A 72,089-nucleotide genomic window follows, 5' to 3' on the forward strand; every position below is an offset into this window, starting at 1 on the left:
TGAACTCTTCAAATACAGAATATGGGGTTTTGTGTAGGTTTGTTTCTAATCCCTAACAAATTGCCTGGCATGGTGGTGTTGATATGTAGTTGACAATGATTCAATGAAAAAATGCATTTCCAAACTCACTGCTAGCACTGACTTAGATCAAACGTATAGTCTCTTATCTTTTTTTTGGAAGATTTTATTTATTTGTTTGAGGAGAGAGAACACAAGTGGTGAGAGGGACAGAGGGAGGAGAAGCAGACTCCTCATTGAGCAGGGAGCCCAAGGCAGGGCTCAATCTCAGGACCCTGAGATCATAACCTGAGCCAAAGGCAGCCCTGTAACCGACTGAGCCACCTAGGTGCCCCATCTATAATTTATTCTTGCTCATACTTTTTTACTTTTTAAGTTGTTGGTCTTGATCCTAGCCAGTCAGACACCTATACATCAAGCATTGACTTGTTTATTTTCAAGTTCTGGCCTTTGTTTTGTTTTGTTTTGTCCAGGAATATATTGATCATTGAGTCATGCATTTCTTTACTGGAATATTCTCAAAATCCACTTTGTTTTTTTTTTTTTTTTTTTAAATCAGAGAATGTCAAGATTGAGTTGACCTTAAAGATAATAAGTATTTCAATCATTCATCAAGTCCTTAGATTCTTCTCACAGTATATTCTTTGTATTAGAGCAGAGTAACTGCTTTAACAAACAACATCAAAATTTCATTTCTTCATCACAATGAAGTTCATTCTTCACTCATATCTTAGTAGAGGCCCGTGACATTCAGGGAACCCAAGCTCCTTCTGTCTTGTGGCTCTGTGTTCTTTCGAAAACCAAGGTTTTCCCTTTTCAGCCAGCAGATGGGGCAAGAGTGTGAGCATCACACATTGGAGGGTGAGGGTTGGGGGTTCAAGCACATCCTGGAAGTGGCACTTTCACTCATTTTCATCAGCCAGACTTCAGCCACTGACCCACACTTAGCTGCAAAGGAGCCCAATGTATAACTAAGTATATGACTGTATGCTCTGCCTTAGCCTCCAAGTGGCTTTAGGGCCCCCCTACAATTCTTCTAGAGATAGGGGGCTCATTATTTTTTTTTTAGTAAAATAACATATCATCTTTGAACATCTTAGATAGTTTAGAGAGTTCTTTCATTGAATTGAAATATATCTTGCTGCATTAGCAAGATAGCACAGTAATAAAAATATGGGCTCTGGAGTCAGACAGCTTGAGCTTGTATCCCAACTATGAACTTTGAATTTCTTTCCTCATAAGTTAATCCATGGATTGTGCCTGACATGAAGTCACTTCTCAACAGTTGTTACTATGGAATCTGTGTGTTCTACCCCTGTCCTCACAGAGATATATCATTATCCATGGACATCTGAAGATATCTCTGCCCCTATTCTGGGTCTTTTCCAGAATTTTCAGCTATTTCTCACAACTATTTCTGTCATTTAGCATTACCTCTCTACCTTGTTCACTCTCAGATTGTGGTCCAGTGGGTCCAACCCTTTGAAGAATGTGGCACTCTTACAGAGTATAAGATTCTAGCATGTTCTGACCAAGGCAAAGAGCAGCAAAACTATAACTTCCTCATTTTGAGTTGCTGTATACATGTACTCATGCAGCCAAAGATCACATTAGCTTTTTCAGCCACCACTTCATCCAGTTGATTACGTACTGACCTTATTTTGTACTAAATTTTTAATTTTTTATACAAAAAGTGTTTTATATAAATATAATTGCTAAGCAAAGTCTCTTTCACTACTATAGGATTTTTTTGGTTTCAAAAGCAGACTTTTATATCTACAGATTTCTAGTATATTCTTTTTGATCTTGTATTTTCGATCTAAAAGAAAGAATTACTGCACCCTTGGGGCTCTCCTGCTACCTAAGAATGGTTAATACAGTTTACTCCACACACAAGGAGAGTGATTAAGACTCATCCGTTAGTGTAAATTTCTTTGGGTCAAGAGTACACAAGAAAAACCTACTAATACCACTGGTATTTACTAAACTGTTTAGGATTTTTTTCTTTTCTATTTTCTAAAAGTTTAAAAATAAAAAAAAAAAAGACAAAACACCAGCATATATCCTCCCTTGGAGACTCACACCACTTACTGTCTCAACCTGAATCTTTTTGCCCTTTTCTTCTTTGTTGGCAGAAGTTTCTGTGTGTGTGTGTGTTAGTGAGGACATGTGCCTTTAGGGGAGGACAAGAAGGAAGACAAAAGATCTGGTGGAAAAAGCAAGTGGATACCACAGACACCACTTCAGGCCCAGCAGTGGGTGAACTAGCTGACCCTGAAGGCTCCTTGCAAACCTGTGATTCTAAGACTCCATGTCATTAATAAATGGATTCCAGCTCCCGTAGTCTTAGTGTACCAACCTCAGAAATGGGAACATTTTAAATTTTGAAATACTCATTCTAAGTGCTCTCTCTTCAGATCAAAAAATGACATTCTTCCCACTTAATCTGTGGGAAGTTCATCTGTGATTACTACACCTCTGTAGTGTAAGAGCCTGATCCTGGAGCCTAATCCACTGAGACCTCTGGTCTTCTCTACTAAAGTCAGTCTTTGATGATGATTTGATGCACTGAGGTTTTCAATAATAATAGTGGCAACAATAACAGCAATACTAATAACTAATACTGATCAAGAACATACTGTGTGTCAGGAACATACAACATGGTACTATCAACCACGTGGTATGGAAGAGGAAACTGAGACAGAGAAAACTGAAGTAATTTGCCCAGGGTCCTGTAGTAGCAGAGCTAGCTAAATACACACCCTAACTATAGAGTGAAAACCCCCTTTCACCAGTTACAAAGGCCCTACCATTTCCCAGCACCAGAGGCTTTGGGCTTAGCTGCTCAACTACCAGAGTCATGTCTCAGGCCATATGCCACTCACACCATTTTGTGGACACGTTTCACTACTTCGCCTGACTCTGCCAGATTGTGCTTCAACTTAGTGTCTATTAACCTAGCATTTGGTAAGAAGCTGAAATGGTATTTAGGTGTCATTTCAGAATGATCAGCCCGAAGCCCTGGGCAACACTGGAATTAGTGGTGCTTCAAGGAAGACAAGAAGAGATACTGTAGCATGTTAACATGATGACTTAAAAAAAAAATTCCTTACAGAGCCAAGGCCGCTAATCCTTTCAGCTGAGCTGGAGCTGAGGGTGGGGAAACCCCACGAAACAGAACAGTGCAAGCACCTCTTTCCATAGCCCACATGCACAGCTGATTTCTGAGAACTGACTTGAACTCATTGAGGTTTCATGATGAGCTGCTGGATGACATCCGGCACTAACCCAACCGCTAATCTCAGATCTCATAGCAACACAGATCCCCTGCAACCCAAAATAGTCTTACCTCGAGCTCTTTTCACTTCTTATCACTTGAGCAAGAGCCTGTGTGAGGAAGGCATCTGTCAGCTGACAGCAGCTGGTTTGCAGAGAACCAAGTGGATGTGTGGCCCATCCCATTCAATTGGGCACCATCTATCAGCAGCCTTAATGCTTCCACGTTTCCTGCCAACTCCACCTATGCAGATTTCCTCTTATCCAAGAGTCCACTGGACTTTCTCAAATTCACTTGCACATGTGATGTTTTTCTAGGACTTAAAATGGAATGAAATCCCCTTTAATCCCAACCCTTCTCCACTTTATTTTGTTTCTTAACATTTTCCTTTTGTAGAAACACATCGAAGGCTAATCCCCAAGACCTTGAGAGAGATACACATAAGAATAGCTTTTTGACTTTGCCAGAGGATCTTTAGCCTGCCTGAAAAGCTTGGATATATCTGATTACAGCTCCCTGCGTCTTCATCCCTTGGCCTCAGTTAGAGACGCGGCTGCCATAAAGTGGATTACTCCCGATAAAGGGCACAATGTCCACTATAATAACATCGCTTCCATCTATGATAGCTGTGGGACCCGCAGCCTGAGAACACTTTATTTGAATTCTTATCTCAAGAAAACTCTCTGGGTTCACCCAAGAGCAATTTACATCGGCAGAAGAAATCAACAAAGAAACACTAACAGAGTATACTGGGATTTCTTGTATTTTATATGATGAAAAACCAGTAATAATTTTTATATTATGTATATTTCAATCACCTAACTGAGTGGTTCCTGCATTATATGTACTATAAGAAATCCACCTGAAAAAATCCTCATCCTTCCCCTAACCTCTGCCAAGCCTCCTTTAAGTGGTCATGTGGAACCTTCCATACTGTGTGGTTGAAAGGGGTTGAGGAGCCATATTTTTTCTCTACAAGTCCCATATGCTCTTGCTTCCAGGTCAAAACAACCAAGGATATGTCCTACTTTGTTTTTTTTCAGAGTTGAATTTAAATTATACCAAAAGAGTTCTTCAAATTCTGAACAAAGGCCATTATATGAGAGTCTGCTCAGAAAGACCAAGTGAACTGCTATATTGCAGAGCCACCAAGGATTTGACACAATTCAACTCAACTTGTGAGCAATCGTTAATTGTTTACTAAGGACAAACCATTTGTTTCATTTAAGAGGGTTCTCTCCTGCCTTTGAAGCAAATTTGAAGGAGGAAAAGGAGAGGAGGAGGATGGAAAAGAGGAGGACGGGCAGGGGAAGGGAGGAGGAGGGAAAAGGAGAAGACACTGGTGATGATGATGATGACAACAATGTCACCACCTGCTAAGGAATCAAAAGGTGGATCTGTTGGTCCTCCCCTCCCCCTGCCTTCCAGCCACCCTATCTCATGTGTTGTCCCCCTGTGGTGCTCACCAAGTCAGAAGAACATAAAACAGTAGGACCCTCTTAACTGCCCGCCCCAGCAATATTCCCAAGTGCCATCCTCCCCAAGGATTGGAAGGGAACCCATATTTACTAGAATCTGGCACTTTACTGCCTTAGATGCACAGTTTCATCTAATTCTCAAACAAACTTATGACATAGGCAGTGTTATTCTCCTTTGTATTGATCAAGATTAAGAAGTCGAGAAACTCACCCAGGGTCACAGGGCTGACAAGCCAGAAGCTGGCATTCCAATCTGCACACCTGGATTGCCACACCTAGGCTTGTCCCATCCCTCCTGCACACTGCATCCCTGTTCTGCCAGGAGATGGGTGTACTGTCTCCTTTCCAACCTGGCTGGAAAGCTTGGCCCAATTGGAGTTTCCAATGTGAGTCCCAAACATGTGTATTTTGCTTTCATAGGTCACTTTTCCCAAAGCAATGTGGCTGTGCACTTAGACATTTCTCACCACCTAACATAAGATCGACCATCCCTGAGGTGTTAAGCACTAACCTCACAGCTACCTGGATATGCTGGCACCACACAGATCAAAGAACTCTTCATTGAGAAAAGCAGATATGGGTTTCCCCTGCTATCTGAAAGCAGGGCATTCCTCTGAAACCTTGCATAAGGCAACATGACATAGAGCAAAGAAATGATTACAATCAATCCATCAAGGAATTTTTACCATTAGTTTACATGGAAAAAAAATTTGAGCATTCCCAGACCCCCCCAAAAATAACCTCTCTTAGGCTTTTCTAGAAAATACCTTAGGACACATTTAGCTAATGGATACACAAAATAAATCTAGAGAAAGCACAGATGCTCACAGACGCAGCTCAAGGCTCTGGTGGCTGGATGCTGAGTGTGGTTCCAGGGCAAAGAGCTTGGCAGGGCCACTCTCCCTGCTTGCGGTGTGCGTTGCCTCTGTAAGGCTCACTGCAAAACAAATGCTGAACCCTATTTTTGCTTTCCACCTTTTCCTGTAAAAGAGAAAATCCTATTCAAATGTCTTTCAGTGAGAGAAAGCAGGCAGTAATGTAAGTCTTTCGTACAAGTGAGGTGGCATAATGCAAACTACGGAAAAGATGGGAAATTGATGAAGACAGCTTTCATATGATTTGGTGATATTGGTTTAAAATATCTCTGCTTTTCGTTTCCGATCAGATCATAAAATGTTATCATGCATGTTGGCATTTTGAACTGTAAGTGTGAGGTGCCTTTTTTACGAAGTAGGAGACTCTCCCTGGGTATTCATAAACCCTTTAACTGAAATGAAAGAAAAACTCCCCAAATTGTTGACTGTGATGTGGTATTTTTTTTTAAAGGTGGGTGTCAGGGAAAGGATATACCATCACAATCCATATTAAGGAGAGGGAAAAGGGATTGGAGACAAGAGCAAGTAAACGGAGTGCTGACTGTGCCAGCCATGTAGCTAGCTTGACGCCGGCTAAATTTATTTTCTTTCCACTGTTTCAACAATCCTGCAACATAAAAACATTCTACACCCCACCACCACCATCATCACCACCACCACCACCATCACCACCCCCACCACCACCGCCGCCATCACCACCCCCACCCCCACCACCATCACCCCCACGACCACCACCATCACCCACCACCACCATCACCACCACCACCATCACCACCCATCCACCACCATCACCACCATCACCACCACCAACACCATCACCACCACCACCACCACCATCAACAACACCAAAACTCAAGGAGCAATACTTTGTCTTGACTCCAGTGGCCACTGAGTGGTGCAGCTGGGATTTGAACAGCAATGTCTTTCTTCCTGGGCTGTTTTCACTACAGTGTACAATCTCCTAAAAAGCAGGGCTCTGTTTTGGTCTTGGGGAGTTAAAGAGTGAGAAAACATACCCCTGTTTTCACCTCAGGAGGCTTACATTTTAATTAGGAGGCAAACAGTTTTAAAAAGTTAAGAGCAGGGACACTCAGGTGACTCAGTGGTTGAGCATCTGTCTTGGGCTCAGGTAGTGATCTCAGGGCCCTGGGATCGAATTCTGCATCAGGCTTTCCACAGGGATCCTGCTTCTCCCTCTGCCTATGTCTCTGCCTCTCTCTCTGTGTCTCTCATGAATAAATAAATAAAATCTTTTTAAAAAATCAAGAGCAACATATGCTTGCAATAAGCACATGGCAACAAAACTACAGGAGCTCAAGGAGCCATTGGTGACAGAGTTTTAGTAAAAGACGGAGATTTGATTGAGCCTTGGAGGAAAGCTGATGACTTAGAAATGGAAAAGAGGCCAGCAGCTGTCCAGGAGAAGGGGCCATCCTGAGCTAAGAACACAGTTGCTGCACTCAGGGAATGAGGCGGGTGGCAGTGGTAGTTACTGCTGTTTCCAAGAGTGCGCACAGACGGAATTGAGAAGTGTCCCTTTGGAAGGTACGTGAGGCCCTTGCTCCTCAAAGTAGGGCCTAAACACCAGGGCCACCACCGCCATCTGAGAGCATGTCAAAAATGCAGAGTCGGGCCCTGCACCAGACCCATTAAATCAGAATCTGCATTTTCACAAGATTCACCGTGAAACTTGGAGGCATGTTGGAATCTGACAAGAACTACCCTAGAGAAGCAGATCTGGTCCTCTCGTCTTCCTTCTCTTAGATCCCAAAATAAGACCAAAGAGTACAGAAGCCTTTTTCTGCTCTCTGTCCCATTCTTTCTCTTTCTATAGTGGCCCAGGTGGCTGTCGGTGACCTCAGGGACTTGAGTGATGCTTCCTTTTTACTGCTTTGCCTAAAACCCAACATCCTCTTTCTGTAACTTCTGTGCATCACTGTCTTCTTCCTTTGCACTGGCACGCACTGATCTGTGAATGTCACACTCGAGAATGTGGAGCAAATGCATTTTGCACACAAATATCTACAAAATGGAACAACTCAATTGCCTTCCCAGGAGGCAGCCTCAAACAACCAGCCCATTTGTAAAAGCAGCTGACCTGTGCATAATAGAATGTTCTGCGTTAGCATCGCCCATTTTAAGGAGTGGGGGTTGAAAGGGCCGTGCTACCCACAGTGGGACCATTTGGAAACAGAGCACCTGGGAGACAGAGAGGCAGCCTCAAAGTTTGGGCTCTGCCTTCTGGTTTACCCGAATTGGACTCTCTAGTCCCATGGATTTTATCGATCTTCAGACTTGAGACCACAACTTCCATGTGGCAAGATGCTAGGTTTAGGGGAAGCTCGGCAGGGGGAGGGCGGGGCGGGGAACAGAAACATCGTACACATAAATTGGGGGCACTTTTGGTTTCCGACCTGACCTGTAAAGGCCTTGGAAGTCGTCACTCCCATCTATACAACAAGAACAAAATTGTACAAACCGGGGACTCTTCTTAGATCCTTCAGAGATCACAGAGCAAACCACTGACCCCCAAACTGGAGAGACAGGCAGATGGATACAGAGACTCTCAGCTCACTAGGAGCAGAAGCCTCTGAAGAATCTGGTACCAGAGTCAGAGAACCCAGACTGTCATTGACAAATTGCTAGAGACTCTATGTGGGTAAGTTTAAAAATGCAAAACTCCCAGGAGGCCCTGTCTGGGGGGTGCTCCCCACATTTTTGTGAGCTTTAACTCCAGGAGCTCCATTAGGTTCCCAGGATGCAAGCAGAGAGCTCCCTCCCTACTTCTTGCAGAGGGAGTGGAAAAGTAGGCATTTTGAGGTGCTCCCAGAGCCCTTCATTCTCTTTAACAAGCCCTGCCCACAAGGGTAACTATTTTTACCAGAGCCTGACCCACTGGGGTTTTACCAAGGGCCTAGCCAACCTAGAGAAGGGAAATACCCAACTCAGGTCCAATAAGAGACCAAAACCTAGTCATAAGACTTCAGAATGCTGTTGCAAACCCCACACCTCACCAACACAGCAATAATGCCCCTGATAATAACAGAAGATCGCAGCGACAAGAACTGCAAGCCTCAGAGTCCAATGGAGGCGTCACTCGGAGATTTTAGCCTCTGACAGCCTAATTCCTCACCAGATAAACAAAACCTCATGCTAAATGCTTATTTATATAAATGGGGGGAATCTCTAATGAAGGTAGCTACTTGACCAGATGTCATTTCTGCTCACCCAACAGAATGTTCTGGGTTTTCTGCTTAGAAATCAAACAAAGGATGGAGAGAAACAGCCACAGGGTTTTAGGATTTGGGGAGGAAGGAAAATCACCTTCCTGCAGGCTCTGCCCTCTTTGAACTTGACAGTTGCCATCTTGCCATAAGCAATGATTTATCTGTATTTCTCATCATCCCACTTCAGCTGATATTTTAGAGATTACAGAATCCAGTGGGCTTATTCGTTACAAGTCATCAAGATGTCTACGATAGTTTTCCAGTTTATTGTGGTCATGAGTCAGTTCATTAATGCTGGATATTTATAGTGATAACTTTATCTTGACAAATCTTACCTGTTCAAGTTTTTCTCCAGTCTCTTTGCCCAACCTGCCTGCCAATGTGTGGGTGTCATGGGAAAAGGAGTTCCTGGGAACAAAGGCCATCTATCTTCTAGTTTTGATTTTACCATACATTTGTTGTATAATCAAGGGGAAGACACATAGCCTTTCGGGGACTCAGTTTACCCAGAAGTGAAAGAGGATAATAATGGCTGACCTATTTCAGCCCCAAAGTCAAGATCAAATAAAATCGCAAGTTATCATATCAATGCACAGCTATTAATGTCCATGAGTCTATAAAGGTGTATATATATATACATATATATAACATGGTGAGAGTAAGAAAAACAAATCACTGAAGTTAAATGTAATTTAGATGCAACTTGAAGTCAGTCTTCTGAAAGTATGAATATCGTAGTAGAAATCATGCATTTCTCTGTTTCACTTTATTTTTCTGATTTCTGTACCTTATCCTGAGAGTCTCCATTCCGTCTCCTTTTGTACCCCTCTATAGAGCTCCACTTATGTTTTGAAGGTGTTTAGGGAAAAAGAGAAAAATTTGCAAACATCTTTGGGGCACTCTAGCCAGCTGAAAATGGGCTGCATGTGGATTTTCTCTAAAAGGAAACCAAATAAAACAGTCTTGACATGGCAAACAAACAGCCATCCTGAGGGCAATATTTTTAGGAGCTAAGTGTAAATGAAACAAACAAACAAAAATCCATGGTGATTTTCCCCAAAAAACATAAAAGAAGCTAAAAAACACATTTCTCATCCCAAATACAATTTGAATCGTACTAAATTGAAAACAATTGTGCAAAATATTGGAGCCATTTGAGGATCACATCAGGCATCTGCCTAAAAATCTTAACCACTTATATGTAACACACAATTACCGGGTCGCTGAGCAAGAATAAATCATTCCAGTGATCCAGGAGAGGACAAAATTGGAAAAACACAGCATTAGTCACAAATCCCCAGGCATGTGTCATGAAGGCAAACTTGTGAGAGGGAAGACACTACACTTAGGATTGGTTCCTGCTGTTTACATGCTGGTGGGATGAGGGAGATGTACCAGGTCTGAGAGCCCCGTGTATGGTCTGGGACTTGACCTACTTGATTAAACGAAGAAAATGGATTCATGCCAGGACTATTCATGTCTTCGAAATAATGTGGGCTAAAACACAAGTTCTAACAGGGCTATGAACTGCGAATCAAGTGTTAATCACTTTGCCAGTGGGTTTGGCTTTCTACACCTACTCTCTGGTAGGCAGAGAGCACAGATGTTAAGAAATTCTGGAGTCAGACAGTGCACTTCTGAAGCCTCTCTGCCTCGATACCCTCATCTAAAAAAGTGTGGTCATGAAAATAATGGTATTCAACTCATTGGGTTGCTGTAAACATTAAAAGAGACAACCCATGCAAAACAAAATGCCTAGATTTGTGTCCTGCCCATAAGGGTTATTGTTGCACATTCTCTTCTCTCTCTGTTCTACTCCAAGACCTCCAGCTATCCTCCTTCTGTCTTTGCAATCCCACCTGGCCTCAAGATAATATCCAATAGCTTATGTTCTAAGCATGTACCAATGAAAGCCTCTTTATCGCTTCCCCCAGTTCAATTATATAAACACTTTGCTAGAGCACCACTTTCCAACTCTAATGTGCATATGAGGGTCCTGGGGGATCAAAATAAAAAGCAGACCCTGATTCAGTAGATTTGAATGTATCCCTAGGAGATTTTGCATTTCTAACAGGCTCTGATGCTGTAGGTCTCTGGGCCACATTGGAGTAACAAACACTAGGTAATTGGCTATCCAAACTGACCAACATTTTAGGGGGTGGGCACTTGAAGATTGAGTTCTTCAGCAGGATACTAATCATCTATAACCTACAAGCAATCAGATCCTCTTTCAGTTATGGAATCCAGTTTCCAGACGGATTCCTCACATGGCTGCATTTGTTTGCATGCAAAATTTAAAATTAATTACATTAATTCAGACTAAGGTTTTGAGGATGAATGCCCCATGTGTGACCCAGCAGGGAGAAATTTTACATCTAAAGAAGCTTGGTAAAGGATACCATGTGAGGCTAAATATTTTAGATTGATATAGGTAGGAGGAAAGATACTTTGTTGGCAGCCTGGAAATTACAAGGCAGGCACTTATAATGTCAAGCCATTCTGATGGCTAGTTGGCTAAAATGAGTGGTAAATAAAGGCAATTTTTCTTCCATCAGTATAGAAATACCGGGTTAAGTAACATCCTCCAAAATTCATGTCCACCCAGAATCTTATTTGGAAATAGGGTTTTTTCAGATCTAATTAGTTAAAATGAGGTCATACTGAATTAGAGTGGACCATAACCCAATCACTGGTGTTTTTTTTTTTAATAAATTTTTATTTATTTATGATAGTCACACACACACACACACACAGAGAGAGAGAGAGAGGCAGAGACATAGGCAGAGGGAGAAGCAGGCTCCATGCACCGGGAGCCCAACGTGGGATTCGATCCTGGGTCTTCAGGATCGCGCCCTGGGCCAAAGGCAGGCGCCAAACTGCTGCTCCACCCAGGGATCCCAATCACTGGTGTTTTAATAAGAAGTGACAGAGAGATGCAGAGGGATGGATGCAGAGAGGACTACAGGATGATAAGACACACGGGGAGAATGCACCGTGACTATGGAGACAGAAACTGAAGTTATGCTTCCACGATCCAAAGAACACCAAGAACTGCCGGCTACCACCAGAAGCTAGGAAAAAGACATGGAATAGTTCTTCCCTCAGAGGCACCAAAAAGAAGTACATCTGAAGACACCTGGATTTTGGACTTCTAGCCTCCTGAAAGTAAGAGGATAAATTTCTGTTGTTTAAACTATTCTGTTTGTCATCATTTATTACATTGGCCCACAAATAAACCATCTCTGGGGGACAAGGTCAGCCCAGTTGCCAAAGGAGCGTCTGGAGCTCAATGTTCAAAGGTTCTCTCCCCTTTTTATCTCTGGTTGCTGAGGTGGTGATGGAAAAGTTAGGTGCATATAAGGGGATACTGCCAACGTGGGCATCCTGACCTCCTCTGCTCTCTTGGATCAACAGTGACAGGGGAGAAAACAAGAGGTGGCCTATTCCTCCTTGGCTCAAGGATTAATTCCACTGGAGTAAAGACAATTGAATGTTTCTAAAAGTGGATTTGACTAGTTGCTCCCTTTCACATCTGGCCAACTTGCCCAAACACAAACACCTCCATGTAGTTAGCTCTGTGGTGAGGCAGGTAGCAAATGTGATCTAGTGGTGGAGGAAGCACTGAATGAAACCTCCCGAGGATAATGTCCTTGGACATGATCTAATGGAAGGTGATGAGAGATGCTTAGGAGACAAAGGAGGACAAAGTTAGTGAACAGAATGGAAGTGGTCCAATCCGTCAGTGCTATTTTAATCTTCTTGTAGGCACTTTGGCTTGGTGTTTCTTGTCTCTGCATGGATGCCGAGGCTTGCCTCCTAGGCTTTCACAACCTCAGACAACTTGGAAACTTTTGCTTTGACTAGAGAGGAGCCTGAGATCCACATTTATCTCAAGAAAACATACTCAATTAAGGAAAACATACTCCCCACCCATGATTATTCTATATTCAGTAACACTGGTTAAACATAGGCCTCTTGCCAAAAAGGCTCCTCAAGTCTTCAGTCTGTTTAAACAAAATGAGGAAAATGCCTAAAGTTATTCTTTTTCCCATTTCCGGCCCGGTGCATTTATGGTTTAAGGCAATACAATGCATTCAGAAAGCACCTTTTATCTACAGAAATTAAAATAGCCTATTGAGATGCTCTAAACACACTGCTAATCTGCCAAGGTTGGATGCAAATTACATCACCAGGTACTTCAGGAGATTATCAACATGAATATGTGCATCTGAGGAAGTTTAAGTTCCATCTTCCGTCCAGCAACAAAACTAAACAATAGTTTCAGGTTTAGAGTTGAAAGAACTTTCTGAGTTCAAGATCTGCCAGTGACCAGGGACATTGAGAACCATTCTAAAGTCTCTGAGCCTCAGCTTGTCGTACATAAATAAACTGCTCCTGAATTTGCAGAGAAGTCTTTATAACAGATTTATAAGTCATATAGTAGATCATCTAGCCAACGAATGATTCAGATTAGTTTTCTGAATGCACAGATGGTGAAGAAAGAACTTCACTTTGAGCAGCTTCAACATTTTCATTGTTTATGAAACCATTTTCTTTTCTGTAGGAAGTTCCTCTTTCTCTGATTTTTTTATGTGGCCTGAACTATATTTAATCTGGTACCAGCCTATCTCACTTTTTTACCAAATATGGACTGACTCACAACATGCTCTATAACTGTTATCTGGATCTAGTCTCATATCTCTAGAGTTCTGGGCCCACTTTTATCTCTAACCATATAGACAGTTAGGACAATTTTTAAGCTTTAATTCCAGAAGATTCTAGTGTTTCTGGAGCTTGAATAAGAGTCTCAGGTTGCTCTGGTGATTCAAATTCCCATGCCTTAGCCATCATCCATAAGGTGGATCATCACTCAGCAATATGATATAGAACAACAAAAACAACAAAATATTTTTATTATTATGTTAATAAAATAAGATATTCTATTTGGATAACTAAAAATTCCAAAGCGCTATACAAATGTATCAAAAATTGAGTGGGGAAAAAAAATGAGTGCATTCTTCATTTAATAAGAACTTTTTGAGCAATGGGACCTGGCTATGTTCTCCTATAGCATACTTTTCAACCTTCTAGACTTATCTCTATCACTTCAGTTTTATGTGAGACTCAGTATCTTCAGAGCACTGAGGATGCCTATATTTATTCCTTCAATAAGTATTTTTTGAGCACCTATTATATAACTAGTCATCTTCTAAGCATTAGGTGTAGCACAGAGATAGACAAGAAAGTCAGAATCCTTACTCTCATGGAACCTCTAGGAGTGGAGGATGAAAAAAAAACACCTAATATAATGTTTCTAAATTGGTTTAATACTATTAAGAAGACAAGGAACAAAAACAAACAAGAGAAGAGCAACTTCAGATAGTCAGTTTGAGAAGGCATCTCCAAAGAGAGCTATTTAACCTAAGATTAAAGGATGAGAAAAAGATCTGTGTGCCAAAGACCTGATAGGAAGAATGTTCTAGAAAGAGATATTTGCCTATGGTGTGAAATAGCAGCTGAATGGAAAGATATGCAGCTTCAATGAGGTGAGTGGGGGGAAAGAGGTGAATGGGAAAGTTAAAATAGGGGCCAAGGGTAACATTCTACAAGGCCCTGCATGGGCCACATTTCTGGATTTTATTCCAAAGTTGATAGCAAGCCATTGGAAGAAGTGAAGACACAAGTGTGACATAATTTGATGTATATATCCAGAGAATCACTCAGAGTTCTGTGAGGAAAACGAACAAAGGGAACAAAAACAAAAACAGAGAAACAGTTATAGAACCATTGCCGTGTTCCAGGCAAAGCCAATGTATTCACACACAAAAAACGAAGCAAAGCAAATAGAGCTGAAATCTTTTGGAGTTCACAGAACAGGACTCACTAAGGGGTTAGATGGTGGTGGAAGGAGGGATGAGAAAAGGGAAGAATTAGGACTTGTCTATTTCTGTGTCCCCAGCCCTTATCATAACGTCTAGCACATAGTAAACACTCAAAAAACATGTTCAGAATTGTTTGATTTTCTCCTGTCAGAGCTAGGTGTCCCAAACTGTGATGACCACAGAAAGAATGGAAGAGTCTAGAAAATAGATAAATAAAAAGAGACTCTAGAGAATGAATCAAGGGAAAAATGGACACAAAGACTTCCTTTTAGTGAAGCTGGTAATGACTTTACTGTCAGCAGATCAAGATTAAAATCTTCTTTTACGTGTCTCCCTGCAGGTGGCTTTCCAATAAATGTCTAAGGATGTCCTGGGCCAGTAGAGGCCGGATTGAATATTGCAATGGTGAATAAGGGATGGGACTGTATATAGAAAAGATATTTTTAAAGTTATCTTGTGATTTAGGAAATAATTTTTCATCATTTCCTTGGCTGAGTTTGAAGAGAGAGCTTATGAATAAAGAAAAGACCATGAAGCACATAGTCTGAAAATGATAGAACCAAGTGATTTTGTCTTGGTACATTGATTCAGATGTTACAGAGGGCATCTTGTGAGCCCTGAGTAGCCCTTGGTATTATCATTGAAGTCGCATTCATGCACAGATGTGTTCCTTTTCAATAAGACTACCAAAAAATCCCCTGAGATAGGCAATGTAACCCTTGCAAAGATTTTAAATGGAAAGCACAAATAGTCCCACATTTCAGACTGATGAGTTTAAGTAAGAATAGTTGAGGGTCATCCATATTAAATATTATATAAGTGATCGCAGACATCCAAACTTTGATTGGCACCCATGGTTGAATTCAGGCCCTCTTAAAAATTCTGACATTATTGGAAAGGGGTTTCAAGCACCCATATTCCTCCCTGGTCTGTCTTCCAATATTCAATTTATAGGCCATTAAAAAAAAAATCTTGCTGGCTCTTCATATACTTTCAAGTGATGCCTCAAAAAAAAATCCCCTCTAAGCTTAAAACTAAAGCGTACTTGCTTTTATGCTAATGTCATTTGGGGTCTAAAAATGTCGTTGACAAATTTCGTGTTGCTCTTTCTCCTCTGGCTGCAGAACTGGCGTCTCCTGTATGTGACTGGTGGATAGGCTTTGCTCCCAGAACAAGCCACATCATATACATCCCAATTCTACTCAATAAGCACAGAGATCCGCATAGGTTCTCTTCATTCTCTAACTATAGCTCTTTCCCTGTTCTCTTAGCCAAATGTTATCTGAAATATTGACAGCTTCAAAAAAAATATATCTGTTTATTAAAGGATGGCCCAGCTATTGCTGGGCTGAGAGGATGTGAGAGAAAGGCTTTGAAACGGAAAGGAAATAGAATTCCAGAGCATTGGCAAGTGGCTTCAATAAACACTGCCCTAGAGACTGAAAAGTCTTTGGGAAGGTCCCTCCAATCAGGTGTCTGGCTTCTTGTTCTCTCTACTCCACGGCCAGCTCTGAAACTCCCATCTTCTCCAGAGGTGCATTGGGTTCACAGATGAGCCCAGCATGGGAACAATTTCCTTGGTGGAATATATAAAAGGCCACTCACCTTTCTTGTGGCAAAATTTCTAAGAATGCCCTGGGCCTTCTTACTGTGCCTTGCAACTGCCCCCTCTCCCCTAACCAGGAGTGAGAATACTGAAGGTTTTATACAGTCCATTTATTTTATGGAAAGTCCATAACAGATATCTTATTTCTTTCTGACCTCCTACCCCTTCCCCAGGTAGAATCAATGGCTCCTTTCTTTGGATCACTTGGCACCTGTACTTACCCCTTTACCCTCCTACACACAATAATATTTTTTTTTGGCACTCAGTCATATGTACTATGTTGATTGTCTTCCCCCGCTAGTCTCCTTAAGAGAGGAGACCAAGATTTATTTGTACTTTTATTCCCAAATGCATGATATAGTTGCTATTTTGGTGTCCCACTCCAATGGAAGGATCAAGAAAGATTCTCCACTCTATTAAACCTTGTTAAATCCTGCTTCTTCGGGGTCCTGTAAAGTACGAAAGCACAAAGCAAAAAGAGACATTCAAACACATCCATTCTTCACTGTTCCAGATCATCAAAAGGAGTGTGGAAGTTTTTATGGGACCATACATAACACATAACACTTTTATCCCATCCATGTTGTCCCAGCCATGGAACAAAAAGGAGAAATGTAGGAGGTCTTGAGACTCCTCCATGCTGAGTTGGGGACAATCTGCTTCTGGCTGTTGAAATTCTGCAAGGTCAGACCCCCTGCCACAACCATGGAGTGATTGCTTGTCCCTTGTTGTTGTGTTTGTCAGGTAACACCTGATCTTAGCATTCCTTCCTCTGCAGCAACAGAGGACCCAGTGGCTTTCATTTATCTAATGTGAACTTTCTTGAGTTCAACCAATCCTGTGCATGAATTTTAAGCAGCAAACTCAGAAACCTAGAAGCAATGCCATCATTTCCAAAGAACAACCTCAGTCAACTAAAGTCATTACCTTTGAATGTCAAATTCCTGAAAATACAGGATTTGAACCTACACTGCAGAATAATTTATTGGATTACCAGGGCTACTAACAAAACCTAATCTAATCAGCATTACAATCTTTGGTCAGAGGCAATGTAATCCTTTCAAAGTGATTTTTCTGGGATAATGACCAGTAACCTTGGTGAATGAATGAATGAATGAATGAATGAATGAATGAACGAACTAATGACTGGCATCTAAACTGGCTCAATTTTCCCTCTTCCACTTAATACTCTGCATAAACACTTCCTTTGGCATCATGTGCTACACAGCCCGCATCACAATCTGATTTTATTTCTAGAAGACAACAAATATAAGGAAGAGACTTGGCTGATGGTATCACAAAAATGCATCAGAGGAGTTTTAGATAACTCCCAAAAGATGACTTTTTGAAGTCACTACTTTTCAATCAGGAGAAGAGTTGAAGTTTTTCTTCAACCTTTCAGAAGAGTAGGGGTTGATGGTTTATAGTACCTGTCCCAGAAAAATATCAAAGTACATTTAAGGAAAATTTAACCACAAAAAAACTTTTAAATATATCTTTCTCCATAATTTCAGATTCTAAATGATTCTAGAACACATCACTTTACTCATGGTGCCATGTCTTTTGTCACCTATGTGGTTAATTCCTCTCTACGGAGGTCTTTTCTCTTTCTTTTCTTTTTTAAAGATTTTATTTATTTATTCATGAGAGACACACACACACATATATAGATAGAGAGAGAGAAGCAGGCTCCCTGCAAGGAGCCCGATGTGGGACTCAATCCCAGAACCCCAGGATCATGCCCTGAGCCAAAGGTAGATGCTCAACCACTGAGTATGCTTTCTTTCTTTCTTTCTTTCTTTCTTTCTTTCTTTCTTCTTTCTTTCTTTCTTTCTTTCTTCTTCTTTCCTTCTTTTCTCTTTCTCTTTCCTTCCTTCTTTTTCTCTTTCTCTTTCTTTCCTTCTTTTACTCATTCTCTTTCCTTCCTTCTTTTTCTCCTTCTTCTTTCCTTCTTCCTTTCTCCCTTCCTTCCCTCCTTCCTTCCTTTTTATTTCTCTTTCTCTTTTTCTCTTTATTTCCTTTCTTCTTCTCCCCTCTCCCTCTGTTCTTCTCTTTCTATTTTCCTCTCTTCCTTCCCTTTCCTTCCTTCCTTCTTTTTATTAGTCACTAGACTTAGATATATTCATAACCATTTAATATAGTCCTCGCAACAATGAAATATAAATAATTTACGAAGTTATTTTATAATTTGGGAAACTGAGTCTCAGAGATATTAGTAACTTGCCTAATGTAACAACAGAGCCTGAATTCAAACCCAGGACTGAAAGAGTCGAAGATTAGTAGTTTATTTTAGTGGTTTGTTTCTAAACTACTACTGTTGAAAAACAGTAATGTTTTTTGGGGGTTATTAAAAGCTAATTTTAAAGCTAATGCAGAGAAAGAAAAAACACTGAAATATATAAATCAGGAATACAGCATATTTTTATAGCCCTAAGCAAAAGATAGAGCAGAGAAAAAAGAACTGAACAAGGATTAAACGTTAGTTTCTTCAAGACTCTTCTTGATGTATTATAAAAATTGATCATGTGTCCCTAAAAGCCATAATATAATTATCTGGATGCAATCATTTGACAATGAAATGCAATTCTTCAAGTCTACTTTGATATTCGAGGACAGCAACGATGGCCTCCAGGGACAGAGAATAAAAATACAGACAGAGACGTGTGAAAGGACATCATTTACAGAGTAATCCAAGATATTTCACCGCTGGTTTCCCAGCTGACTCCTTATCAATTAGCATATGTTCCTCCAAAGATAAGAAAGGAATGTTTGGGTTTCTGTTTAGGGATTTCCAGTTGGACAGATGGTGGGTCAAGTGATTGGATGCTCCTAGGGGGGTCCAAAATCCTTAACTAACTGGCCTAAAATGTGATCTACAGGGTCTGGGTCTCTGGTTTCCTAGGCTCATCTCCAGCACTCCTGTCTGGCTTTCCTTTCTCCTCCACCACTTTCCATACTTTTCCACCATACCTACTGTCTTATTTCCAAGGTCCTATGCCCAGGCTCCTTCTGTTTCAGGATCTTCACCTTTTTACTGCATTTCCTTGGCTCATCCCACTCTCCCATTCCTTCTCTCCCATCTAACCTCTTGTCACCCTCTCTTATTTATTTTTCATGTCACTGCTTATACTTTTCTTAGGTCCCCCAGATAGCACGGGCCATGGGTGGCCCCTGCCCCAGGTTGAACACTTGCTAGTTCCACATACTGTTGCAAATGCTTTACATGTGCTATCTCATTAATCCTGACAACAACCTTTGGAGGGAATTACTCCTATAGTTCCATGGCATAACTGGGAAGACTGAGGCATGAGCGATTAAACAATTGGCCCGCTATCGCAGGGCTGGTACAGGGAAGAACAAGACTTGAGCCTCCTTGTTGGATTCCAGAGCCCATCATTCTCAACCACTCAGCTAAACTTCCTCTCTTAGGAAACCCTACATGCTCACTCCTGGCACTTATCCTCATAATTATTTGTGAAATTATTTGGTTTCCTTGTCCATCTTTTGTACTATATCTTCTGTAAGAGCAAGATCTAAATTTCAATGGTAGCACCCCATCTAACATTGTGCCTGGAACATAGGAGGTAGCCAATAAATATCTGAAGAGTAAACAAATAAATAGATGATTAAATGGAGGGGCAGATGGATGGCAAGATGAATGACTTTGGCGACTTATGTCTTTAAAAACATGGTACCTATGAGTTTTGGATTTTAAGCTTTACATGTAAACAAAAACCCTGTCCCTGCAGTAGCCACGTTATCATCTTACACAAAGTGCAGGATACTTGGGGCTACATATTTTGGACAGACTAGGTCTTGGCTCACCTCAACTTTATTTTTCCAGTGGGAAGCACTGGTGTAGGAAGCCCAGATCCAGCCAAACGTTTGAGAGGTCAACACGTTACAAAACTGGCGTGGGGCAGACAAGGGGTAAAATAAAATGGTAGGGTATTTCTGTGCTAAAAGAAACCATAAAGACCACCAAATTCAACTTCTCCATGTTATAGTAGTTGATGTAGCAACAATTCTTAGGTGCTGGGGCCAGATTCCTTCAACCATATCTCTGTCTGTTTTTAGCATAGGTGAAGGAATTCAGAAGTGGTCAACCAGTGTCCTCCTGTCTGGCATGCTCCGCTGCTGTCAAAGATAACACATGGTGCATTTTAGAAAAGCCACGGGACTGTGATACGACTCTTTCATCCAGCTATGGAAGACACAGTGACTGATAATAACTTCAGAAACATCACCTACTTACAAAATGTCTGAATTCACACAAATCAACAGTCTTAAGGCATAAAGCAATTATTTTATAGAAGTACGAGGTCGAACAATGGCTTCCAAGGAAAGAGCATTTTGCAAAGGCTTTCTATTTGAAAATTGTATGGCTTTTTTTGTTAAGATCAAAGGCTGATTGATTTCAAAGGAAGGACCCCTCCGAGTATCTTTCCTTATTTGGTGTCCGACTTGCATGGAAATACAACTCCAATCCCAATGGTTGTATAGGAAAGTATTGCACGGAGCTCAGGACTTGGAGCTGGAAAACTGTCCTCCTTCTAGCTGTGACCTTGGGCAAGCCACTTGACCTCCCTGAGTCTCAGTGTTCTCATCTGCAAAATGGAGCTGGTGCTTCAACAAACACTTGTACAAAGTCTTCCAGGGGTGAAGTTTATGAATGATGGGGATCGCTACCGTTCATCAAGTACCTGCCATGTAGTAGGTATTTTACCTGCATTACCTCACTCTACACACAGCAGAATCCTGTGAAGAGACTTCTCTCTCTCTCTTTTTTTCTTTCTCTCTTTCTCTTTCCTTCCTTCTTTTTCTCCTTCCTTCCTTCTTCTTCTCTGCCTTCCTTCCTTGCAACAACACAGATGAAACTGAAGCTTGATGGCTAACATCAGTGGACAGAAAAGCAAGGGTCCAAACCCAAGTCCACTGACACCACCATCTTTGCTCCTTTGGCTCAGCTTCACATACAGACTTGCGTGCAGGAAGGTGCTTTGAAAACTGTGGAGGGCGAGATCTGTGTGTCGTTGTCTCTGCTGGATTTATGCTCTCCTCTTAAATTCTTTTTTATTCTCCATTGTTAGCTTGAAGTGAAATCCTTAGGGAAACTTCCATCAACCTCTGAAATTCCCTGGAAAAGAAATACAATGGAGCTTGCGGTAGCTTTTCCTGCCTGCCTGTCTTGTGTCTCTGCCCAACTTCCACATTTTACAGGCAAGAAGAGTCGCCGTGTGGAGCTCTCCAGAGACCCCACAGCTGGGACAAGGAGCCAAGCCCTCCCTCTCTTCCTCTCTTCCCAAGTATCAGAGTCTTTTAAAGCAGGATCCCCTCATTTTCCAGCACAGTCCTACACTTCACAGAGCACTTATTCTCTTGAAGATAATCTGCCATAAAAATCTTGAATGTTTGGTGTTGATTATTTTATTTTATTATGTATTTTCCCTAGCTTTGTTGAGGTATAATTGAAAGATACAACTGTGTATATTTAAATGTACAACATGATGATTTGCTGTAAGTATACATGGTGAAAATATTGCCATAATCAAGTTAATTACCATATTCATCACCTTACATAGTTACTTTTTTTTCTGGTAAGAATGCATAACATCTATTTCCTTAGCAATTTTCCAGGATATAATACAGTATTATTAACTGTAATCACCATGTGTACCTTAGATACCCAGAACTTATTCATCTTATAACTGGAAGTTTGTGCCTTTTGATCAATATCTTCCCATTCCCCCCATGTGCCAGCCCTTGGTGACCAACATTCTCCTGTTTGTTAGGAGTTTGACTTTTTTTTAAGACTCCATATTTAAATAGTGAGATCATATAGTATTTGTCTTTCTCTCTGTCTGACTTATTTCATTTAGCATAATGCCCTTTTGTTTCATCTGTGTTGTTGCAAATGACAGGACTTCCTTCTTTCTATGGCTGAATAATATTCATATATATATATATATATATATGTGCTATATATAACATTTTCTTTATCTATTCATCCATCCACAGACACTTAGGTTGCTTCTTTTAAGTGCTGGTGACTTTAAATCCTGTTGTCTCACACTTCCTTGTCACTCCTGTGGCTGCCAATAGGTTTGAAGGGGGAGTCCACACCCAACAGCAACAGCCAGCATTGTGATGATACCTGGTTGTCAGGAGATTCTTTGGGTCACTCTCTGTACTGCTTTGTAGTGAACTCAGATTGGCTCCGTGTCTCCACAGTGCTGATACCAGGTGCTGATACACAAATTCCAGAACCACTGAGGACAAAATAGAATAATGGCAAACACAGGAGAATGCATTGTTTAGTGAGTGAAAATTGAATGAAGAGACAGATAAAAGGCTAAATTACTAAACCATTGATTTTTTCCCCTCACTCTCAGGATGGATTTTTCCCCCCTAGATGGAAACATGTGCTATAGCACTACATGGTAGTATTGCCTGGGTGACCACAGAATTTATTGACCAAGCCAAATAGCCTATTGGAGTCTCCTGTGAGGACAGTAGGCATATCCCAACAGCCTTGGGTGGGTCAGGATGTATGGTCTCCCCAGTATCACCCATTATATCCACCTTGGACTCCAGGATCTATCATCTGAGGTATGCTTCTAACTGAGACATGGTGTGTTCTGGCCACACACAGCTAATAGGTAGTTGCTGCTCATCAAGTGCATAGTTCTCATTTTACTCTTCTATTCTGCTCCCTACCAAGCTTCAGTTTCTCAAATGTGGAGATCAAGAAGTGGACTCTTTGATCAGACTTGAGTTTCAAATCTAGCCCTGCCAATTACGGGCTGTGGGACTTAGTCAAGATCCTTTCACATCACCAATTCCCCAATTTCTCACCCTTGAGGTGAGGATAATAATAGCACCTGCCTCCTGCTGTCATTATGAGGATAAAATGAGCTAGGTAAAGTGATTGACATGCCTGGCACATAATGAGTGTTCAATACACACTTGCCAAAATCACTAGCTATTATTTAGTGTTGGCAAAAAGGCAGAGATTATAAAATTCCTAAAGGCTAATAAATACCTAAGACAATATCCTTCTGGCCTCCTGGTAAAATTAACTCCTTTTCCTGTTGGACTCATACTCTCACACTCCTACGGTAGTATCTATAGTCCAATATGCCCAACTAGATTTGTATTTGAATCTATTTCCTTCCACTCCTTTCTTCTTCCTATCACCATTTACCTGGCACTGCCTTGTTCATCATGGTACATGTTCAATAAATATTTGCAGAATTCATTTGAGAGATTGGTTTAGAAAAGACTGTCCAAATTCTTTTTCAATTCAGTAAATAAATGCATTACTTTGCATCGTATCTTTGAAACCACCCTGTTTGCTCTTTCTGACTGGGAAGTGTGTAGTTTAAGTTAAAGGCCCCTAGAATAGAAATCCAATCTTGGATTGAGGTCTGGGATCTGGGCCAGCAGACTCCTGGTTTGTTGTGCTAGTCCTGGGAGGGCAGCAGCCAGGGGAACTAGAGTGGAAACAATGGGAGTGGGAGAGATAATCTTGGATTCTGTCTTGGTCCTGCCATGAGCTTTGTGGTTTGGGCTAACTCTGTATCCCTCATTGAACCTCACTCCCTCACTGAGAAGTGGAAATAATAACATCTATATTTGTAGTTAATCTAGGATAAGAGATGATATATATAAATTGTGTTCCATGTAACTGGGAGTTCAATAATGGTGGTTAATGGTCTCCTGGACATAGGTCTACTTATCCAGGTAAGAATTCCCAGCCAGACTAAGATCAACTTAGATGATCAACCATAAGACAACTGAGGGGTGCCTGGGGGGTTCAGTCAGTTAAGTGTCTGCTTTCAGCTCAGATTGTGATCTCAGGGTCCTCTGCTCAGCAGGGAGCCTGCTTCTCCCTCTGCCCCTCCCTCTGCTCATTCTCTCTCTCTGTCTCTCTCTGTCTCTATCTCTCTCTGTCTCTGTCTCTCTCTCTCTCTCATTTTTTCTCTCTCAAACAAAAAAAAATCTTTTTTAAAAAATAAGACAAATGAGCAGGAGTCATAAACAAATTGGAGTTAGAAAACAGAAAAGAGGATTTATCTTAAAGGGTGACCAGGCTCCATGTGCCTGTCTCAGTCTGTTAAGCATCTGCCTTCATCTCAGGTCATGATCCTGGGATTCTGGGATCAAGCCCCACATGAGACCTGTCACTGGGGAGTCTGTTTCTCCTCCCTCTGACACTCCTCCTGCTTGTGTTCTCTCTCTCAAATAAATAAATAAATTCTTTTGTAAAAAGATGGGTGACCAGGCTCAAAGCAAGGGGCAGACTTCTGTTGTAAAAATAGGCCCAAATTCCCAGTCCAATGTGGGCACCCATATCAAGTTAAACAAGGTATTTTGCTTGTACAGCAATTCTAGGGTAAATGCTGCTTTGTAAGCCCCAGCCTTGTTACTCAAGTGTAATTCAAGGGCCAGCAGCATCAAAACCACCTGGAAACTACCTGGAAATGCAGGTCCTCCGCCCCACACCAGACCCCTAAATCAGAGCCTGAATTGTATTAATATTCTCCAGTGATTTACATGGGCATGAAACTTTGAGGAGCACTGACCTGCCAGAGGCCTGGACATACCTCGTTAACTTTTTTAAAAGCAAAATCTGCATGAGTCTGACAGGTAAGGACTCTGAACTCCCACTTGGCTTGCCAGGTGGTTCACAACTCTCCAGGTTGCTGATTAGGTAGTGCCACATCAGCCCTCATGGTGAATAAGGATCTTTTTCTGGGATCCTCTTCCTTTGGAAACCTAGAGGCCTTCGAGCAGACCATCTAGTTCCAATCTGCTGATGAGGTGAAAAACAAAACCAACCAACCAACCAAATAAAAAGCAATGTTCACTCCTCACCTCTGACCAAATCCAAATATTTACACCCAGGCGTGGGTATTTTTTAAAGCTTACAAGTTATTCCAATGTGTGGTCAAGAATGGGAACCACTGCTTTCAGCCTTTAGTGTTTTCTTCACTTCGAAACTGTCTATAGTTTTGCAATACACACTGGGACTTAAGTATACGTTAATGTCTAGTTAACCCCAGTGGTGCTGGAGTAGGCTCAGAATGGCTTATATGCAAAGGGGAATTCATATGGGTGAGAATGCCAAGAGGTGGGGATAATTGAAGCCCACTTTCAAGTCTGGGTCCACATAGGCCTGCCTTAGGAAGCACTTAAGCAGTGCCTGGCACATAGCAATATTTCCACCAACAGCATGGTTATTATTTGGGATCCCACGCATACCAGAGATGGATAAACCTTGAGCCTCGGAGGTCTCATGAAATCGGTTTTAGCTGAGGGGGAGAAGACAGAGATGAACACATCCTTCAATAAACCTAAAGGGGCTAAGTTCTCAGTTTGCCAAGAACAAAACATAGCACTGAGAACTCTGGCCATGCTGGGGTGGGCGGGGGAGAATTAGACAAATGGCTGAAAAAAGTAGAGTCAAGAGACAATATGTAGGTAGTGACATTTTTCAGCACACTATTGGCTGTCCTGACACCACCCTTTCTTAGTTCACCTCTTCCTTCTCTACCTAAAAATGTTTTCTACTCCTTTGCTGAGGCATTCTACTTTCATTCTGAAATGAACTTCTTCCTTCCCTACAAGGTTGATAACACTCCCTCCTCCCAGCAGCAGTTCCTTTCTCTGTTTACAGTGCAACCTTTGAACCTGTGTCCTACAGCTTATTTTATTGGTTGCCTCAATGGCTTCTTGTTTATCTCTATCTTTGACACTATTTCTTGAGCTTCCTGGTCACAGGGATTCTTTCATTTTCATGCTTTCTGAAGTGCCTTACACACAGTAGGTGCTCTACCACTGTTGTTTGAAATTGAACAGCAGGTGACTGAGATTTGAATTGTAGGTCCTCTAGGCCAAAATGTACAGAGCTTTTCTTTCTATAAACCACTGAATTAGTCAGTCTCCAGTAGGAAACAATAACTACCCCCTCCACAGACACACACACACACACACACACAAACACACATGCATGCATACACACACACACACACTCTTCCCTTTATGGAGCTCGTGACTGTGTAGGCGTAAGTCAGGGAGTATTCATGACTTTGGCTGTGATGGTGATAATTGATGTTGAAATGAAAGAGAACACAGAGCAATAGATTACCCGAGATCAAAAAGAGAATATCTCAGAAAACTGTAGGCAATTCCAGAGCTGAATCAAACATTTCATGGAGTTTTGTTTACAGATTCCAGTTCCTGCACTTTTTCTATTCATGCATCAGAAGAATTATCCTTATAATACCCCCTAAGCATCCTGTTCATCACTGTGCCTCCTGGTCATTCTTTAATTAAAAATCTGCTCTTCCCCCAAGCAGCCTGAGGTGACCTCCAGAGATGGTTTGCTACTCGCTGGACCCAGAAAAACCCTACAAAATCATGCAAGTCAAGAGGTTCAAATCTTCGTGTTGACTTTAAGAACATGCAGTTTCAATGCCCAGGCCATCAAGGGTATGCATATCTGAAAAGAAACCAAGTATCTGAAAGATGTCACTTTGCAGAAACAGTGTGTGTCATTCCATCACTACAATGGTGGAGTTGGTAGGTGTGTGCAGGCCAAACAGTGGGGCTGGACACAGGGTCGGTGGCCCAAGAAGAGCACTGAATTTTTACTGCACTTGCTTAAAAATGCAGAGAGTAATGCTGAACTTAAGGGTTTAGATGTAGATTCTCTAGTCATTGAGCACATCCAGGTGAACAAAGCCCCCAAGATGTGACATAGAACCTACAGGACTCATGGCTGGATTAACCCATACATGAGCTCTCCCTGCCACATCGAGATGACTTGTACTGAAAAAGAGCAGATTGTTCCTAAACCAGAAGAGGAGGTTGCACAGAAGAAAAAGATATCCCAGGAGAAACTGAAGAAACAAAAACTTATGGCCTGGGAGTAAATTCTGCATACAATAAATGCAAATTTAAAAAAATCCATCATAATCCCAAACTGTTTTTTTTTTTCCCCCAGAAAGGAGTTCTTACCTGTAGTAATGAATTTATTTTTATATCCTTGCATTTTGGTAATGCAGTGTCATTATCTTCTCCAAGGACCTTCTGAGTCCTGAATCCTTTTGTTAGGTATAGGTCGGATCATGCACAGGTATCACTAGGCATGGCTTCAAGGGCTTCAAGGATTTTTCAGGTTGGAAAAAAGAACCATAATGATCTCACTAGGAAGCACAAGTAGGTTAAGTGTCCCAGTATGGTCCCTGTCAATAGAACAGCATTCAGTATGTGTTGTCCCTAACTGCCCCATCACTGAAGTCTTTGTTATGGAACTCAAATCCAGCCCAGTTTGTGAGTCAGTCTTGACCCAGACTGCAAGTAGGGGAGCCCCACCCTTGGGTGGACTCCTGGAATTAATTAATCCTGGCTGTCAATCCCGCCATACCTACACATGTGCCCTGAGCCAAGGCCTTTCCTCACAACCTGCAGGGCATTTTACAGGCATCATTCAACATGAGTAAGGGGCTGAGTATGAGGATGGGACTTTGTGCTCCTATTTTCCCGCTTAGTCCTTTAGTTGGGTCCAGGGGAGTGTGAAAAAGGCAACGTGATATATGTAATAGAAAGACCTTAAAATCTGGAGTCCAGTTAATTTAGATTCTTCTTCCCTTCTATCTCTTGGAAAAATAACTGTTCAGTTTTGGACAAACTGTATAACTTCATTTCTCATTTGGGAAGTAGGAGGGATATTACTTTCATAGCAGAGGTATGTGACGGTCCTAACATGTAGTAAGTACCCCATAATATTACTTTTATTTCTGGATTCCTTCAGGCTGGAGTCCTGTCCTACCAGCCCAACGAATCCATGGAGAATATCACCCCAGATTCTATACTCTGCTGCAAAGTCCTCCTAGCAGCTCCCTTCCATAACTCCTTGACTTCCACCTGAGTCCACTTCCATTACTCCTTAGAAGTGACAGCAGCCCAAAAAAACACAAAGGGATTTGGTTTGTTATGCTGGATTGGTGGTTGCTTCCTTGGGGCACACTTTTACAGTTGGTTCAGTTATCTCCATCTTGGCCTCACCTAGACCCAGACCCTCCCATCCCTCTGCCCAGGGCCAGTAAGACACGATGGGCAAGCAAAGTGTAATAGTCTTTCAGTATACAGGCTTTGGAGTTGCACAGTCCAAGTTTAAATCCCATTGCTATTGCTTCCACACTGTGTGACCTTAGGCAAGCTCCTTAACTCCTCTGAAGCCTCAGGTCCTCAATCTTGAAAAGGAGCTTCATGAGATTACCTACCTTGGAGACCATGGGGGGGGGGGCAGGGTAGTGGGGATCACTTGAGATAATACATAAAAAGCTTTTAGCAAAGTACTTGGCAGGTAATGAATGTTCTATTAATATTGGCTATTACTTTCTGCTCTGCTGCTGAACCCAGTTATGTAATAATGGTAAGCACTAATCACGAAGCGATTCTTCTGTCTTGACTACCGCTCACCTGTCAGTAGTTGGAATCAGTACACTACCGTTCTGCCACGTTAGCTCCTGTTTCTTCATGATGAATTTTGGAATAGGAATATTAGCCACACACACATTTGAGTGAGCTTTTATTTCTTTGCTTTATCTCCCCTATTCACAAGTGGCCTCAGACTTCAGGTTTAAAATAAGGAAAAAGTAGTCAGACAATCAGGATTCTTGCTCATCTGTGTCAGAGAAGTATGTTTATGACCACAAAGAAATGTTTGAGTCTAGAAGACAAGTCATCTGTAGGCAGTCTACTACAGTATTCTCAGTGAGAATCTTGAAAGGCCTGAATGAAGCAGAGGTATATGAGAGTAAAATAATAATAATAATAATGAATAATAACTAGCTAAGTGAAAGTTTTTTAAAAAATTAAAAAAAAAAAACATCAATTCTGGGCTTAAGAGTGGCCTCCATGTCAAAAATACAGGAAAACTACATTTATTAGAAAGCACGTGGGGGCCTCTGTGACCTGGAATCCTGTTCTCAGGACCACCACAACATGATTGAAATCCTAGAGCAACCAACCCCAAGGCTAACAGTCATCAGGTTCCAGGGAAAGACTGCCCCAAACCAGCTGACCTGTCTTTGGAAGAAAAGACAACATCATCACCCAGCCATGAAGCTTGGTGGGTTAGGCTGCCGCTGACATGAGGGTCAGAAATGGCGTAGGAAGGATCAAAGCATTTGGGTGACAGCAGCATTTAAAGAAAATAAAAGCACATTATTTACCTTCAATTCTCCCTGTATGAAGTATGTGTGAAGCGAAATATTGGTTCCTTACACTGGTAACTAAAGGTAGAATTCTGAATAGTTTAAGTTTTATAAAAGCATTTAATGATACTTAATGACTTTTTTAGAAAATAAAGTTTTATTTAATAATTGTGATTTATGTTCTTGATAGTTCTTAATCATAAATCGTATTTTTCTTTTAATTTAAATAATTTGGATGTTTGAGAAAAAAACTTAAAAAACACAAGAAAAATAATTTCTTCTGTTTTAGCTTTGCTTTATTTTATATTTTTGATTAAAATACATTCACATTTTGTGTATTTTGGACATGATTACATTTCCATTTTTAATGCCTTAGATCATTATTATCAGTAGACTCAAACTCAGTAAAAATCTTGGTAAAAGTAATTTAATTAGTAATTTCGCACAAAAGGAAAGTAAAAATGAATTTTAGGAAATAAATATGTAATAATTTTTTTAATGAAGTATGCTTTTACTTACCCACTCAAACTCTGAAAACCCATCAAATGAATATCCCAGACATGTGCAATATTAATTAAGTTCAGTCATCCCTGTTATTTTATAAGCCTTCAATTCTATAATGACAATAGCTTTACATATTTAAAAATACTTTATCATTAGGGAGATATACTTGTTAATGTAGGGGATATAATCTATTTCATTAAACAGTCTCTCTGCTTGAGTTATAACTTTTAAATGTTTAGACATAAGGTAGCTAGGCTTCCATTTGTACTCCTGATATGAGTGTCGGGTTGGGTACGTTTGTACCTGCTGGTGTGTAAGTCCTCTCATTCCAGATTGGTGAGACACAGACAGGAAAAATGAAGGCAGGGGTGCCAATTTGAAAACCAAGTAATCAACCAACCAGCCAATCAACTAACCAAAGATAAAGAACAGACATCAATAGAAGGAGCCCCTGAATCGGTTTCTGCCTGCTTACACCATGGATTTACATCCAAAACATAGTCACTCTGAACTCTGAATGCATAGCCCATAATTTTAGACAAACTTATCTTTTTAAAAGTTTTATTTAAAAAAATATTTTTTTTGAACACATGACCCTGAGATCAAGACCTGAGCTGAGATCAAGAGATGGATGCTTAACCAACTGAACCACTCAGGTGGCCTTCAAATTTTATGTTTTGAAAAGAAAGTCAGAAACAGTCTACATTATCTTTCATTCCTGACTTGATCATGTTCAATCCGTTGACCACCTAATGAAGTGGAAGTCAATCATGATATACTTAATTCAGAAAGTTGATATCCAGAAATTTTGACATTTTTAGAATCATAGACAATGACTAGAGGTGATCAGGGACAGAGAACTGCAATTGAGAGAGACTGACCAGGGACTCAGAAGAACATATTTCTTATTTTGAGTAATTGAAAAATTACTAATTGAAAAATGTTACCTGGATGCGACTCAAATGTCAAATGGTATCATCTTATGTTCAATAAGCAAGATACACAGACACACATAAACAGACACAAACACACACGAACATATATGCACACACCCAAACAAAAGAGACCACATCATCAGCTCTGGGTTTTGAGTTTAGAAAGGGTTATGTCAACACACTTTGTGTTGGATTTTTTTTTTTCATGTTCTACAGATCAATGAATAGACGGCAAATTTATTCTTCTGAGAGGAGGTATTTAAGAAATTAGCAAGGATTAGGAAACCCTTTTTCAAACATCTCTTTGGATTTACTCTTTAAGGTTATATGAAACAATGAGTTTATTGTTCTTCATCAGTGTCTAATCTCCTTGGGAGTAACATTTTGCTATCTGGTTCCATTGCTTTGTAGCCGAGTGTGTGTCAAGTCTGAGATCTACATATAAGCCACAGGGACAAATGGGTTCCTCACTGCCACAGTGTAAATTTGTAATCAGACAATCAATATGGCTAACACGTGCCAACTTCACTGGAGGAGGGTGAGCCTGTTTGAGATTCATGATACTAGAGAAATTAGGTGAAGACGCTGTATGAATGGGCTTATTGTTTGCCTCTATTTTAAATGTTCTCATTTTTCGCAACATTTTACAGTGAGCTCTTAAAAGGCCTTTATTGATAGAGATACTCATTAAGTGTCAGTTTAAAAAGAGGTGTTGTTGATGTAATGTAACATAATCTGCTTTTGCATAAGCCTTTTTATCCCAGCGTATTAGGAGTACTTTGCCAAGTTTATCCTATCACCAAAATCCAAGATGTCATTCATAGAAACCAAGAAAATGGCCTTCTAGATTGAAATTCAGATGCTTGGAATATTTGTGAGATCCAGTGCTCCCAAAAGACTGGCATGAGTTTGGCATATGACTCTTTCTCTGAGATAACCAGGTGCTGAATATTTACTCCTTCACTCACCATTTATTGAGCATCTATAACATCCCAGGTACAGTGCTGAGTGGGGAGCTAGGGAAGCTATTGTCCTTGCCTCCTCATGACAGAATAGAACGTGAACACTGGGGTGACCACGCGGTGTGAGAACTGCAATGTAAGTGCAATTTATGGTGTGCGAGTATACGGGCGATGCAGGGAACCTGCGCCAGTTGCAAGTTTGAATAGAGCATCAAGTCTCAAAACACAGTCTCAGAACCAGTAGAAAGAGCATGACCTGGGAAGTGATTAGAAATGCAAATTCTCAGGCCTGGAACCACTGAATTCTGACCCCAGGGGCGGACCCTTGCAACCTGTGCTTCCACAAGCCCTCCAGCTGATTCTGATGCTTGCTCGAGTTTGAAAACCTCTAGCCTAGAGCTGTCATTCTCAAACTGGGGTGCACGTGAGTTTCACCTGGGGAGTGCTTAAGACTCCCAAAGCTCAGGCCACAACCTAGCAATTAAAATCAGAGTCACGAGGGGGAGATGAAGTGATGTCTGTGTCAGCTTTTAAAAGTCAAATAAGATATTTCCAGGAAGACATGGTGAGAGGGTATTTCAAGCGGAGAGAAGATTCCACAAAGGCTCAGAAGCATGAGCAGCTCTGTATATTAGAGGTGAAAGCAGCCTTGTTGCTGAAGCATAAAGTTTGAAAGGAAAAGTAACGGAAGAATGAACTGGAGCAGTAGAGGGAGCAGGAGTCAGGCTGCAGGGAGCTATGGCCTGGAGAATGAATGGAATCTTGGTCCAATTTTTGGTGCTGGTGGTCTTTACTGGGCAATTAGTCCAGATCCCATTTTACTGCCTACCATTCTTGCTTCTTGGGCTTGGCTTTCCCAGCAGAACCATTCCTCTCCACTAAGGCTGGTGATAATCAAGATCAAGTGATTCTTCAGCGCTCAGCAAAACCCAGCCCCATGCAGCTCTGAACAGAAGGACGGGGAGCTGGTGGCCCACGGATCAGAAAAGAGGATCTGAGAAAAGTGAAGGAACTTCAGAACAGGAAAGGCGTGCTTTAGACTTTTGGTTGTTTGGGTTTTGTTTTTTGTTTTTATTTTTGTTTCCCAGCTGAATCAGGGAGGGACCCTGGAATCGGTGCATCTGCCCTCTGAGAAATCAATGCCAGATCCAGGAAGGGGACGGAAAGAGCCTTTCCAAGGGGCGCCAGCTGCCGCGGTCCCTTCTGTCTGCTGTGGGCCCAGCAGCTGCACAGACCCCTCTTGTTGGGAGACGAGATGGGATCCTTTCAATCCCGTGACCTCAACCTCCTCCCCAGTGGCAGAGAAGAGAGAAGCTGAAATTCTTCTGACTGAGCACGTGAGAATGTGACAGTTATTTGGGGTGACAGGTTCCCTGGCCATCGGGGCTACAGTGTGGAATGCGCACACATGTGCCTGTGCCAGAGGAAGGAGAAGGAGGACAAGGAGACAGGAGTGGCCCATGCTTTGATCGGTGTAATATCAATGTATTCCAGGAGACAGAGATGGGCAGAACCTTAAGCCACAACTGTCCGTCATCTCAGCAGAGGGGGCTGAATAAAGCCTCCAGCACCCCCAACCCACCCCTCCTCTCTTCCAGCTCCCGTTGGAGATTTTCAGGGTATCAGATACTCTATCAGGATCTGCTCTTTGACTTGGATTCAAGTTCAAGCCCCACTAGGTACTCAGCCTTCACAGCCTGCTGACAAGATCAGAGCAACTCTGAGTTGGCTGGAGGCTGTTCACACCCGAGCCTGCACTAACTTCATTAGGCTCAAATCTCTACCTTTGAAATATGCAATATGCTCTATGGAAGGAAAGGGAACAAATGCAATGGAAGGAGATGGGCATGAGTACGCTCTGGACAGGATGCATCCGCTAACCGAGCCTGAGATGGTGGCAGGCCACGTAGGCTCATTTGAATGGGAGTAAAGCTCATCATGTGATTCCCCACTGGACTCCACCAGCCATTTCGGCATCATCTCTCATCTCCATACATCACACCACACGATATATTTGGGAGAAAGGGCAAAGCCTGTTTCCTGCTGGCAGGTGATTTGGTTTTTCTTCTCCATGAATTTTAATGGACCTTGTTTGGTGGGCTCTTTATTATATATCAAAGCCTTCTTCTGTGCCAAGCTAGGATAAGCACTTTATACAGCAATGTGATAGCCTAGTTCTTAAACCACAGGCTTTGGAATCATTCCGCCAGCTTTGATCCCTTGGGACAAGTCACCTAATCTAGTCTAGCCTCGGACGTTACAGCAGAATACTACTAATAGCACTTGCCTCATTGAATTAATATGAGAATTAATGAACATATCTATGTAATATGCTTACTTTAGTGACTTAGTGACTGGCATGTAGAAAGTGCTTGAGAAATGTTGCATGTCGCTGTGAGCCATTATTGCCACTAAGTATGTGTACACCTTTCTCTTTGCAAAGTGCAAGGGGACAAGAGATTTTTCAGTTTACTTTCCAATCCAAAATCACACAACCTGTTAAATGGGAGATGTGGAGTTCTGGGGGTGGAGTGGGGTCTGTGCTGTTCAACACTATGCTAGACATAGTGTTGCCTCTACCAAACAGTTATTTTAATTATTATTTTATTTTATATTATTTTATTTTATTTTGTTGTTGTTGTTGTTGTTGTTGTTATTATTTGACCATTTAAATCTACCTCTCCTCTCCTTCACAAAACCATTAGCACTTCATCCAACGCATAATTTATTCCCAAATCTGCCCCTGTCTGACTCCCCTTCTCAGTTTGCAATTCTACTGTTGCATTTCCGTATTGTACTCACCGTTTTTAATGCCATCTGTTATAAGCTAGTCATTTTGCTTCCACAGATTCCTAAAGATAAGACTGTTTCTTAAGAAAAAGTAGAAGAAAGCAGGAACAGATTCTCAGATGTAATCATCATGATGTGCAATGAATATCTGAGCACTTGCAGGGTCATTACACTTTCAAATATTCCTTTTCTTGTCTGCATGGCAAAGACTCAGTAACACTCTTCTAAAGACAGCTGGCTATTGTAGTCTGGGTGAAAAGCTTCACCAATAGATCTGTGCTCAGTTTTACAATGAGAGAACAAAGATGGTGTAAGCTTCAGATATATGTGTGCATGTGGATATGAATTACATATATGTATATATTCATGTGCATGTATATGTACATATACACACACGTCTCTAATCATTTTAGACTATTAAAAATATATAGTTGGACTTTTATGGGCAACATTCACAAGTCACCACCATAAACTGAAGACAAACAATTCAGTCTCCTACCAACCTCTTAATTGAAACAACTGAAATCAGGTGGTTTTTCTGGGACTTCGAAGTATAGATAATTTGAGAAGTGAGTTATTAGAAGTCAATTGCTATGACATGTATGTGATACCAAATAAGGTCATTTAAGACCTAGATTATCAAATAGGGTCTTCACAATTATAACAAGACATGGTTATATAATGTCCAGCCCAGCAGCTGCAATAAATACAATGTGTTTGTATAGATGTTGTCAATTGGCATGTTTTTCTGTTTTGTTTTGTTTTGTTTTGTTCTGTTGCTTTCTTCCTGTTGGCCACATACCTTTGGTTTCTTGGGGACAAGAGCTGTACCTTGCTCATCATACCTTTCATACTCCCTCCAGGTGTATAGTACTTGGTATATGGTTTTTACTCAGCGAAGAAGTATATTTAAGTCAAACTCTCAGTTTTTAACTTATTTTTTAATTGGGCAAGAAGTTACAAGTGTAAAAAAATGCCATTTTTTTCCCTAAATCTTTTAAAACGGGTTCAGCATTTATTGAGCACTCATTGTGTCCAAGATGTGCTTTGGGGGAATGTAAAAAAAGTGCTGGGCAGGGACGAGGTAAGCCCATCTCTACCTTCAGGTAGCTTCCAGACTAATTGCATTATAGGCCTCTATCTAAATAATTATCAAGCTACAGATCTTACCTCTGGGCGCTAAAAGTCTAGCCATATTCTTGAGACAGACATAGCATCACTTCCTGTGTTAGGCTTCACAAACAGAAAGCATTGCATATGCTGTGCCCTTCACTTTTTTTTAATGTTAGCTCTTTAGGTTGCAGAACTCAGGAAAACCACTTAAGAGGAAGTTCAACTCTCTCCCTCTTTTTTTTTTTTTTTGGTTTCCAATGTATAAACATACTCGATAACGTGAATTATTAAGAAACAGCTCCCTGTTGACGCAGGCTCGGGGCCACTTGCTCACTCTTTCTCTAGTGACCCTTCTGACCTTTATGCCCTACGTGTTGGGATGATGCTTACAAAGTCAGGAGGTACCAGGAAGGGCCTGTCCACTTATGACTGTACCAGGGGCGTTCAGTAATCATAGCTGTGCCCCTGTGATAGTACCTAGATGATAAATGGGGGGAAATGGAGATTTTAGGTAACCTAGAGATCTCAAACACTTCAAAATGGTCATTTTCTTTTTTTTTTAAGATTTTATTTATTTATTTGAGAGAGAGAAATTGAGAGTGATTTTTTTTTTAAGATTTTATTTATTTGAGAGAGAGAAAGTGATTGTGAGAGAGGATGAGTGGTAGGGGGGTGCAGGAGAGGGAAAGGGAGAAGCAGACTCCCCTCTGGGCAGGGAGCCCACAAGAGACTCCATCCCAGAATGATGAGATCATGACCTGAGCCGAAGGTAGATGCTTCACCGACTGAGCGCCCCCCTCCCCCGCTCACCCAGGCACCCCTCACAATCGTCATTTTCTGTGTACCACCTCATTGGAATATTTCATTCGGGATCCATCTCTTCTGCTATGTATTCTACACATATTTCCTTCACTCTGCTCGGTTTCATTTACATGTTAGGGACCCATGCGTGCAAAGATATAGATCCTGTCCATAAGGAATTTATATGTCTGGCTAGACAGCTTGAAGGGCACAGATGTTTTGCTCCCCACTCCTAACCCTTCTGAAGGAACAACTGTTAGCTTCTGAAACTTTATATACAGTATTTTCTTTAAGAGGAGCCCAGCAGGAAGTCCCAAAATACACTGCAGAGCATGAATAGGTTGTGAGTGACGTTACACTGTAGCTGAACACATACTGTAGCCAAGGGCAAGATAGCTCATAACTAATTATATTCATTTTGCACTTAAGAGAGACATTCAAAGTATAGATCTTAAAATGTGTAAGTTGAACTTCTGTTAAAATTACACTCTCCCTAAGGGAAATCATTCCCTTTTCTGGCTATACTTTGGGCTCTACTCATAGGCTGCCAAAACACTTCATTTAATTGGGGGGGGGGGGGAGAGTCCATCCAACTGTTGTCAGGGATCATGTAACAACCAGTTGCTTTGCTGATTTTTTTTTTTTTAAACCTTGTAACTGTACATTTGCCTTCTGGTGACCCAGCCTGAGGCCACTTGAGACAGACAGAATTGAAAGAGTTGATTCAAGCAGGCAACGAAAAGAAGAATGTGCATCATCACAGGCTTTTGCAAGTCTATGAAACTTCCACATACGTTATCTCATGTAAGTCTGCCAGAGTCTCTGCCCATGGAGGTAGTATTACTGTCCCTGATTTTCAGATGAACTATTATTGCAAAAGTGACAGGAGTAGGACTCCAGCCTAGGTAGTATGCTTCTAAATCCTGGTGTTTTCCCACATCACATTTCTAAAACCCAGTATGCGCTAGGATAAATCTTTGCCAGAATCATGTTTCCAATCTGGCTGTCGATACCCAAATGCCAATGTTGCTTAGTTCTCTCTTAACGTTTCATGCGCCTAAGTCAGATTCGAAGCCTGGAGTCCTCTAAAAGGAACCTCATATCAATAGGGAGCTTTAGGAACCAGGGAAACAGTATGGCATTTATTAGTAGCCTTGAGTGTCTTTTAATTAAGTACAGAAGTAAGAAATACCTTCAGTTCTAGACTTGACCTGGAATCTGTCTTATACTAGGTCGCTGAAGACAGCCAGTGGTGGTAGACAAAGGAATGGAACCGGGGCTTTTTTTTTTTTTTAAGATTCTTATATATTTATTTATTCATGAGAGACATGGGGGCGGGCAGAGACATAGGCAGAGGCAGAAGCAGGCTCCCTACGGGGAGCCCAATGTGGGACTCGATCCCAAGACCCCGGGATCACACCCTGAGCCGGAGGCAAATGCTCAACCACTGAACCACCCAGATACCCCTGGAACTGGGGCTTTAAGTTCAAAATACTTTCTGTAGGACATTCTTATAGTTGCTAGAATGTGCAGGACATGGTGCAGATATTAAGGGAGGTGGGGAATACATCCTGTTTTACCCAGACTGGTCCTGATTTATGCCAGTCGTGTCCTGTCTGCTTAGAGCCACTGACCCCTTTGCTCTCAACAATTACACGGTCAACCTAGTTAGAATAGATTTAAAGTCAAGAAAAACCTCAGAACTATCCTCAAAATTATAATATGACAGAGGCATGAGAAAAGTAGGCCTGATAGAAGTAGACCAGAATGTTCCCAAAATTCTCTTAAAACAACGTCAAGGGGCACCTGGGTGGCTCAATCTTTTAAGCATCTGCCTTTGGGTCAGGTCATGATCCCAGAGTTTCAGGATCCAGCCCCATGTCTGGCTCCCTGCTCCTCAGGGAATCTGCTTCTCCCACTGCCCCTCATCCTGCACATGGTCTCTCTCTCTCTCTCACTCACTTTCTCTCTCTCAAATAAATAAATAAAGTCTTCTAAATTTTTTTAAAAAATAAAACAAACGTCAAACAAAGTGCTTTGGGAGTTTAGAAATATGTATTATTTGGGGTTAATGAGGGAGAAAAGTATCACTCTGTGTCATTTTCCACAGCAACAGTGAACTGTCAAAAATGTTGGAATGGAAGCAAAATGTATGCTAGTGTTGAGACAGTTGCTCAGGTGTCATTCTCCATTGAGGAAGATCTATTTTGTTCTAGGTCCTTCAGCTGAGCCGCACCAGACAATCTGAAACTTTCTGTCAGTAAGGGTGCTAACTGCGGGGAATTCATGATGTCCAGGCCATGAATCTACACTTCAAATTCTGTTCCTATTTCCTCCCGCCCAGACTGATGCAGATGTCAGTGTGATTGTCGGGAAGTGTGACGCTTCTGAAACAAGAGTGCACAAAAATGCCCATTAAAAACCCTTTTCCTTCTCTACTCTCGAAAGGAAAAGTGCCTGTTTGAACCTCACCGCTTTTGGTGGTAAGAATATAAATTCTAGGCTGGTTGCTATTGTGAACACTCTTTATCTGATTGTCTAAAGCCTTCTACTTTGTGGTTCCTTCCTATATTGAACTATTAAATCTCCCACCGGTAAGGACCCATCTCCATCTTCCACCTATTTCACAGCTGTTGTAGGAGAAAGCATTTGCTGCCTCACTAAGGTATTTATTTTCAAGACTTTTATGTCTGTTTGTACATGAATTACCGTAGGTCCTGTGGGTGATAAGAAAGAGAAGCAGTAAATAATGGCTTTTGACCTTAATAGAAGACCACACATCATAATTTGCTTGGACAGTTCAGGTTTGTGCCAGGTTTCCTGATGTAATTATTAATAATATCTCTTTTCACTCTCAAAGTGTCCCAATTTATATAATAGATGATATGGTCCCCAGACCTTAGAGGCCTTAAATCCCATTAGGGAGACGAGAGACGCAAACAGAAATAGACAACTAATACAACCAAGCACTGCATGATGAATGGCAACGACACGATCTACGCTGTCATGAATGGAACCACCCTAAAAAGGGGGAGAGGCTGCCGAGGACTTCAGCCATCTGGTAGACTGCCTCAATTCAAACAGGTGGCAAAGAAAGGAAGATCACACAATAAATCCTCTGGAGACTGCTAAAATCAAAGCCTAAGTTTTTCAATGTGAATAAGTCCTTGTAGAAATGATTTCCTCTCTTCTTCTAAGCGAGCCAATGTTACAGGCAAACCAGCTTGGCAGCTTGAGCAGAAAACCCATTTTAATCTCTTTAAATACATGAGTGTTTTCCGAATGTTCGCTTTGGTTCCCCACCATGCTAACGAGCCATTCGCCTGCTGACAACATCACCATTCCGTGGCTGTGGGGGGACCACAATGCAAAATCCTGCCTCAGCTGCTTTGCCTAGTCAAGGAATCCCCAGAGGGCAGTTTGGGCTTCATGATGGTTCCAAGATGTGGAGCTGCAAGCATCACCCATCTCCCACTAGGCTGCCTTTTCAACCACCCTCTTGGTCCATTTGAGCACAGGGGCACCAATGAGAAGGAATTGCTGAATGGGGATACACGCATAAGGCTGCACACTCAGTTTTCAAAAGCCTCTTATCAAAGTGATAAAAAGAGAGTGTCCATCAGTTTTACTTATTAATCAGAGTGTCCACAATGAATAGAGTCGGGTTTAATGCTTTTAGGGTGTGAATGTCACAACCACCCTGGCTTCTTTGAGCATCATTCCATTAAATTAAATATATGTGGCTGTTCTCTTCTTAGAGCTTAATTACATCAATGGTTTTTAGATTTACTCTTCTTTAAGAATTGAAGCCTTTTATTCAAGCAAAGTCTTAGAGAAAAATGCTCATTTGTATGAGACAGAGCCTGCTTGTTATCAACCCAGTACACACTCTCTCCTTCTTTCTTGTTAAGGAAGCTCCAGTTTTTAATTGGGGCAGCAATATACCCAGATTAAAACAATAAACTCCAGATTTCCTAGCTTTCCTTTTATCTGAAGGTGGCACAGTTCTAGCCAAAGGAACATACAGTATGAGGTATTCAAGAAAACCCATCTAAGAGGACTAAATCATTTGGCATGTACCTTTTTGCTCTTTCCCTTTTCCTCTATCCTGTTTGAGCTGCAGATGTAATGGCTGGAGCTCTGGCAGTCTTCTCGAGGACATGAAAATGGGGCCATAGCCTAAAGAAGTGGGAACAGAAAGCCATAAGGAACTTGGTTATCTAATGATATCATGGAACTACCACACCAACCGCTAAACTGCCTACTCGTAGACTAATTTATGTGACACACACACAAAAATTCTCTATGTCCTTTATTTCTTTATATAACTTACTTAAAGATTCCTGCATTAGCAGAAAAAGGTCAATTGAACGTTAAACTGTTAAATGTTAACCTGTTGAATGTTAAGTTGACAAATAATAGGACACTTCTCTGGTTGAAATAAAGGTAAATGGAGACTAGAGTGTCACCTATCCTAAATTTGAATTATAAGCTATTTACCAAACAACTTTGGGTTAAGATAGCATTTCTGGAGGTGCTAATAATGAAATAGAGGACCATCTCTTAATTATTTAATCTTAGAGTCAAACCCTCTGTATTGGCTGTAGAATGCCCTTGAGATAAACTTATTGGATAAACTTATTGGAGGGAACTATCACTTCCTTTTTTGTTACTTCAGAGCAAGTGCTAGTAAAGATTGCTATAATCCAGACCTTAACCACTATTGAATAATGTGCCTTTTCCCAATTTAAGCGGGAAAATGCAGGTGCAAAAGAACAGAGAAGGAGGAAGATATCTATGAATTGTGTGTCATTTTATCTATATTATAACATGCAGTCATCACTACAAACCTGTAAGGGAGGGAGATCCAAATGTTGCCTGACTCCAGTAAGCACCATTCATGTTAAATACAATGAAGAGAGTGCCCATGGCAGCCATGCAATGCAGCATTCCAATAACTTGCTTTATTTACCTCTTGCCCCTTTCTTTGCAGAACCAGCCTCCACTCCACAGCAATCTTCCACAACCATATCCTTCAGTGGGCCTATTTTCCTTGCCCCATTTTGGTCATTTGCCCCAAACTCTGTCCCTCTGATATTCCATCTCATACCCGCAGTGAATTCAAGGACATTCCTAATCAAAAACAGACCAATGAGAGGACCAGTGGGACTTTTCCCAGAGCAAAGAGGAAAGATCTCTTCTACCTTTTGGATCCTGATGGTAAGAAGCATGTGAGCCTTTAAGATTCTAGTGGGCATCTCACTGTTATGTGTCATATGACCCAGAGTTGTCTGCAAATGGAACTATAACGTTATTTGAGAACACAGATGCAGTCATTTTATAGACACTGGACTTTCTTATTTACATGAGTCCATTAATACCTTTTTCTTAAAAAGCTAGTTTGATTTATATTTCTGTCATCTGCTAGAGTTTCAACCAATGCAGATAGCTGTTGCTATCTCTATGAGTCTCTGAGAAATTAAGTAACTTGGCCAAGCCTAGTCGGTAATTGATGGAAACAGGATTCTGATATAGAACCATCTGGTACTCACATCCATCTTCTTTTCATTACACTATGCTGCCTCCCCAAGCTGATAAAATCAACCACAATTTATGAAAATCATGTGGATGTATCATTAGGCTTTCTAAAATATATTATTTCTACAAATACAGTTTCCCTGTCCCAAATTTTATGCTAATTCTATCTGGCAAAATTTTCAAAGCAGGGAACCCTGGGTGGCGCAGTGGTTTAGGGCCTGCCTTTGGTCCAGGGCGCGATCCTGGAGACCTGGGATCGAATCTCACATCGGGTTCCCGGTGCATGGAGCCTGCTTCTCCCTCTGCCTATGTCTCTGCCTCTCTCTCTCTTTGTGTGACTATCATAAATAAGTAAAAAATTTTTAAAAAAATTTTCAAAGCAGAGCTATTATTGTTTGTTATGGAAATATTTCCATATTTACAAAGCTATGGAGAATGTTTTAGTGGAACCTGTCAATAAATTCTTTTTGAACACCTACTATAAACATGGCATTGGATTTGTTGTTAACAAGGAGATAAAAGAATGAAACAAATGGAAGTAACAGTCTACAGCATAGTATATTTTTAAGTCACTATATATTCCAAGATGGAAAGTGGTAAGTGCCATAACACAAACACAGATAAAATGCTATTTGCAAAAAGCAGTGGGTTGATAGGGGAGATATTATTTGAGCTAGGCAATGACGACCCTGTAGGACTAAGTGTGAGGCGATGTGAGTAGGCCATATTAGGCCAGTGTTGACAGACAGAATTTTCTCCAATAATGAAAATGTTCCCTAGTCCAAAATGAATATCTTCCCTGTGTAACATGGTAGATACTGGCCACATATGACTATTAGGCACTTAAAATGCAGCTAATTCAACAACCATAGGGCTAACGTCTGCCATTTTGGCCAGTGCAGTTCTAGAGAAATAGTTATGCACATAGCAAAAGCAATGTATAGGATGGGAAGAATGGAAAGCTCCAGGTTTACAAGAAGATAAAGCAAATCACCTATTTCAAGCTCATAAGGAACGAAGTAAGAAACAATATTCAATAAAGTGGACTGGGTCTAGATGGTGAAAGATTTCTACCTTGGGCTGATACCAGCTCCTGAGCTAAGAAGTGCTAAGGCCAGCCCAGCACTGTGGGAAGACTGACCCAGCAGCTAGGGATGTGTAGAACTAGACAGGATACAGCAGAGAAGTAGCAATGCACTCAGGAGACCACAGTGAGAGTCCAAACGAGCTCGTGAAAGACATTAAGTGACAAAGGAGATGTCAAAAAGACAGGCGTGGAATACACTGTGAAAGTAGAAACAAGAGAACCACATCCATTGGGAGGTTTGGAAGGTGAGGAAGAGGAGTGCATTTTGAAGAACAAAGCACGGGAGAAAAATTATAGGAGAAACAGATTTGGTGGCACAGTCATCTCATTACAGAGATGCTCTGAGTTTTATTTTAGACCTTTTGAGTATCAAGTAATAGTGTTAGAAATTTCATTACAGAATTTTTTTAAGATTTTATTTATTTATTTACAAGAGACACAGAAAGAAAGAGGCAGAGACATAGACAGAGGAAGGAAAAGTAGGCTCCATGCAGAGAGCCACATGTGGGACTCAACCCCAGTATTCTGGGGTCACACCCTGAACCAAAGGCAGATGCTCAACCACTGAGCCACCCAGGTATCCCCATCATCACACCATTAAAAAGAAGTATTTAAAAATGCAGTAGAAACTTGTGATTTATCTCCATATAGATCTGGGATCAGCAAACTACAGCCCTCAGGCCAAATCTAGCCTTCCACCTGTTTTGTAAGTACAATTTGATTGGAAGACAGCTGTTCTCATTTGTTTCCATATCATCCATAGCTGCTTTGCAGTTTAAAATAGTTTCAACAAATTGTTATGAAGTTGAAATCATTTACTACCTAGCCCTTTACAAAACACATTTGGTGACCTTGATATAGACGATAAAAATCACCGGAATCCACAAGAACCTAGTAATTTTACTATAGGAAATTCTGTTGATTAGAATTCAGTATAATGTTCTATTATATATCACTATGATATTGATACATCTATAATATACTAATATTCAGAATGAAAATACAGAGATCTTCCATGATCCTAAAATTTTTCTGGATTGCCAAGAAAAGATAAATTATTTCCCATATAAAAATCTATTAAATGTGTTGTATTTTTGTCTAGATATTTAGAAATGGGTTCTCCTTTGGTGATTTATATTTGGTTATCTACTAAACATAGTATTTTGTTAGGCAGAACACTTCATTCTCTGTCTACGCCAAATGATAGATATTTTAAACCATATGAAATTCTCACTTCATTAAAGTTTCATCAATTAATGGAAACTAAATAGGATCTCAAGTGTAAGTTTCAGGTTCAAATTTGTGTGATCAAAGGAGTAGGGACAACTATTTGCCTCTTAGAGGGAGAATATATTTATGTTTCAGTATAATAAAAAAAAAGGAGAGAAGGAGGTTGGGAGGGAAGAAAGAAGGAAAGAGGGAGAAATATAGGAAGAAACAAAGAAAAAAACAGATGGAATAAACGTGGTCTTTTGACCCAAACTGATTTAGGCTGGAAACTTGGTTCTACTGTTAAACTGTATGTGACCTCGAGCATGATATTTAATCACTCGAATGTTAATTTTGTCGCTTTTTAATTGTAAACATCAACTACTTTATAAATTTGTTCTGAGCTAAAGGTAAAATAAGAGGGAGGTAAGATAAAATAACATCACATCCAGGTAAACTTGAACTTCAGAAAAACGGAGCATTTTTTTTTTAGCGCAGATATATCCTATGCATATTTGTTACCTGAAATTCAAGTTCAGTGGAGTGTGGTGGGCTTAGTAATGGCCCCTACATATGTCTACATCCTAGTGCTCAGAAGCTGTAAATGTTCTTTTATGTGGCAATAAGGATATTGCAATTGTGGTTAAGAATCTTGAGGTGGGGAGATTGTCCTGGATTTCTGATGGGCCCAGAGTAATCACATGGGTCCTTTGGAGAAGGATGAAGCAGGAAGAGTCAGAGAAGACAATGTCAAGATGGGAGCAGAGGTTGGAGAGATGTGTTCGGAAGATGGAGGAAGAGGCCACAAACTGAGAAGAGATGGCCTCTAGCAGCTGAAAGGGTAAATCAACAAATTCTCCCCTGAGAGCCTGAAGAAACCAGCATTGTTAACATCTGGACTTGAGCCCCATGAAACTGACTTTGGACTTCTAACCTCCAGAAGTATAACAGAATAAATCTGTGTGTTGTTTTTAAGGCACTGGGTTTGTCAAAATTTGTTACAGCAACCATAGGAAACTATTACATTGAGCATCCCGTATTTTTACTTGCGTCTAGCAACCCTACGGATGATTACATGTGGTAGGTCTGGGATAAACTCCCTGTTGTACCTGGCAGAGTTAACACCTGCGTTTATCTCTGCTTCCTCCAAAATTCTCCTAAAATTAAATTAAGAATAAATAACATAAATCCATAAAGATAGAAATGGGCAGAAGTGGGGGACATCAGCAAACTATAAATGTCAACCCAATTTTGGAAACTGAAAGAATGGTGATTAATTTAGCCAGAGAATGTGATACTAATTTAAACAAGCATGCAACCTAAAGTGATAGAGGATGGATCGGAAAAGAAGCAGCCCATTCGCACGGCAGAGCTCTGAAAGGCTCAGACGTTGAAGGCATCGCAGGCCAATGCAGGCAAAACAGGTTTATTAAAAGTCTGCTTAAGAAGTAATTAGTTACCAGAACCCTTCTCCTCTCTCCAAACACTTCAGTTGACATCTCTTACCCACTCTGCAGGAGATCTGATGCTTATTTTTTGAGTACATTAAGAGATACTCTGGAGTCGGAGAGATTAGGCCCAGAGGAGGGTGGGCCTCATAGAATTTGTACTAAAAATAGCACATTACGTAATTGTTGGCATACTGAAGAATAAAAACCCTAACCTCCTTCCCTGATAAGATTTCACGATGCTGGACATCAAGATTTTACTGCCCAGGCAGGAAATTTCATCTTGCAATTCTATTATTGTGTTTTGAAACATCTCAGCTCTTAAGAAAAATCTTTTCACAGACTCCCCCTTTAAAATGGACCATTTATGCTATAGAGTTGGAAAAGAATAAAAGTAATCATTAATCATTGTGCTATATTAACCATTAATCATTTATGTTAGAGCATTAGAATGGTATAAAATTAACACCCATGATGATGCAACACCAAAATTTGGCAAAAGATCAAAATAAATGCAAAAATAGAGAAAGCCTACTTTATGTGTTTTGTCTCCTAAAAATACTTGAAAAAAAAAGCACTCTGGGAGAAAAATATAAGACAGTACCTTCAAAATAATTAGAATAAAATATTCATACAATTCAGTAAACCCCCTAAAGAATATCCTTCATTGAGCAGAATTTACTCTGCAATTACAAAATATCTCAGCAGCTTTAGAGAGAGTGTTTTCTCAGTAAAAAATTTATGGTCAACAGAGAAAAGTCAGTTAAGGTTGTCAAAGTGTCAAATTTATTAACCACTGAAGAATGAACTTTAAAGAAGACTGGCAATGTTATGGGAAAAGTTAAAATAATAAGACCATTAAAAATACACTCTTCAGAAAATCTCAGTGTCATATTAGATTCAGATATGACTTTAAATATTATATTATATAAATAAGTACCAAGAATAATTATTCTCATGTTATTTTTAATATTCAGATAATCATAAATAAGGATTTTTTTAAACTTTATATGAATATGTATTATTTTGAATTTTTATATAAAATTTTGAAAATATTTTTTGAATATAATTCTTTTATAGGCCAACCAATATGTAATAATAGCATAAACACGGCATGCTGTCACAGCCCCAGTGCCCACCACCGTCACCAAAGACGCTCGACAGCGGTGACCTCAGTCCTGCTCTGTCTGACCTGGAAGAGTCTGGACAAAATGTGGATGGCTAAGACCCTGAGCACAGGCTACATTTCACAGGGAACAGAGATGGGAGTAGCAGTTGTCCATATTATTAGAGCTTGATGCTGTGATGTATGCATTGCATTGTGCACAATACAAACATTGCAATATTTGCTGCATTGATAGTAATAATTTTAAGTAAAAATAACTAGCCAAAAAAAAAATTTCTTCAAGTTTTCAATATGGATCAGCCTTTGTGGCCTGTTCTACTGATTTAACTAGAAATTTGGATATAATCACATTAGGCCTATGAAGGAAAGGGTTGCGATAGGAGAGTTAATTCCCATTTTACTTAAGAGGAAGTTATTAGTGTGATAGACAATGTCCAAAAGTTTTTCAAATAATCAAGAAATAAGGACACCTGGGTGGCTCAGCGTTTGAGTGTCTGCTTCGGCTCAGGGCGTGATCCCGGGGCCCAGGATCGAGTCCCGCATCGGGCTCCTTAGGAGAGGCCTTCTTCTCCCTCTGTCTGTGTCTCTGCCTCTTTCTCTGTGTCTCCCATGAATAAATAAATAAAACCTTTAAAAAAAATAATCAAGAAGTAGCGCTAGAAATGTCTTATGTATAAATATGGAAGAAAACACCAGAAGAAACCACTAAATTGTTTGAAAGTGGAAATGGACTTGGGATAAGGTGAGAAGAGTTGGCGCTTAAAGTTTATATTATTGTATTTGAGTTTTAAAATTTTGAACATGTGTTGGTTTTTAAAAAACTAAATAAGTTAAATTTTTTTTAAAAAGGGCCTGATCTACATAGCAAGACACACAGTTTTCCTGTCCCTGCCATTTCCCATTTTCCCAAGCCTCTCTTTATACATCTGATTTCTGCCTGTTTTCTGACAATTTTGGCATCAGAAATTACTAGTTCACCACAATCTTGAGGCCATGCAGACTGACCTAGATCGTCTTGGAATTGCTAAACCGTTAAGAAGGGCTTTCGGTTAGCTCAGTTTCAATCCCTTCAGAAGGCGAAATTTTGCTAAATCAGAGCATTTTTACAAACATAGTTGATTGGAATCTGGAAAAGTGATGAGCTTCTTTATATTTTTACATGGCATTCCCAATGTCACACACTAGAATTCATTTGAACGATTACCTACTTGTCCCAAATATCCTCATCATATTAAAGGAAGACAGAGATGACCCTCTTCTGGTTTCCCATGATGGAGATGAGAGCTATAAATGTGTTATTATAAATCATAATCAATGGTGGGTGGAAATTCTGGGATCGAATAAAGGAAGTTACACCCCAGATGAAGCTTACTAATGAAGCATTTTTTTTTTTGCTTAATGCATCATTGACTTCTACTTCCTTGTGTTTCTGGGTAAACAAATCAAGAATGCTGAGAGTTGTGGGCTGGCCTTGGGTTTCCCCACAATGCATTTCCTGCGCTCTATCACTGAAATGCATGTCATTGTCTGTACATAAGTCCAGAGGCCCTCAGGTGCTGTTGTGACTAGTTCATTCATGGTGTTCAAATCATCTAGTTGTTGTGGCAACACTTTGAGGTCAAGTCTCTGATCATGACCCTCCAGGCTCACTCCGTTATTGGCAGTGGGTTCTTTTTCACAGTGCTGAGACCTCAGATCAATATCTGCTCAAAACAGACTTGATCAGCAATGAGAAGTAGGGTACTCCACATTGAAATTGCCAAGTGAATCAGTAGAGGGTCACTTTAGACTCTGGATAGTTTCACAGCTTGTTGAAAATGGTATTGGGTAAAAAAGTTTGAGTTAACGTTGAGGGCAATTATCCATTACCAGCCTGTTCCAGCCTCCCTTTTAAGAGTAAGGAAGTAACTGATCATAATCAGAGCTACATTCCCTGGGGCTTACAGAGCTCAAGATAGGCATGGTTTTTGTTGTTGTTGTTTTGTTTTGCTTTTTTAAAGAATTTATTTATTTATTCATTCATTTATTTATTTATTTAGTTGAGAGAGAGAAAGCCTGCACAAGTAGGAGGAGGAACAGAGAGAGAGAGGGAGGCGGAAGTCATCTCAAGCAGACTCCACGCTGAGCACTGGAGGCAGGGCTCCATCCCACCACCCCAAGATCATGACCTAAGCTGAGACCAAGAGTCAGATGCTAACCAACTGAGCCACCCAGGCCCCCAGGCAAGGTTTTAAGTACTTTTTCTGTCTTATCTCATTTAGTCCTCATCACATCCATAGGTGGTTTTTCTCCTTCATAGAGTTAAAAGAATGTCATACATGCTTAACAAAGTGCCTGACTACACATAAAGAAATGTTAGCCCACTATCATCACTAATCATTGATAAAGAATCATCAATGTGTTGTAGTTATAAAGCAGAGTCTCTCAGAATCCTACCAGTTCAAGGTAGACTCCTCCCTTGGGGGAAGAATGCAAAGAGTAGAATAGTAAACTTTTATGCAAGTTCATATTCATATATTTTAGTGGCTAGTAATGTCAACAAGCAAGGACAAGACGAAAGAAATTTCCCAACACAAGTCATAGTGACTCAAGTACATCCAGTGTCCAGATGTCACATGTGACTTTCCTGGGCCAACTCCTCCCCAGTTTAATACCAGCCTTTTAGCTCAGTGACCAGAGATTCAGTCTCACAGCCTCAATTTCCCAGGAGGGAATAGGATGCCGGGCAGACAGTGGGAACACTTTGTAAAGCCTGTCAGCAAAGATGCCGTAGAGGAAATTAAAGCAACAGTTTAGTGTCGCGTCTCACTCTGAGAATGTACAATGCCAAGGACCCATGTTGATAACACTTTTTAAGGGATTGAAGTAAAGGCTTCATCATTGTATTGCTAAGTTTGCATTTTGGAAACCAAACTTAATGAGACCTTATTTTTAGTGAAAACTTTTAACTACAAAAAAAAAAAAAAGCTTTAAGAAAGGATATTAAAAAGCTAAACATTAGAATCCTAGGTGGGCCACGGTTGGGGTGGGCAAGGGGCATGATGTAAGGATGTGATTAAATCAGGAACTTTGGCATCAGATGGATAGGACTAGGATTAAAATGACACTGAGCCTAACTAGCTCCGGGACCTTGGGAAAGAGGTCATGTAGTCTCTTTACATGCATGGTTCTGCATCTGTAGAATAAGATACCTTAAAGAATCTTTTTAAGGATTCTATGAGGGTACACCTATAAAGTACTTGGTACGTAGTAGGTGCTTGGTAAGTGACAGTTATAATGGTAACAATGAAAAGGAGATCAAAGAGAGCCAAGAAGTACCTTTGAGTTCTGCACAGCAGAGGGATCATTTTCAAGTCATTCACCATAAATGATTCACCCATCTTGCCCCAAATTTGGGCATATCAACCCCTCCTAACCTCACAAACCAGTTCAGAGAGTTGCAGTCATTCTCTCAGTGTTCCTGTCTCCCTGCCTGCACCCTCCGGGGGTGGGATGGTCACCGTTACCATGCTCTCTACCACCCCAATGCAGACACCCAGACTAACACCTGTTTGGATGAGTGGTCCGCCCTTTAGGATGTCAGGACCATCCTGCTGTCCATCCAGAGCCTGCTAGAAGAACCAAACATCAATAGCCCTTTGAACACACATGCTGCCGAGCTCGGGAAAACCCCCATAGCCTTGAATAAATATCTGCAAGAAACCTGCTCAAAGCAAGTTTCCAGCCAAGAACCCTGTCTGGCCTCTCTCCTTGCGTTTTCTATTTTCTCCTTAGATGGTCTGTCCTTTCCTTCATTTCTGTCCAGGACTCTGTGTCTTAAGTTGTGGTGTCATTTTTGTTTTATTTCTGTGTTTTAGATTAAATCTCTGGTTGAGCCCTGCTGATGAATATATTAAATATATAGATTTTGGGGGTTTTCTTGGTAACAACGAGAAAAAAACATACACACACACACACACACAACACAAAACCACTCAGAAAAATGCAAGTCTGGACAGGAAAGCCTAGAGAGGCAGATTAGTGTTTCTCACAGGTAATAATACCTCAGGTGGTGCATATTTGCATCCAGTGGGTACCAAACAAACTTTCACACATGGCAGACATTCAATAAATAGAACCAAGCAGAACAGGAAGCACGTTTAGCAGAAACACCACTTCCTATAGGAAATAGCCAGCATTTCAGAGTCTCCCAAAGGACAGCAGATATGTTGAACTCACCAATGCAAACTCCATGGAATACGGAAATTATCTGTAGTTAAACTGCAAATGGCCAGATAGAGGGAAACAACAATTCCGACCAGGGTGGATGATTACAGGAAACATGGAGGGCAAACTCTGAGAGATACAAAATCAGGACATGGACAGATAAGGAGTTTTGGCTCCTAAAAGGCAGAGAAATTAGCATCTCTCCAAAGAGGAAGAGCCCACATTATTATTATTTATTACAGAATTAGCTTATAGTGCATTCTTGTTCTTATTCAGTCATATATTCATTCATTCTCAATTATTTCTTTCATTTAGAAAGAAACCTTTTAGTTGTTAATGACACCTGGAATAACTGAGATCCCAATTGGCAATGTTAATGGTGGTTTTAGGATGGATAGTCCAAGCTCAATAGATACTCCTGCAAAGTGGTGTTTTCATGAAGTTTAATCCTACATAATAAATTTGTCATTATTCCTTTGATCTCAACACTGCCTTGTAAGTAGATGAGGAAAGTATTATCAGACCCATTTCACAGATGACAGGACTGAGCTCCTTGCCATGTTAATTTCCCAAACCTACAGAGTTTATGTGAGAAGTGAATGTAAAATCCAGGCCAAGTTAAGTAAAACAAAATCCCAGGACCTCTGCTCTTTACCATATTGTCTTCTGAGAAATACTTTTGTGAATAATATGGTGTTTTTATTTGCTTCTGGTTCCAAAATGTTACATTTTCTAATCCGACTGTGATTTCAGTCTACTCTATGTTGAATATGTAATCTCTGAACTGTGAAAAACCTTGTGATATTTCTAAGGATCCAAGAGCTATATACAGTCTAGAGGAACATCAGTTATAATGGAAATAATGGATGCATTGAATGGGTCGGATCTTTAAAATATTCATTTCACACAAGGAAATGCTTTAGAATTAGACTCCATGCTAACACACTACAGAAAAAAATATCAATAACCTTCGGGATGGAATTAAAGCTGAAATTTAAACCCAGCCTGGCCCTAGAATTGCTATGTTTAACATTTACTGAAGGAGCCATACTCGGTCACATTCTGAAGATTGAGGCTTGTTTTGTTAAATCCATATGTATATATCTTCAGACAGGCTAAGAAATGTAAATGTAATATAGTTTTCACATGTTATGTGCGAAAATGTTCTCCTTTTGGTTGATTGGTTATGGGGATTCTAAATTCACAGACCCTGACACCTGCAGATATATGCACATTTGCAAATGGTAATTAGACCCTCATCCTGTCACCCTGTTCAATGCTCCCACCTCCAATATCTTCTATTTATCTTGTTTAGATTTTGGTTATCTTTGCAGAACTCGCAAGGCAGGAAGAAGAGGCTGCTGCTCTGGTACATTCCCAGGACTGAATTTGTCATCACTGATGTTTTGAACCAGCTGCATTTGGGTTATTGTAATAATTGGTTCAGAAAGGTTAGAGAGGTCTCATCTCATTCCCTACCCAAAGATGTTGGGATGATGTCAACCCCAAAGGAGTATACTAGTTAGTCTGGAATCAGTCGGTCATTTTGTATAAGGAAGGGTAGGTGCACGTCAGCAGGCCAAGGTCTTTGACATCCTTTATCAATCCCCCTTTTCTGAGTTGCCTTTTAATGACGCCGGTGGAACCAACACTTTAAATGACTTATTGAATTTTCCAGCTGGGAGAGATGTTAAGGATTATCAAATGCCATTTCCATCATTTTATGGAAATGAAGGCACAGAGAGATGACATGCTTTTCCCAAGGCGACATAACTAGTAGTGACAACTGGAACTAGAAACTGGGTTTACCAACACCCTTTTGCTTCACACTCTGCCTTCCATGCCCAGTCAAATAAATGAGTTAAGGGAGATGGTCACTGAATTAAGCAGTTGTTTTGATTGAACTGGTGTAATAAATTCAAGTTCCAGCAACGAGGATTTTTTTTTTTTTTTCAGTTGAGCCACAGTGCTGATGAGCAGACTTAAGGCTGATTAAGCATTTCAGATTCAATTCTTTCTGGATTCCTTGGGCCATGCTCTCATCTGGCTCAACCTCAAAATAAAGAACTCCGGAACATTTTATTCCTTAAGAAATGCAATTAGGTATGCCATTGTAAAATGTATTGTGTGATTATAGGAATTTTGCCATTATATCCTCTCAGCCAAAGATGATTTTATTATGTAGAATTGAAGTCATGTAAATGGAAAACACTATTTTTTAAAACACCAAGAAAGAACAACATTGCAGAGATGTGATAACATCTACATCACATAAATGTTGGGTTTTGACTAGTACTTAATGTTGTTTGGAACACAGAATAATGGAATCCATGAAGGAAATAACCAGCACCACCTTTAAATTTCTCAAGTAGATCTCAGGGAAAAATGCAGCATTTAACAGGCACTGGAAACCATCATTGAATATCTAAAGGCTTTCTTTCAGTTGTAGGACAAAGGGACTGGTGTCAAAAAAAGGGGGGGGGGGTAGGAAATCAGATGTAATGATTGATATTTCTTCTGTAGCTCCTAGTCTGGTGTTTTTAAAAGCCATGAATTACCCTCATCATTTGTGGCCATAGCAAGAGATAGTGGAATCATTCATGAAATCAGTTAAATGGGGGCATTTATGAAAACATGTGAAATTGATATAAAGAAAGAAAGTTAGGTCATCAACATGTTTACCATTAAAATCTATTGCATCTGTGTACATGTGTTTTGGGTATAGTTGCATCGATTGCTATTTTCAGCAGCAAGTTCATTCCTTGTTTCAAGCCAAGTTCCTTTTAGGATTTCCACGTGACTTGCATTAGCATTTTTGGCTTCAAAACTCCCTCTGATGAACCATTGGCAGTTTGAGTTTTTTTTTTTTTTTAAGAGTGCTTAAAAAAATTAGACTGTGACAGTTATCCAAAACATAATTTGATATACTGTTTAATTATTTAATAGGCTGTTTAAAAATTGAAGTGTGGCTTCTGTTTGGTTGGTTGATATAATACTATTAAGGTGGATTGGAAGCCCCTTCACAACTATGATTATCAGCACAGTCTTTCATGGCCTAACTTTATGAATTAGATTGTGTTCTAATAAAATGCTAATTCAAAAATGTTGATATTGATGATGTTTTTAAAAATATGTCTTTAAAATATTACTAAACACATATCTTTAAAATAAGAATTACTAAGCTGAGGAAATTGAGTGAGATATTTTTTTAAAGTGAAAGTACTCTTATTATATTTATGTACACTCTCATTTGTATCTCATTTTCAAATTCTAAAAAAAAAAAAAAACAAACAAAACAAAACAAAAAACCCAGGATTCTATTCTACAAAAATATCTGTTGACCATTATTAGCGTGGTTTAGATCTTCACGAAATATCTGGCCTTCAGGCAAGCTCTAAGATAGTGATGGGTTTCTTGTAACAAATGACTATTGGACATCACATAAACCTTAGAATTCTTTTTATAGGAGGAAAATGAAAGTGAGTGACAGACTTTTCGGCACCATATTATCAAATTGTGCCTCTTTTTGTGAAATACAGTAGTAGTGCTTTTTTTTTTTAGGAGTAATAGAAATAGAAATGGAAATATAATGTGGCTTAGATAAATATTTCTTGAACAGTACTCTGAAGACCTCTGTATTAGAATCACCTGGTACTGTGGTACTTGTTTAAAATGCAAATTCTTTGGAGACCTGGGGGGGCTCAGCCAGTTAAATGTCCCACTCTTGATTTCAGCTCAGGTCATGATCTCAGGGTGTGGGGATAGTCTCACTTTGGGTTCTGAGCTCAGTAGGGGAGTCTGCTTGAGACTTTCTCTCCTTCTCCCTCTGCCCCTCCTCTCATTTAAAAAAAATACAATGAAAATTATTGGCAAAAAAAAAAAAAATCTTGGCTAGCCTCAGACCTACAGAATCTGAGGGTTCTTTAAAATTTGAAAACCACTGATTAAGATGCTTAACTATTCCTTGTTTCAAAGGAGTTCCTGATCCACCTCAAAACCAGATTTGTTAGTTTTTCCCATATTCTTTCTTCAAATTACCCTTACATTATAATTACTGCCTGAAGACGGGGCAGTGTTTTCTTGTCCATTGTATTCTCAGGATTTAGCACAGTAACTGAGATGTGGTAAACCTGTTTAGTAACTATTTGTTGAATTAAATGAACTAATTAGTATAACATGGAACTTCGGCCATGATGAAGCAGAAGTGTTGATGATAATCCAATCTCCCAAATCACAAATTAAGGTGACTTTATTTTTTTTAAGATCTTGTTTATTTATTAGAGAGAGCACAAACTAGGGGAGGGAGTCCGAGAGAGGGTGAAGCAGACTCCCCACTCAGCAGGGAGCCGGATGTGGGGCTTGATCCCAGGACCTTGGGATCATGACCTGAGCCAAAGGCAGATGCCTAACTGAGCCACCCAGGTACCCCTAAAGTGACTTTAAATAAAGGGTCAGTCCTTCCCTCTGCCACCACCCAACAGGCTGCCACCACCGCAGAGAACAATCCACAAACTTTAGAACTGAACTATCACCTCAGTAATGATATTCAAATATGTCTACAACTCTAATTATTCAGGCCAGATCTTTTGCTCATCCAAATTTAGAACTGGAAGCCCTCTGTACCCTTGGCATTGGGATCAAGAATGCTCTTAAGAGAAGTCAAAAATGCAAGATGAGCAAAGTTCAATGCAGTGAAGTGGTTGACTAAGAATTGAGGGAAATTGGAGAAGCCAGAGACACCAGAAACTTTGTATAATTCTTTGAGGTTAAGTCTGGAAATCCATTAGAAAAGTATAGCTAGAGGGTTTTCAAAATTTTGGTTAAGCATTCAGGATTAAGGGGAGTACCTTATTTACTCGAATGTAGGGTACAGTTTGTGTTAGAAACATCACCCCTTAAAGAGAGTATGGGGGGCTGATCTGGGAAAACCACCCCAGTGTACCTGCTCTTATATTTATCTCAATAAACCACTCTTCCGGGTAGAAAGGAGCAAAAAGAGGGAGCCACCTAAGACATTTCTTAGTTTGAATGAATGATACATTCAGTAACAATATTCTAGGCTCAGAAGGCACTAGAGTTTGACTGTTTTGAGGACCTCGATCATGGCCTCTTTACCTTTGCACCCTCACACTCCTGAAAGAGCTCTGGCTCACGGCAGAAGTTACTTGGTCAATGCTTGTTGGATGTTGAATCAAAACAAAAGGAAAACTCACACTAAGCAAGAATAGAGAGTTTTAAGTAATTGGGTTTCTCTCTATCAAAATTTTTCTGTTGAGTATTATACTAAAGCATAGACCTCCACTGAAAGTATAGACTCAGAGTATGAAAGGTAAATATGGACAGGACTAGAGCCGAAACCAGAATGTGGGATGAGAGCCTGGCCACTGGTAAGACAAGTACAGTTATTGAGACCAAAAAGAAGCTGATTAGATTCTGAACCGCTACGATCATGGCCTGAGGCTTCTCTTCCTCAGCTTCTCAAGGACTGGTTGAGTCGAAGATCTTTGAGCAGAATTTGGACACCTGGCAAAAGAAGGGGGTGATGGCTAAGGTTATGAAGAGATTTAGGAAGCTTTCATGAACTGTTTGGCTTACAGACCCTCCCTCCTTTGGCACACCTATTAACATCTCCCAGACATGGCCAGACTTGTAGGCGTACAACCTGTGTAGTCAGAGGGACTCTTGGGCTGCCATCTTGAAATTCTTAAGAATTTTATTTTAGAGCTTGTGTTTTGTAAGTGAGATTCCATGAAGCAGCAGAGCATGTGTAGGAGCAGAGAAGATATGCACCATATGAGTGTCTGTCCTTTCTTGCTTCCTTGCTCACATACAGTGTGATGCCCCAAAGGCACAGATTCCAGGTGGGTCCATGATATGGGCAAGTTCAACAAGCCTAAGGAAGTACAAGTAACATTTAAAACAGTCATCTGGGCTTACTGACAGCCCCAAGCATCTATACATTCAATCTGGACCAGAGTGTGCTTGGAACAGAGGGAGAAAGCAGTGGGATTTTGAGGAACATCAACCTAATTTAGGAATCCTGTCATTTTTACTGCTGTTTTTCCCCGAATGGGCCAAATACGTTTGCTAAAAATGATGCTGTAGTAGGAAAGGAAAGTAGGAAAGGAGAGATAGGGTCAACCCAATGTTCCTTCTCCTTCTAGTTCTTCCTTACTCCTCAGTAAGATAGAGATAGAGAGTGTTGGTGGAATGTGTGTATATCAGGAAGGAAAAGAACGTTTCACAGCATTTCCACTCTTGTGGTAAGAACAAAATATATATGCATGTGTGAGCTACAGACTATGACTTGTGCCATTTCGTGATTCTGCATCTGCTCTTACATTTGCATTTAAAACTGACATTGTACAGTATAAACATGAACAGTAAAATTCACGCTAACGATTTAAAATTTTAATTATTGTCTATTTAGAATGACATTTAATAATAAACAAAACACTATGACATGTCAAGAGAGAGACTGCAGAACAAAGGAAAAAGTTTATCTTTTACTATCTTTCCTGGCACTTCCCCCACCCCCACTTCTGCTTTCTCAACAGGGAACTGTGTGTTTTTATTTTGCTCTAAACTCTGCATGTTAAATAGCTACTCTTGCTCTCAGGCAAGTATTCCAAGGACCATCTTCTTGGAAAATGCTGGAAAGGAGGCATGCACAGCAGAGAAGTGAAACCTGAAAGAGTAATAACCTCCTTCCCAGCCAATGGTGCAATCGAAGGGCATTGTCAGGAACTTCTGTTGAAGTAGGCTGATCTAGGTTTTGCTCTTTAGCCATGTGGCCTTATAAGTATTGCCTAACCTTTCTGAGCCTCAGTTTCCCCATCTGTGAAAGTGGATTAGAAACATGCATGGGTTTTGAGAGAGATAGACACTACTCATACAAAGTGTCTACCACATAGTGAGCTCTCAGTCTATAATAGCTATTAATACTGCTGTAATCAAAGGTCCGGTTATTTCTAGGACCCATAGGACTGCCCTTATCTCTTTGGGCTATGGTGGACTAAGGTTTGCTTTCGTGAAAGGATTTGAAGACATACTGACTTTTTTTTTTTTCCTGAGGCCTAAAACTCCTCCAGCAATCCACTCCTGATTATTCTATTTTTCCTTTTCATAGGCCTACCGGGAAAGAGGTATGATACAAATCCTGAGCATTTCATTGTGAATGTAACAACAAATACAGGCCATATCTGCAAGACCAGTGGATGCCTGGAAGGGGGGGTGAAGTATGTTTCTAAAAGAAAGAAGTTCTCCAGAATGAGAGTATGAAGGAAGGGGAGAAGGAAGAACAGGAATGAATTCTATCTTCTTGAAAGCTGCAAGTAAGACTCACCATCATCAACCTGAACAAACTTGAACAAGCCAAATGTCTTACAACCCATTGGTCTCGGTTTCATATAAAATAAGGGGTTGATTATGTGAAACTACCATCACAATCAAAGATTTAGAAATTCAAAAACTATTTATCAGAGACCTGTTCCAGATATGACACAGTTCTAGGCATTGGGGCGACATGAAAAGAATAAGGAAGGATTCTTGCCCTCAAGGAGGTCACAATTTGGAAAGAAAGATTAGATCAACATATCCAACACTCACCATATATAATACAGAGAAGAAAAAAGGTTATAGGAAGAACAGAGACTGAAAACAGAGACCTTATTTTGATCTGATAAGAGCCTTTCTTTACTCTTCCTGTCACGTACTAACCTATGTGAACTTTTTTTGTTTTTTGTAATAATAACCACATTTTTTTTTTGGCACATGCAATCTGTGTCAAACATTGTTCCAGAAACATTCACCTATGCCATATTAGTTAAACCATGTGAATACTTCTAGGATGAGAGAATGGACTAATAGAAGCTCAAGACTTGTTCAAGGTCATGTGGCTAATGAGTAACCGAATCAGGTTTTGAACCTAGGTTAAACCGACCCCAAAGCCCATTTTCTTTCCATTTTGCTTTCATAAGGTCTCCAAAGAGACCACACTGCTATGTTCCTCCAGCTTTGTATATGTTATTCCTCTATCTGGAATGATCTTGACCCCTGGTCTCCATGATAAGCTCCTATACATTATTACTAACCCACCTCTGCTATTAAACTCCTTCCCCTACCACTTTACTCTTCCATCAAAGAAAATCAATCGATTGATTAATTAATTAATTCAATGCTTCCAGTTATCGACTATATGTGTTACAATTTTACACATCATGTCATAGAGAAATAACTCATTTATAGTTTTGTTATAACTTTAAGGCAGTAAACTCCTTGAGGGACAGTTCATATCTTTTCTGTTTTTGTATATTTAGCACATGGTAAGGCCTCAATAAGTTTTTCCTAAAACACATTGAATTGGACATTCAGTGAGGGGAATTAGTAATGGTTAATGTTATATTGCAAGGCTCTGCAGACATTTTCTGTGAAGGACTAGAAAGTATTTTAGGGTTCACAGACCTAAGGGGTCTCTGCTGTAATTACTTACCACGGGTGTTTCAGTACAAAAGCAGCCATCGAAAATATACTTAAATGAGCAGGTGTGACTGTGTTTCAATAGAATTTATCCACAAAAAATAGACTGGTGGGCTAGATTTGGCCTTCAGAGTGTAGTTTACCAACTTTTAATGTAGTGTATCCCAACAAACTGATATTAAGAATGGGAATAGGGGTGTCTGGGTGGTTCAGTTGGTTGAATGTCTGACTCCTGGTTTACAGCTCAGGTTGTGGTCTCCAGGTTATGAGATCAAGGCCCAACTAGGGCTTCATGCTCAGCAGGGAGTCTGGTTGAGATTGTCTCCCTCCTGTCCCCCACCCTGGCTCACACACTCTCTCTCTAAAATAAAAGATGATAGATAGATAGATAGATAGATAGATAGATAGATAGATAAGTAAATAAATAAATAAATCTTAAACCAAAAAAAGGGATGGGAATAAAAAGGCCTGCCAAGCTGCAGAAACAGCATTTGCAAATGTCCTGTGGTAGTATATGTTCAGGGAAAAACACAAACCAGCAAGGCTGTTTTATGATATACAAAACAAAGCAAGAGAGTAATAATAGACACATTTGGAGAAGTAGGGCAAGAATATGGAGGGACTGAAATGCTAGAGTAAAGAATCTATTCTAAATCCAGCAGGTATGGGAATACCATTGAAGTTCTTGAGCATACTGATGACCTGCAGTGACTATACATAGATTAAGAGGTTCATAAAATAACCTAATCAAGGAACTAGTGACCATAAGAATGGAAAGACAGGGGCAAACATGAGAATGATTGAGGCAAAACTGGCAGGAACTGGCATGGACAGAATAAAAGATGACACTGACCTCTGTATCCTGGTGTCGGGGAACATGCAGACCCAGGAATAAAACCAGGAAAGGCAAGAGGAGAGACTGGCTTCAGAAAAAAAAAATGACGAATGTGTTTCAGACATGTTAAGTCTGATTTTCATACTTGTTTTGCCTGGTTAAAGCCTAAGTTTAAAATACTGTGACTTATAACAGCATTCCTTTCCAAAACTGGATTAAAATGTTTCTGCCATTTGGCAGGGAAAAGACTTTTAAATTCTTTCCCCAAATATACCTTTCTGTGATGTTTGATCTCTGTTTAATTTTTCTTTTAAGTTCCACTTGTACTAACAACTAAAAACACTTAGGAAGTTCCCTCTCCTTTTCCATGTTTTTAAATTTTTTAGTCACATGTTATGTAATTCTGGACCAATTTCTTTAGGTTCACATTTCCTTCATAAAATGGGACAAATTAATCGTCAGTGCAGGGAATTTAGGTCATTCCTTATGAACTGTGATTACTGAGGTAGAGTTAGGGTACAGCCCAATGATAAGAACACAAAACCTAAATGTCAAGCTAGAGAAACAACTGAAATTGAATTTTAATCATAAGATGTGTCTCAAAGGAAAATTGATGTGGCACATAGAAATTGAGGTCAGGAACTTGCAAGTTCTGAGTCAGGTTGCCAAATCTTGGTAAGAAACATCTGAGAGCACAGCCCAAAGACTAAATCAAGTCATATGATTGAGACTCACATACAGGAACCACGTGCAACTGAGGATGCAGAGTGTTAGTGGAAGGGAGAGTGTGTGGGTCTTATCTGATTGTGATCAACCATGAAATGTAAACTCACCCCAAACCCAGCGATATTTGGAGCCCCTAATGTCAGACAAGGGCAGAGCTGGTTAAGTATAAAACTTACAGTTGAAAGCCACACTCAACTCCTTGGGGCATAAAACAACAGATCTACCGTTACACACCTATTAGAATGGCCAAAACACAAAATACTGACAATACCAAATGCCAACAACAGAAACTCTCAACCATTGTTGATAAGAGTGTCGACTTTGGAAGACAGTTTAGCAGTTCCTTACAAAACTAAACACAGTCCCACCATACCAGCCATCATGATCCTTGGTGTTTACCCAAAGGTGTTGAAAACTTAACATTCACACAGAAACCTGCACATGGATGTTGACAACAACTTTCATCATAATTGCCAAAATTTAGAAGCAATCAAGATGTCTCTTAGTAGTAGAATGAGTGAAGAAGCTGCGGTACATCCAGACAAGGGAATGTTATTCAGAGCTTAAAGGAAATGAGCTATCAAACTATAAAAAGACATGGAGCAAACTTAAATGCATATTTACTTTTCTTGAAAGTGAAAGAAGCCAATCTTAAAAAGCTATATACTGTGTGATGCCAACTATATGACATTCTGGAAAACAAAAAGCTATGGAGACTGTAAAAAAAAAAAAAAAACAGACAGGGGTTGCTAGGGATGGGCTGGGAGTGAGTGTTAGGGGATTAGCATGTGGAGCATTGAGGAATATTATGGCAGTGAAACTATTCTGTATGATACTATAATGGATACAGGTCATTTATACATTTGTCTAATCCCATAGAAGGTACACCACCAAGAGTGAACCCTATGTAAATTATGGACTTTGGGTGACAATGATGTCACTATAGCTTCATCAGTTGTAACAAAGGTACTACTCTGGTGGGAGGTGCTGATAATAGGGGAGGCTGTACATATGTGGAGACAGAGAGTAAAAGGGATATCTCTGTACCTTCCTCTTAGTTTTGCTGTCAACCTAAAATTGCTCTTACAATAAAGCCTTAATAATTTTTTTAAATCATTCACTAAAAAAAAAAAAAAATCCTAAAAAGGATGATGAAATTGGAAGATACTAGAAAAACTTGCAAGGAAAAATTGTACCACAATCTGAATAAAGTCTGCAGTTTAGTAAATAGTACTGTACCAAAGATAGTTTCTTAGTTCCGACAAATGTAGCATGATTATGTAAGACGTTAACATTAGAAGAGGGATGAAGGGTAGATGGGAACTCTTTGTACTATCTTTGCGACTTCTCTATGAAATCTAAATTTATTCTGAAATAAGGAGGCTAAAATAAAAACAAAATCTCCACATGCTTCCTGGTTCTACAATTTACCTAGTTGAAAGATTAGTCACGGCTTAGGTTGGCTTTTCTGCAAAAAAGTCCTTACTGCAAATAACTCAATTGCTCAGGGCACATATGCCCAAACTCAAGGATTCTGGTTTCAAGCCTGATTCTGTTTTACTAGTTGTGTGACTTGGAGCAGGTTTACTTCACTTCTGTAGGTCTCTATTTACTTCACATACCAAGTGAGTACACTAACAATACTTATCCTTCACAAAATCATCCGCGAGCTTTGCACATTGCCACTGATACATGGATAGTACTCAATAGATGCAATTGGTATCAGTAGTATCGATTGATATCTGTATATTGTCTGTGTGTAAAAATTTAACTTGTCCACGGGCAGAGCTGAATATGCAGCCCTCAGTCATATCTCATCGCTGCCCGAATGAAATGCTAGACTTGTTTTGCTGTGCTTTGGGTTCACAAACAGAAGACTTGTTCCAGCCTTCTCTCAGAAGTATGATTTTCAACTCAGGCAGTCTTTTATATTAAAGCAAGCACTGTGAGCAGATGGTCCCTGTTCTGGAGTTCCAGAATGACATTAAAAATGAGTGGGCAGAGGGATTTTATTAGTCATTTGTTGGCTTCACAGCAGCCATTTCCATGAAATTATAGGACAATGACAAAATTAAGGCAGCTTATGTTGGGCTTTGGAAAGCTGGTCCCTATGTCTGCAAATATTCATAGGTCAGGAATGTAGAACACGGGCAATAAATCGGAGAATTACTGCCTGATGATCTCAGGTCCTTCTGGCTGAAAAGCCAAGACCTCTCAGGAGCTAGGCCCAGAGGAAAATTAAGCTTATGACAGGAAATATTGTGATGCCGAAGAAGGCCTATAATGCCTCAGCTTTCTGGTTAGCACCGTGCTGCCAATGGAAGGGAGGTATTTCCTAACCGGCTGCTAGAAATTGCCCGTGAACTGGATCTAACAGGTGAAGAGAAACTGGGATCACACCTGGGACTTTAAACCAACCCATCCAAGCAGGACTTCTTTTCAAGTCTTCCCTGGCCTGCCAGGGCCCTGCTTACCCCTTTATCACTTCATAGTCACCCCCTCTTTCCCCACCCATTCCTCTGCCAGACTGTCTTCTCACTATTCATTGCCATCTCCACCAGCCTACCTCCCAGCTCAAGTTCTCAGAAGCTGGTGACAGATGATGTGGAACAAAGGAGCATGAAGCTTAGAGGCTCAGACTTAAGTTCTGGTGCTACCTCCACTACTTGCTTGCATGTGAAAGAGTCTGAACATCTCCCATCATCTCTGTTTTCTCATGTTCAAGAGCTTCCTTTGCATGAAAAACAACATCAAATCCCCTCCTTGATCTGCAAAAGCCACATGGAGTTGTTGTGAGGTTTAAATGGAACATATATTAAAAGTAACCAGTACCTTGTAGCCACTCCATAGACATTAGTTACCCTCCCCTTATTACCCATTGGAGGACTTAATTTTAAAATTTTTTAAATATTAAAATACATATTTTTTAAGTAAGTTCTTTGTTCTACACCCAACATGGGGCCTGAACTCATGACCCTGAGATCAAGAGTCATATGCTCTACTGACTGAGCCTGCCAGGCACTCCTGGAGAACTTTAATATCCACTGCCATTGGCCTGAATTTTGGTCTTGCTCATAGGACAGTGAAAAATAAAATATCTTAGAATTTCAGGAAATATTGCCTTTTGAGATTTCAAAGCCACATGAATATCTAATGGAGTGTCTGCTCTGAGCTCAGCTGTCTCTGACAGCAACTGATTCTGATTGTTACACAAAGGATATATAGGAAGTAATTAATTAGATGACCTTCTTTTTTAACACTCATGTGATATTTGCTTGAATAAATTTGCCCACTCTTTCCATCGATATTTTCACTCTAAATCCAGTGAGAAGAGAACAGGGAAAGCACTCTGATCCAGGTCTTGTGTCTCCTTAAAAGTTTTATGGATATCTCCAATATATCTATCCTCTATCCTCTTTTCCCTAGGAAGTGACTGGAATTGACTTTGCCAAAATGTTATCCATTTCTTTCAGCAGTTCCTAGAATTTCTAAAAGTGACAGAAAGGCTGCTTTTGTATTTTTTGGAGGAGGACAGGGAAAGAGAGATCATTTACAAGTGACTGAAAGGTTATATTAACTTTTCAAATTGCCCTTCCTTTAAAATCTCAAGTTTGATACTGGGCACCTTTGGTTCTAAAGCTGAAAAGAATTGGTCAGCTGCTGTGACTCACAGGGACAGCAAATTAGTTTTATCAGAGTAACTTAACTGTCAGAGTAACTTTCAGAGTAACTGCCAGAGTAACTGTCACAGTAACTGTATGAGAAAGAGTATGTGTCAGAGTATGTGTCAGCTCTTGTGCAATGATTTCAGCATGGTGCTCCTATCTGTGCACCTCAACTTCAGAAATCAGTAACGATTGATTGGATGTGAATTAGACTTACTGTGGTGGGCATTTCACAATGTATACAAATATCAAATGTTTTATGTTTCACAGCTGTAATTAATATAATGTTATATGTCAATTATACCTAAAAACAACTTTATAATGTATTTTTCCCCTCTGCCTCATATTGTTCTCTGTCTTCTATTCAATTTAGAGAATAAGTTGTATCTTAATGTACTTACTTTCAAAACTTTTATTAGAATGATGATTAGATATTTTGTGGAAAATAAACATATTGAAATGAAAAAAAAGCAAACATTTGGAAGAGCTGGTAAAGAGGTGTAGCAGGTCAGAGTTAAATTCAATGTGTGACTAAAAGGAAATTGTTTTAGGATGAAGAGAAAGAATAGAAGAATGCCATAAAAGCAAAGTAGAAGAAATGATTATGACACCAAAGAGGCAGGATAACGCAGCAGTTAGGAGCATAGATGTTCTAGTTTCTCAACCCAGATCCACTCATGTTAGCTTTGTGATTGTCTTAACTTTTTTGCCTGTACCAGAGATGATGTGCTAACGGTAACTGTCTAATAATGTTGCTAAAAGGATTAAATGAGTTAGTGTCTATCACATAGAAAACACCATAAAAATCTCTGCTAAATACAAATAACAATGGCATAGTAGAAACATGACATGATGCCTTTGTTGAAATCCATGGAAATGTATGGCACAAAAAGTGAACCTTAATGTATGCAAATTTTTAAAAGATCATTTAGGACACTGGGTGGAAAGCAGAATATGAGAAAACAATCTAGCTATATGACAATTGGATGAACCAAGCTCCCTAAAGATGGTGGAGGGAAAGAGACCAACCTAAATAACTTTGGGAAAGAGTGGAGTCTATGAGACTAAAGGCGAAAGAAACAGCACATGAGGTCCATATTGCAAATGACAGAGTTAAATATTGGTAAGAGTCTCTGATAACATTTTTGTTAACAATTAAATAAATGGATGGCAGGTGTTGGAGCCAAGCTTCTCATTTGCTGGAGTGGGAGGTTACAGGAGAGTGAGGGGAAGAGGCAAGAATGACTGGTATGGTATGGTAATGGACTACAGTTGGATACATCAGTATGAACTAATGTTAAGCTTAATATAGAGACAGTTATATATATAGACAGTTATATAGAGAGAGTTATATATAGACATATTTACAGATGTGTGTACATACATAAGCTGGTCTACACATATGCATTTTCTTACTCTATCAGTTGAGAAGGCCTAGAAGCAATAACACTCAGTAGCAATGAGTACATCTAGCACCCAGATCTTGGCTTCTAATGCCATCCTATAAAAGAGTCAGGATTTCTGGAAGAAATGGATAACTGTGGGACTGAGAAGGGAAATGTAACAGCTGAAATGGGAGCATCTTGCACTGCCAAAGAGTAAGGAACTGCTCAGAAAAACTAACAACAACAAAAAAAAAAAAAAAAAAAAAAAACCACTCCCACGACAAAAAAACAAGTTCACATCAATGAGAGTATTTCAAAGGGACCCATGAGTTGATAGAAAGCACTCCCAATGACCAAAGCTGGAATAATTTGAGCAATAAAATAAAATAGTATTGGTTTATAAACCAAAATATAAAATGAATATCCATTGGTCCATATTGACATAAAGAATTGAATAAATAAAATTATTGGGGGGTGAGGAAAGGAAATAGACAAAATTCCCAAGCATACTTCCCAATAATGTATGTAGCTAGGAAGCAGACATACCCCTCCACACACACACACTCCTTAAACATGGGCTGTGCATAATGACTTCTTTCCAACGAGTACAGTTTGGAAGGAGGGGAAAGTACCTTTATAGTGGAAAAAACTGCCACATGTTACCTTAGCTAAGTAACCAAGGTGAACATCAACAGTGATAAGTCATGTTGATAGCATATATTCTCAGAATGATGTGATAAAAATGGAACGTGACCTATATGGTGTTCCTATGCAAACATAATCCCAGTGTCATCATGAGAAAAACACCAGACATATCCCAGGGGAGGGACATCCTACAAAACATCTGACCAGTAATCCCCAAAACCGTCAAGGTCATTAAAATCTAGGAAAGTCTGAGAAACTGTCACAGCCAAGGACAGCCTGAAGAGACATGGCTTCTAAATTTAATAACGTGGTATCCTGAGTGGGATCCAGGAACATAAAAGGTCATTAAGTAAAAACTATGAAAATCTCAATGAAGTGTGGACCTTATATAATAATAATAATGTATCAACAATGGTTCATTAGTTTTAACAAACATACCATACAATGTACCATACAAATGCAAGATGCTATTAGGGGAAACTGAATGTGGGGCATATAGGACATCCATACTATCTTCACAACTTTTCTGCATATCTAAAACTGTTATAAAATAAAAAACTGAAAAAAAATGACTAACATCTATGAAGCACTCATTATATGGTAGATACTTCTATGCATTAACTTTATAACCCCAAAATAATTGATACCTTACAATAAATCAACCAAAAATAAGATCTTAAGTTAGTTTCATAGTAAGTATCGGGGGAAAAAAATAAGTTTGACTGGATACCCATTTTGAAAAAGAAGACTAGGGCACCTGGGTGGCTTAGTTGGTTAAGCATCTGCATTTGGCTCAGGTCATGATCCCAGGACCCTGGGATCAAGTCCTGCATCGGGCTCCTCACAGGGAGCCTGCTTCTCCCTCTGCCTATGTCTCTGCCTCCCTCTCTGTGTCTCTCATGAATAAATAAATAACACCTTTAAAAAAAAAAAGAAAAAGAAGACTAAAATCATGAAACTAACCTTATTTTTTAATATTTTTATTTTTTGGTTTCAATAAAATTTTTTTGCCTTTCTTTTTAAAAAATATTTTATTTAAATTCAATTTGCCAACATATAGTATAACACCCAGGGCTCATCACATCACATTTCCTCCCTAATGCCTGTCACCCAGTTACCCCATCCCCTCATTCATCTCCCCTTCAACCCTCACTTTATTTCCTAGATTTAAGAGTCTCTCATGGTTTGTCTTCCTTGCTAATTTTTCCGTTTGGTTTCCCCTCCTTCCCTTATGGCCCCTTATGCTATTCCTCATATTCCACATATGAGTGAAACCATATGATAATTGTCTTTCTCCAACTGACTTATTTCACTCAGCATAATACCCTCCAGTTCTATCCATGTCAAGGTAAATGGTAGGTATTCATCCTTTCCGATGGTTGAGGAATATTCCATTGTATATATTTGCATAGCACATCTTCTTTATCTATTTATCTGTTGAAGGACATCATGGCTCCTTCCACAGATTGGCTATTGTGGACATTGCTGCTGTGAACATTAGGGTACAGGGATCCCTGGGTGGCGCAGCGGTTTGGCGCCTGCCTTTGGCCCAGGGCGCGATCCTGGAGACCCGGGATCGAGTCCCACGTCGGGCTCCCGGTGCATGGAGCCTGCTTCTCCCTCTGCCTGTGTCTCTGCGTGTCTCTCTCTCTCTCTATGACTATCATAAATAAATAAAAATTAAAAAAAAAAAAAAAAAAAAACATTAGGGTACAATTTCTACTTCACAACAATCTTGTTTTCTTTCTCATAAGCCTGACCTTCCCCCTGCAGGCACGGCTGTCAGGCCATTGGCACTTTTCTAGTCTTCCCAGAGAACGCCAATACCTCTGCTTCCTATTGCACAGCAGGGTTGGTTTAGAATTTCCTCTCTTCCCAATAAAGCAGGTTTGTCGGTACATTTTAACCTGCATGGTAGCTATAGTCTATTGACCTCTGACCTCTGAGGTGCAGTGTTGAGAACAATTCTGATATTAGGTCCAGAAACAGTGGAAGAGGCCCCCATGACAGGCTAGAAATATCCGTCATGACTTTAGGATCCAAGAACTGATGATATATAATCTATGATCTCAAAAATGTAGCGACCAGCAATTTCTCAGCCCCTGTATGTGTATGCTGTTCCTCACCTCAAGAAGTAGAGTTGATGTCCCCTCTCCCTAAATCTGGGCTGAGCTCCTTAGACAAATAGAATTTGGAAGAAGCAATTTAGGACTCCTGAAGCTATCTATGCCTTAAAAGGGATTAGTAGCTTTCCTTCCTCTTTTAAAGCCAGGTGGCATTCAAGAAGTCAACTAACAAGACCACCATAAAGAAACCCAGGCTGGCCATATGGAGAGAGAGGCATCTTCTGGAAGATCACTGAGGTGCGAGTCACATGAATCAAGCCTTATTGGACCGTTGGAGTCCAAAGGTCTCCAGCCTGAATGGCTCTTGGTGACATTATGTGGTGCTCTGAAGGGTCAGCCAGTTTAGTCCTGCCCAAATTTCTGACCCACAGAATCACCAAAAACAGCAATCATTGTTTTAAGGCATTGGCTATTAGAATCATTTATTACACAGCAGTAGATACACAAAACATAGTAATGAGACAGGGTTTTTGCCATTTCTAATTTAAAGAGAAGCAGTTAGCATCCAGGCCCCAATTCCAGGTAATCTGATTCAATGGGTCAGGGATTGGTATGTTTTAAAAGTTCTCCTTTAGAGACTCTGGCCTAGAGCTATGGTTCAGAACCACTGGTCCAGCTGGGATCATAATAAGTACTACACACAAAGTTAGAAAGTTAAACTGAGCTGTAGCACAGGGATAAGACTTTAGCAAGTCATTAAAATCTGGGATTAGGGGATCCCTGGGTGGCGCAGCGGTTTGGCGCCTGCCTTTGGCCCAGGGTGCGATCCTGGAGACCCGGGATCGAGTCCCACGGCGGGCTCCTGGTGCATGGAGCCTGCTTCTCCCTCTGCCTGTGTCTCTGCCCCTCTCTCTCTCTCGCTCTGTGTGACTATCATAAATAAATAAAAATTAAAAAAAAATAATAAAATCTGGGATTAGCCAGAGAAAGTAAAACAAAACCAAAACTCTTCCTTGTCATCAGTGATATGACACACTAGGCCAGGTAAGTTGCAGAGGGGCAAATAAAGAAAACAGGAATCAGAAATGTATAACCAACCTGGCAAATAAAAGAAAACTCCTCTTGTTTTTTTGTTTTTTGTTTTTTGTTTTTTCTGAGAAATGTAAGGTTTTCCTTTCTGCTTTGTCTATCTCAGCCTTTTCTGTGTGTCCATACTAAATAAAACTTGGCCTGGAGTTGGGTGACCAAGGTCTGCATTTAACATCACCTTGAGTGGATTTTGCAGTGTGTTGGTGGATCCATTAGGTCCTCACCCCCAAATTCAGGCCCAGCGTTACCTCAGTTGCAACATACTTAGCCGTACAATCAAAAGAAAATACTGATTTTTTTTTTTTTTGCTAAGATTTTTGGAATTGTATTTTGTGCTTCGTGTCCTATTCTCAATAGAAATTTGGATAATAAAAAGGGTTGACAACTTTTGGTGAAAATGAGAGAAACGAGTTTAGGAGCCTCAGATGTGTGGAGCACTGTTAGGTATTTTCATCTTTCCCTGGAAAGTCATTAAGGAAATGCGTATGCCAAGCCACACCACCAATTTCCAGATATTGACTCTAACAGAGATGTCGACATTCTAGTCACATCAGCAGTTTAACCTCAACTAATGTCTACTGACACCTGACACTTTCCTTGCCCTTTAAACCGTTTATATCTTTGCTTTAGGCAAAATGCATTCGGGTCTCTATTGATATGTAATTGTCAAGTACTTGAATCTAAAATTGTAGACTTCAACGAACCAAAAAAAGAAAAGAGGAAAGAAAAGAAAAGAAAGAAAAGAAAAAAGAAAAGAAAGAGTGCTGGTTTTCATTGGAGGCATGTCTGCTTTGAAGCTTCATATTTCAGAAGCTGAAATAAGAGTCTCCAGTGGTTTTGATTATAATCGTTGCTATGTGGTCCTCCTGTTTTCCAGGGCACCTAATATAAGACCACGTGTGCGATTGGCTGAATAGCGCTGATTAGTGAATGAATATGACACAGAAAAGCCTAGAGGTCTTTCAGCCCCCAGCCACTTTCCAGGAGGGGAAAGAACATCCTCTGGGCCAGGCACATTCAGCCTTTGGATGTGTTCATATAAAATACTTTCAGCGCTCCAATTTCTACTCCTGTGGATTTTTCCTGGCTCCAACTCAGTGACCTGATTCTCTAATTTTTCCCCCTCTGAGAACATACTTTTTCTTAAGTTATTTTTTTCTCTGAAATCCACACCGCCTCCCCTCCCTTTCCTTTTGATTTCTTATTCAGCCTAGAAACTACCTCACCAGTTGTAATTAGCCCGAATACTTGAGGGAGGGAGGAGGGCTCTCCTCAGGAAATAGCCAGAATAAAGCAGGATTCCTTCTTCAGAGTTGGGAAGAGAAACCCAAACCCATGTAAGCTGATTAAATCTCTTCTTGCTTTTTCATCTATTGTGAAGCACAGAACTCTGATGAGGGCCTGTTCTTTGTGTTATTTTATAACCTTAATTGACCCATACCACACATTGTCAGCTTGTTAGGCCAAATACACTTTCTAATATGCTTTCTTGGACCAAGGGAAGAGCAGAAATATACAATTTTAAGTGTCAAGTTCACAGCTTTCTATGTTTTTTTCTATCTCAGCCTTTTCTTTGTGTCTGTACTAAATGAAACTTGCCTAGAGTTGGGTGACAAAGGTCTGCATTTTATTCCTATTAATGTCAGCTTGAGCAAATTTTGCAGTGTGTTAGCGAGTCCATTAGGTCCTCACAAATATTATTTCTGTGAAAGGATTATAACATTTCCTATGTTTTCTACAAAGTCAATTTGTCGGGGTTTTCCGGTTATAGTAACTACGAGCCATGCTTACTGTACATTGGTCAGCCTTTTAACGATATAATCTTGAGTGAATATAATACCCCTCTAAAATAACCCTGAAAGTAGTTATTGATACCCCCATTTTGCAGATGG

The 72,089-nt window shown here is 40.2% G+C and overlaps 1 long non-coding RNA gene and 1 pseudogene across 2 annotated transcripts; one reads left to right on the forward strand and one right to left on the reverse strand.

The window, feature by feature from the left end:
• Nucleotides 1-20,349: 20,349 nt before the first annotated feature.
• On the reverse strand, nt 20,350-27,649 carry LOC129516926 (uncharacterized). 2 transcript variants are annotated; one of them, XR_008665899.1, is made up of 3 exons: nt 27,386-27,649; nt 22,518-22,632; nt 20,350-21,500 (listed from the first exon to the last, which is right to left on the reverse strand). It is a non-coding gene; the product is annotated as an uncharacterized LOC129516926 (long non-coding RNA). The 2 variants fall into 2 exon arrangements; XR_008665898.1 differs by having other exon boundaries at nt 20,350-22,632.
• LOC129516925 (60S ribosomal protein L17-like) lies at nt 26,744-27,300 on the forward strand (annotated as a pseudogene).
• Nucleotides 27,650-72,089: the final 44,440 nt, after the last annotated feature.

Source organism: Nyctereutes procyonoides, unplaced genomic scaffold (assembly GCF_905146905.1).
Source record: "Nyctereutes procyonoides isolate TBG_1078 unplaced genomic scaffold, NYPRO_anot_genome, whole genome shotgun sequence".
NCBI classification, from domain to species: domain Eukaryota; kingdom Metazoa; phylum Chordata; class Mammalia; order Carnivora; family Canidae; genus Nyctereutes; species Nyctereutes procyonoides.